The 72,089-nt window shown below is 45.6% G+C and overlaps 1 protein-coding gene across 3 annotated transcripts; it reads right to left on the reverse strand.

Moving 5' to 3' along the window:
- Positions 1-6,189: 6,189 nt before the first annotated feature.
- Positions 6,190-48,422, reverse strand: LOC140190522 (1-phosphatidylinositol 4,5-bisphosphate phosphodiesterase delta-4-like). 3 transcript variants are annotated; one of them, XM_072247172.1, is made up of 7 exons: positions 48,355-48,422; positions 39,057-39,221; positions 37,304-37,512; positions 23,752-23,810; positions 9,814-9,943; positions 8,022-8,305; positions 6,190-6,399 (listed from the first exon to the last, which is right to left on the reverse strand). In XM_072247172.1, the coding sequence occupies exons 1-5, from the start codon at positions 48,365-48,367 to the stop codon at positions 9,859-9,861; spliced, it is 531 nt and encodes a 176-aa protein (XP_072103273.1). In that variant the 5' UTR covers positions 48,368-48,422; the 3' UTR covers positions 6,190-6,399; positions 8,022-8,305; positions 9,814-9,858. The 3 variants fall into 3 exon arrangements, with proteins under 3 accessions (XP_072103273.1, XP_072103272.1, XP_072103274.1); XM_072247171.1 differs by having other exon boundaries at positions 23,752-23,948; XM_072247173.1 differs by lacking the exon at positions 39,057-39,221 and having other exon boundaries at positions 23,752-23,948; positions 48,355-48,394.
- Positions 48,423-72,089: the final 23,667 nt, after the last annotated feature.

A 72,089-nucleotide genomic window follows, 5' to 3' on the forward strand; every position in this document is an offset into this window, starting at 1 on the left:
AGCACGTACCACCAGGCTCAAGGACAGCTTCTATCCCGCTGTGATAAGACTATCAAACAGTTCCCTACTATAATAAAACAGACTCCTGACTGTACAATGTCCGTCATCGTGACCCTTGTATGCCTTATTGTTACCTGTACTGCACTCTCTCTGTAACTGTTATACTTTATTCTGCATTGTGTTAGTGTTTGACCTTGTTCTAGCTCAATATACTGAACTGATGAATTGTTTTGTTGGGACAGTATGAAACACAGTGACCCTCAGTACATGTGACAACAGTAAGCTAATTTATCAGTTTACAAGTGACTCTGCCACCCGGAAGGAGAAGGGAAATGAATACATGTGAGCACCCTCAGCTCCAAGACCCCACAGTCCCCTTTGGGCTTCCTCCACCATCACTGGGTCAGAGTCATTCCCAGTGGAAGGGGTTCCCGCCGGCCACTCTCACCTGGTTTACCCGCCTGTCGAAGTGGTGCACGGAGAGTTGCTGTTGTAGCAGGCAAAGAGCTACTTGGTGCCACAGTTGTGAACCGAGTGTGTGGTGGGGCCAAAGGAGAATGAGCTGGTGTGACAAGCCCCTTCACCAGAAGTGCTACCCCTCCCTGGACACCTCATACACCCCTCTGAGGTCCGTACAGCCATGAAATTAGAGACCACCCCTGTTGTGTTCCCTTCAATATCGCGTTCACTTCTAAACTCAGCTCCCTATTGCACCATCAGATGGAATCTCTCCCACTGCTACTTCTGACGATGCCTTCCCCACCCAGACTTCCCCATCCCAGGCATAATTTACATATTACTATTTAACTATTTATGGTTCTATTACTATTTATTATTTATGGTGCAACTGTAACGAAAACCAATTTCCCCCGGGATCAATAAAGTATGACTATGACTACTAAGACTATCAAAGGATAATTGGAGAGAGCACTCCCAAAACTTCAAAACTTCCATGGTATACATGACAGTATCTCCACCGATTCAGTCTCTGTGTAACTTTATGACATTTGGTATGACTGCCAGGAGTTACTGTGTGGACAAAATTCACCAACTGAGTTATTTAATTCAACAGACAGTTATGATAGTCCTTTTGTTCCTGTCCACTGAATGGTTTGGGGTGGTCTCTACTTGAATGACCTCTCTCAGCCTCCCGATAACACATGCAAAATACTGAAGGAACTCAACAGGCCAGGCAGCATCTATAGAAAAGGTACAGTTTTGGGTCGAGGCCCTTGACATCCTTAATAGACTTCTTCTCAAAGCAACAGACACTCAAATAAGGCTTAGAATTTCAGCTATAAACATTTCATTGAATAACTAAATGAAAGAAGGAGGACAACTTGCACAAAACCTGATTGATGTCAGGAATAGATTTTATCAACTTCCCTGTGGTAGAAAAATCCCATTCCTGGCACCAATTAGACAGTTGATGAAACAACTTGTACCACACAGAGGGAAAGCAGCAGGTGTTTCTGCGGTTTGGAGTGGAGACCCTGGTTCATGGAGTATGGCCCAGCTTGTGGAAAGGAGAGGGTTACAGAGTATGGCCCAGCTTGTGGAAAGGAGAGGGTTACAGAGTATGGCCCAGCTTGTGGAAAGGAGAGGGTTACATCTCTCTGTACTTTTATCTATACTATATAAAAAGTGCTTGTGCACTCTTTACAACATTTTTCCATTAGATTATGAGGACACTCAGTCCTCGTTTATAGACATTTAGAAGTACATGCATTAAAAATGATATAATGTTCCTCCATTTAGAATTCAATCAGATTTGCTGCAAAATAAATAGTAATTATTCTGAATTCCAGTGGGGAGACTGGAAGTCAGTCTGTCCAGAGTCTTTGGGTCTGGGTGCAGCCTGTCTAATTTATTTGCCCTGCACTGACTCCAATCCGCAGCACAACAGGAGGAGAGTTTTTAATTTTTGCTCTTTGTTTGGTTCACTTTGCTGACTTGTTTTCTTTATTTTCCTTATTGCTGGGAAAATCAGCAAATTACTCGGGGGACTGCACAGTAGTATTGGGGGCTACCCCAGTACTGGATGGACTGCTGTAGTCTACACATCTGTAGTATTGGTCCACACTGTAGTATTGGTGATTACCCCAGTACTGGACGGACTGCTGTACTATACACCTCTGTAGTGTTGGAGATTACCCCAGTACCTGATGGACTGCTATACTTTACACCTCTGTAGTGTTGGAGATTACCCCAGTACCTGATGGACTGCTATACTTTACACCTCTGTAGTGTTGGAGATTACCCCAGTACTGGACGGACTGCTGTAATTTTTTACCAATTTTTACTAATTACCATGAATGCTGCTTCTAGTTACCAACTGCTCTGCCATTAGACAAACGCTGTCCTGTGCTCTACTGAAATCCCTCCTGGGTCAAGGTTGTATAGTTATATATTTTTTGATAATAAATGTAATTTTGAATATTTTGTGAAGCACCTTCAATAACTTCGAAAGACTGAGGTTGGGTAAAATACTGAAAGGCTTTTATTCGCTGTACAATACGACCTCCATGCTGAGTGTCTGCCCTGGACTGAAGGGGAGGGGTAAGGCGGAATGACCTTTATACACAACCTAGAGAATCACTTTCAAGGATTCTACAGCCGCATCCTCAGTATTCTGCTTCAGATTTTGACTGTGGCTATTTCACTTCAGCAGTTCTTTAAGAGTAGTCTGTTGTGCTTTCAGCTTGTTTGGGTCTGAGCTGAGATAAGGGGCTTGTTATTCAATTTAGGAACGTACTGTCAGCCAGTCGGGACAGTGGAATTGGAAGAAGGTTCTGGAGAACGCTGGCTCCGTTGGCGGGGAGCTGGAAGAAGACGGGGGAAAGATGGTTGAGGATGCCGTCACTGTTGCACAAGGTGGTTTATGCAGATGACTGTTTCTGTCAGGTCATCCCCCTCAACAGCATCCAGAACAAGATATTTGTTGCTAAGGGGGACAGCCACAGGTGTGCTCTCCACTATCTGGGCATTCACAGGAGAAGCGTGCAAACTCCTGGCAGACAACATCCAAGGTCAGGATTACACCTGGGATGCTGGACCTGAAGCAGTGGCTCTGCTTGTCGTGCTACTAACTGCAGGACTCGTGTCACAAGTTGCCAAAATTCAATGCAAATGTGGTCTCTGAGTGAAGCCTGGTTCCCTCCTTGTTTCCTTCTAATCAGATGCTGAGTTTTGTTTTCCTACTGCACTGTGTTTCGCTGCTGATGGCTACAGTCCGTACAACTTGTCAGTGTCTATATCACAGTGATATACACCTCAGATCTCCCTCATTAAACACTAACACGGCGTTCCATGCCTTTAAGAAGCTCAACGATCTGGAGTGCAGGTTGGAACACCATCTCCTCCCACTGATGACAACAGTCACATCCACACTGATGGAACGTTCATGCCTGGCCCTTTTGAAATCAAATCATACAGGACGATGGTCATAAAAAGTCTGTCATTACTTTACTGAGAGTTGACTGAGGATGGATTCTTTATGCCTGCATATTTATTGAGGAAATGTTATTGTTAGTTGACACTGTGGTGGGCACGTGGCCAAGTGGTTAAGGCATTGGACTAGCGACCTGAAGTTCGTGAGTTTGAGCCCCAGCTGAGGCAACATGTGTTACGTCCTTGATCAAGGCAGTTAATCACACATTGTTCTTCGACGACACTGGTGCCAAGCTGTATTGGTCCTAATGCCCTTCCCTTGGACAACATTGGTGTCATGGAGAGAGGAGACGTGCGACATGGGCAACTGATGGTCTTCCATACAACCTTGCCCAGGCCTGCGCCCTGGAGAGGGAAGACTTTCCAGGCTCAGATCCATGGTTTCACAAGACTAACAGATACCTTTATTATTATTATTATTAGTTGACATCGTTATCTTAACACAACAGCCTTTCTTCCCATCTCCCATGCTGTGTCAATTCTCCCATTTTATTTCCTAATCCCGTTTCTTCCAATAAAACATTTCCAGTTCTCTACATGAACACTTCAAATGCAGACAACCATGCAAAGGATTTTAATTGTGTTAGTAGCAAATTCTGTTTGGAAAAAGTAACAGGAAGTTTTAGTTTATAATTCATGTCAAACTATTATTCTGCTTCGTCCCATTTGCACAATAACCCTCCATCCACTCCCATCCATGTATTATCCAAAATTATCTTAAATGTTGTAATCAAACCCATATTCACCACTTCCCCTGGTAGCTCGTTCCGCACTTGCTCCACTGAGTGAAGGAATGGCCCTGCAGGTTCCCCTTAAATATTTCACCTTTGATCCTTAACCTATGACTTCTAATTCTCATCTCACCTAACCTCGGTGGAAAAAGCCTGCTTGCATTTACCCCCTCTACACCCCTAATTATTTTATATACCTCTATCAAATCTTCCCTCATTCTCCTCCGCTCCAAAGAATAAAGTTCTAACCTATTCAACCCTTCCCCATAAATCATGTCCTCAAGTCCTGGCAACCTCCTTGTAAATGTCTCTGTACTCTTTAAACTTTATTGATATCTTTCTTGTGAGTATAGAAACAGAACTATACACAATACTCAAAATTCTTTCAGCAAAATCTCAAACAACTTCCAAATAATATACCAACTCCTGCACTGGTGACTCTGATTTATAAAGGCCAATATGCCAGAAGCTTTCCTTACTATCCCATCTACTTGTCATGTCACCCAGGAATTATGGATCTGTTTTCACAGATCCTTTTGTTTACCCGCACTCCTCAGTGCTCTACCGTTATCTGTGTTTATCCTACCCTGGTTTGTCCTCCCAAAGTGCAACACCTCACACTTTTCTGTATTAAGTTCCAACCACCAATTTTCAGCTATTTTTCCAGCCTGTTGGTTTCTGTTGTTTTAATCTGAAGTTTTCTGAGCTCAATGTAAAATTCACTCGAGCATATTAAACTTGCGTATAAAAATTAATAGGATAGAGCAAGTAATTAAAGCAAGAAAATAATGATTAAACAATTTAATCTAAGAATTAAACAATCCAGAAGAGCAGATTTCTGAGTCTTGTGTTTTGCTCCTGACCTGCCTGTCGGTAGCACTAGCAAATTAAATCAGGTGGGGGGGATGGTTGGTGAATTCTTGTGTGATCAAGTATTTTGTGTTTTATATTTGTAATTAATTGAGATCTGTTTTCCCTATGACGTGAGAGTCTTTTTCTATTGATCTGTGTCAAAAAAGCCAAATTAAATCCATTGTGATTCAATGTTGTAAAACAATAAAACATGAAAACTTCTAAGGTGGGTGAATACTTTTCATATGCGTTGCAGGTCAATAAACCTGCCCTCAGTGGTTGGGAAGATACTGGAGACAATTATGGATGTGGTTTCGGGATACTTGGAGGTACATGATAACAAAGACCAAAATTAACATGCTTTTCTTTGGGGAAAATCGCGTCAGACAAATCTGTTAGAATTTTTTGAGGAAGTAATAAGCAGAAAAGACAAAGGAGAAGATAGCAGAAAGATTCTGGTAATGAAAGGCATATCGTATGAGAAGTGACTGATGGCGCTGGGCCGTTACTTGCTGGAATCTCCAAGAATGAGCGGGGGTCTCATTTAAAAAAAACTATCGACTGAGGAAAGACCTTGATAGTGAATGTTGAGAGGATATTTTCTATCATGGGGATCCAGGACTAACGAGCTCGCTCTCAAAGTAGAGGCATGGCCACTTAGTACGGAGGAGAGGTCTGATGGAATTTTTCAGTGCAGTCACTTCTTCCTTGTAATGTGCTGACTGGAACAGTGTCCAGCCCTCAAGCTATGATGTACACAGTGCTCTACACAATTCCAGAATAATCCCTTCTCCATTTTCATCTCCCTATCTCTGTCTCCCCAAAAAGACAAGAACAAGTGGTGACTGTTGTAAAATTATTTTTATTGAACATGTAGAGAGTTTTTCACAATGCTTGCAATCGATCAGTTCCTGACTTGGTGAGTAATCTCTTCTCTGTCCTCTGACCAGTGTTAAACGTGAATAGATGTGGATATGAAGAGGACAGGAAGTACATTTGACCAAGACATGCAGCAGCATTGAAAACTCCCTTCTCCCCAGCCCCCCAGAAATAATGTACACCTCCCCCATCTATATATGAATCTCTAGCCCCCCCACTCCCCTTCCCTCTCATCTCCCAATATCTCTTTCACCATCCCCGTCCCACCTCCCTCCTCTTTCTGTCAATCGACCCCAACCCATTCCCACTGTCCCTCTGTCCATCTCCGTCTGGTCAAGGTGGTTCTCTGTTCCAGCTCCTGGTAAGTCAGGAATCCCAGCGGAGGAGATGATGACGACGAGGATTCATTTGAATATGATGTGCGTGAAGAGCGAGGCAGAGGGCAGGAGTTCACCGTTTGCAGACAGACGGTGGATGTGGTGGTATCCTGAGGTTAGAACAGAGTGAGAGAGGCCATCACATAGTAGCTCAAACACCCAGCACCCCTTGGTTATGAGAAGCGTTGCCTCTCCCCAACATCCCTGTCCACCCACCTCAACTCTCTCTCCCCACCACGTCCATTACCCTTCTCCAACGACTGTCCACACTCCCCCACCACAGCTTCTTTACCCCTTGTCTACTCCCCACGTCTCATTGCTCTCCACCACATCACTCTACATCCTTCCCCAACGGACACACCCAACCATCAGTCTCTCTTCAACACACAAGGCAACACACATCATCAAAGGTCCCCAGCATCCGGGCCGTGCCATCTTCATGCAGCTACCATCGGGCAGGAGGTGTACAAGCCTGAAGTCCCACACCACCAGGTTCAAGAACAGCTACTTCCCTTCAGCCATTCAGTCCTTAACCAACCGGGAAAACCCTAATCACTGTCACAGTAATAGCAACACAGTTACCAGTTTGTATTGAGAACACTGAACAGTTTCCATAATCTTCCTATAACGAGGTGATCAGAACTGAACACAATATTTCAAGTGTGATCTAAAAAGGGTTTTATAGAGCTGCAACATTCCCTCACTGATCTTGAACTCAATCCTCTGACTAATGAAGGCCAACACACCAGATACCTTCTTAACCACCCAAATCAACTTGTGTGGTACATTTGAGGGATCTATGAATGTGCACCCCAGGATCCCTCTGTTTCTCCACACTGCTGAGAATCCTGCCATTAACATGTACCCTAAGATGGCTCTGTTTTCAGTGCTTTTGCAGATCCTGCCAGTTCCTTCTGAGCCTTCTCCCTTCACTGCTTTCTCCCTGCACTTTACTCCTGCCTCAACAGGGACCAAAGCATTGTTGAGGATCTCTACCACCCATCCCACAATCTCTCTAACCCACTAGCATCAGGAAGAAAGTACAGACGCACCAGGACTAGGACTGCCAGACTGGATACCAGCTTCTTCCCTCAGACTGAGAGACTACTGAATCTCCTGTCTCCACCGACATTTCAGCTCTAGGACAGTGAACTATTTCCTGTTTACTCCCCAGTTTACTGTTTACTTGTGCTGCACTCGACATGCATTTTGAATCATATTTTATTTACTCATTTATGTCAATACTTTGGCTTATGTGCCCACAATTTACTAATCGTAAGCCATATATCTTTGGAATTTGAGAGGAAACAGGAGCATCCAGAGGAAATCCATGTGGTCATGGAGAGAATGTACAAAGTCCTTAGAGACAGCAGCGGAAATTGGACCCTGATCTTACAGCTAGTGTTGTGAAGCGTTACGCTAACCGCTATGTCACTGTGCAGCAAGCCTCTCTGAATCATTTAAACTAGTAATTAAATGCTACCTCCTCTATCTAAGCCTCTCATACTTTCATAAACATATCAGACCCCCCCTCAGCCTCCAGCGTCCAGGAAAAAGCACCCAAAGTTCGCCCAACTTCTCTTTATTGTGCATGCCCTCTAATCCAGGCACTGTCCTAGTGAACCCCATCTGCACCCTCTCTAAAGCCTCCACGTCCTTCCTGTGATGGGTCAGTGTTACTCGATGGGCTGAAGCGACTGTTTCCATTCTGCTCAACGTTTCCTGCTCTTACCTTCACGTGCAGCTTCTTTCAGTTCTGGATGTTCTTTGGGTCAAATGTGGGCTTTCTCTGTCGCAGGAACTTTGTCTTCAGGTTCTCACCAGCGAAACCATTGTCACAATTTACTGTGGTACATGTCTATCTCCTGCCCAACATTGAGGGCCACTGCAGGCATTGTGGTGGGAGGGCAGGAGGAAGAGGGTGGGGAGGAGAAACAGTGGGAGTGTGAGAGGGAGGACAGAGAGTGGGAGTCGGGGAAGAAGAGGAAGGATGGGCAATGCGATGAAAGTTTGTGTCTGTGTGTCACAGAGAGAGAGACAAAATGAGAAACTATTTTAAAGCTTATTTCATTATCACTACATATCAGCAAGTAATGAGAGTGTTGGTATCTGCGGTGATGACAAGGCACTGAAACGGTTAATGGGGTTACTGTTCTGTGTGGTACCAGACACGTTTGGTTTAGGACAACCTCCTTCAAAGGCTCTTTGAAGTTGTAGATACAAACGTATCAGGAACTACATTGGTGTTAAGCAAGGACGGTTGGGGAGAGATGGAGATTGTGCAGGTGAACTGTGGGTGGGTATCCAGGGGATTAGGGCTGATAAGAGTCTGGTTTACAATCAGCGATTGGGGTGTTACTGCCTTACAGAAGCCTCCCTTCCCTGTGAATTGGAGATGGAGAGACGGTGTGAAATGTGGCAGGGTTGGGAGGAGAGTCAGGGACTCAGATGCAACCTCTTACACATTACTGTGTGTGCTTTGTGTGTAATGAGTGTCTGTATGTGTGTATCTCTGTTGGGGTGTGTGTGTGTGTGTGAGAGCAGGTGGAGATGGAGTGAGGGCAGGTGGTCCTCAGAGAGAAAGGAATGCTGGGTGAGGTAGTGGGACAGCCAGTTAGGAACGTGACAGCCAGTACTTACAGTCAATGCCTTGGCTATGAAGACAAGCACAATGACTTCTTCACCATCCTCTCCACTTGTGTTAAGGAGCACTAGATTTGCACCTCATCGTCCCCCTGTACGTCAACACTCCTGAGGTCTGTGCCATTTACTCTGTAAATTCTGTCATAACTTGGACTACAAAATACATTACCTCACACTTGTCTGTCCCCTTAGGCAGCAGGATGCGTGAGACGGGAAGGATCGCTGAAAAAGGCTCCAGGAGAGTCCACCCTGAATTTGGTGGATTCATCTGACCTTTAACCCCAGCAATGATCAAGATCAGGGACCAAGGTCCACACCATCCAGGCCACTCCCTGTTCTCAATGCTGTCATCAAGCAGGAAGTAACATTGGTGTTAGGCAAGGACGGTTGGGGAGGGATGGGGAATGTGCAGGTGAACTGTGGGTGGGTATCCAGGGGATTAGGGCTGGTAAGAGTCCCATCCATAACCAGCAACTGGGGTGTTATTACTTAACAGAAGCCTCCCTTCCCTGTGAGTTGGTGATAGTGGGAAGGTGTGAGGTAGTACATGGTGTGTTTATATGTACTTTGATAATAAAATTACTTTGATTTAATTCACCTATAACTTTACCTTTATATAGCACATCCCAACATTTCCCTCATCAAACTTTGTGGTTATTTCACTGTAATGTTTGACTTTAACAAATGTACACCATAACTCCACATTTCCAAGCAACTGCAAATTCCATCCCAGATCTCCATTTCTAGAACTCACCCAACTATTAAGTTCAGACAGAGTGCTCTGTCGTTGTTGGCCCTTTTACTGAGAAACTTTATGGAACAGCTTTTGTATTGACAGAGTGAAGACTTTGAACTTTGATATATTTCCAGTCTCCAATTACCTGAGTCCTGCACCAGTTTATCGAACGTAGTTTCCACGAAGGACACTATCTCATCCAGGAGCTGGTTGCTGCTGGCACCTTCAAACCTGCTGCAATGGATGAACTTGCAGCACGTGAGCAGGCCGGACAGCTTGAAGGAAGGGATAACAGACACACAGGTTAGCCTGCCACAGTTCATTCAGTAACCTTCCATATCAGCAAGACCAAGAAAATGATGGTGGACTTCAGGAATGGAAAATTGAGGAAACACACACCAGTCCTCTCTTTGGGGTCAGCAGTGTTTCAAGAAGGTGGAATCCATCATTAAGGTCCCCTGCCACACAGTGATCATAAACCCGATTCCCGTTCTGAGCAAATCAATCTTGTGGCCAACTGAGTCCCTTATCGCGGTGGCCAGTGAATGCCTGTCTCAGGGGTTTAGCCTGTTACAAGATCTTCTGAGGCTTTCTCAACTCTCTCATGAGCTCCACACACCTCCAGTTCTGGCCAAACATTGAACTACTTCTGGGAACAGTTAAACAGCAGGGAAACAGGCCTTTTGGCCCACCTTGTCCAAGCTAGTCCTATCTGTCTCTGTTTAACCTATGGCCCTCGAGATCTCTCCTTTCTATGTATTTATCACAACGCTTTTAAATGATGCTAATGCCCCTTCTCAATCACAATCCTGGTTAGCTCATTCTGAGTACACACATGGCATGAAAAAGATGCCCCTGATGTCCTTTATAAATCTCTCAGCTCTGATCTTAAACCTATGCCCTCTTGTTGCAGCACTCTCTCCTTGGGGGAAAAAATGGTCATTTTTTTTGTCTACACCACTTATGTTCTTCAACTCTTCCATCCGGTCGTCCCTTAATCTCATACATTCCAGTGAATAAAATCTATTTATACAATCTCTCATTGTGGCTCCGGCCCCTAAGTCTGAGCAGAATACTGGTAAATCTCTTCTGTAAACTTTTCAGCCATCAATTCCTTCATGGGAGTCATTGATGTATGAAGTTTAAAAAAAGTGGTTCCAACACAGATTTCTGTGGAACACCACGAGCCACCGGCAGCCAACCAGAAAGGCTCGCTTTATTTCCACTCTTTGTCTCCTGCCAGTCTGATAAAGATACTGCCTTATCCATGCTAGTATCTTTCTTGCTATACCATGGGCTCTTAACTTGTTACGCAGCCTCATCTCACGTGTGGCACCTTGTTAAAGGTCGTTTGAAAATCCAAATGCAAATCCAAATCCAAATAGTGCGATGCGTGCAGTATAGACGTGTTTTTTGAGCTCCTCATTGCACACCAAACTTTACGAGTTAAAACTGCCTTTTAGAACGCTTGACTCTCAATTTTTGTTGCAAGAACTCTGTTGTTTGTTTCTCTCTTATGCCACCAAAAAGTGTAACATGAACATGCCCAGTAAAACAGCACGAGGCGGGAAGGAAGCCGCTCGCCCGCTACCCGATGCTACAGCTAACTTTAGCCGGGACCAAGCTAGCAAGAACCCTCCAGGCATGTCGTCATTCGAAGAGGAAGACGAGCTTCCTCTTATTTGGCAGAAAATATCAAACAAGCTCTTGCAATCCTTCAACAAGCGGTTTGACAAGTTTGAGCACAGTTTCCAGAGTCTGTTGTCCATCCAGCGATCACCCTCTGAGAGACTGTCGAGCACCGAAAATCAGACCGTCGGCCTCGAGCAGCGAATCCACGCCGTGGAAACTTCAGTCGCTGAGCTGCAGCAAGAAAATAAAGGCTGTGGGCCAAACTTTCAGATCTGCAAGGGAGATCCAGACGCAATAACATAAAGATTGTTGGCGTCCCAGAAGGCGAGGAGAAAGGGAGGCTGACTGAATTGGTCGCTAACCTGATCCCCAATCTGCTGGGGGATAACAACTTCACAAAGCCGGTCGTTATCGATAGAGCGCACCGCACACAACAGCCTAAACCACCGAAAGGCTCAAGGCCCCGCACAATCATTGCACGAGTGCATTTCGCACAGGAGAAAGAAAAGATTCTGTGGCTCGGGAGGCAACCCTCGATGGATTACAGAGGTCATCGAATCTTAATCTTCCCCGATTACACCGCGGAGGTTATGGAGGAACGGCGGAGTTTCCGTGAGGTGCTGCAACTGCTGAGGGAGAAGGAGGTCCGACATTCGCAACGTTTCCCGGCCAGGCGCCATGTTCATCACCAAGGGCAAGTAAAAGTATTCAGCATCCCGGATGAAGCCAAGACTTTTGTAGACCAAAAACTTTGAAAGGCTATTTTTCACAACATAAATGAAGAGAGTCTAAACGTGCTGTGAGCAGACTTTAATCATGGTAGTTCTTTTTTCTATCCTCAATTTGTTCTTTATTATGTGTGCCAATGAGGGACTGTTAGTTGGGGGTGTTTTACTCCGCTTTTGTTCGGCGGTCCCAGATTAGGATGAGGGCAAAACTGCTTCGTTAGGGGAAGCAATGGGTGGGGGTTTTGTTCACAAATTTGTTAACACTGTTCATGTTATTTTTTGTTGGTACTTGCTGGCTGCCAGACTGAATGTTAAGTTTGTGTTTCATTACAATGCAAAAGGTACCACAAATGAATAATACTCTTGACTAAGTGTCCTTGGTCTCTGGAATGTGCGCGGTTTCAGTCACCCAATAAGGCGAGGTAAAGTTTTCGCACATTCGAAGTCATTGAAATCTGACATTATATTCTTACAAGAAACTCACGTTAAATCCACTCAGTATTGGAAACTCAAGGTTAATTGGATTTCACAGGTCTATCAGGCACCTTTTACATACAAAGCCAGAGGCATTGCCATTCTCTTCACAGTTCATAGAAACATAGAAACATAGAAAATAGGTGCAGGAGTAGGCCATTCAGCCCTTCGAGTCTGCACCGCCATTCATTATGATCATGGCTGATCATCCAACTCAGAACCCCGCCCCAGCCTTCCCTCCATACCCCCTGACCCCCGTAGCCACAAGGGCCATATCTAACTCCCTCTTAAATATAGCCAATGAACTGGCCTCAACTGTTTCCTGTGGCAGAGAATTCCACAGATTCACCACTCTCTGTGTGAAGAAGTTTTTCCTAATCTCGGTCCTAAAAGGCTTCCCCTCTATCCTCAAACTGTGGCCCCTCGTTCTGGACTTCCCCAACATCGGGAACAATCTTCCTGCATCCAGCCTGTCCAATCCCTTTAGGATCTTGTATGTTTCAATCAGATCCCCCCTCAATCTTCTAAATTCCAACGAGTACAAGCCCAGTTCATCCAGTCTTTCTTCATATGAAAGTCCTGCCATCCCAGGAATCAATCTGGTGAACCTTCTTTGTACTCCCTCTATGGCAAGGATGTCTTTCCTCAGATTAGGGGACCAAAACTGCACACAATACTCCAGGTGTGGTCTCACCAAGGCCTTGTACAACTGCAGTAGTACCTCCCTGCTCCTGTACTCGAATCCTCTCGCTATAAATGCCAGCATACCATTCGCCTTTTTCACCACCTGCTGTACCTGCATGCCCACTTTCAATGACTGGTGTATAATGACACCCAGGTCTCGTTGCACCTCCCCTTTTCCTAATCGGCCACCATTCAGATAATAATCTGTTTTCCTACTTTTGCCACCAAAGTGGATAACTTCACATTTATCCACATTAAGTTGCATCTGCCATGAATTTGCCCACTCACCCAACCTATCCAAGTCACCCGGCACCCTCTTAGCATCCTCCTCACAGCTAACACTGCCACCCAGCTTCGTGTCATCCGCAAACTTGGAGATGCTGCATTTAATTCCCTCATCCAAGTCATTAATATATATTGTAAACAACTGGGGTCCCAGCACTGAGCCTTGCGGTACCCCACTACTCACCGCCTGCCATTCTGAAAAGGCCCCGTTTATTCCCACTCTTTGCTTCCTGTCTGCTAACCAATTCTCCACCCACACCAATACCTTACCCCCAATACCGCGTGCTTTAAGTTTGCACACTAATCTCCTGTGTGGGACCTTGTCAAAAGCCTTTTGAAAATCCAAATATACCACATCCACTGGTTCTCCCCTATCCACTCTACTAGTTACATCCTCAAAAAATTCTATGAGATTCGTCAGACATGATTTTCCTTTCACAAATCCATGCTGACTTTGTCCGATCATTTCACCGCTTTCCAAATGTGCTGTTATCACATCCTTGATAACTGACTCCAGCAGTTTCCCCACCACCGACGTTAGGCTAACCGGTCTATAATTCCCCGGTTTCTCTCTCCCTCCCTTTTTAAAAAGTGGAGTTACATTAGCCACCCTCCAATCCTCAGGAACTAGTCCAGAATCTAACGAGTTTTGAAAAATTATCACTAATGCATCCACTATTGCTTGGGCTACTTCCTTAAGCACTCTAGGATGCAGACCATCTGGCCCTGGGGATTTATCTGCCTTCAATCGCTTCAACTTACCTAACACCACTTCCCTACTAACATGTATTTCGCTCAGTTCCTCCGTCTCACTGGACCCTCTGTCCCCTACTATTTCTGGAAGATTATTTATGTCCTCCTTAGTGAAGACAGAACCAAAGTAATTATTCAATTGGTCTGCCATGTCCTTGCTCCCCATAATCAATTCACCTGTTTCTGTCTGCAGGGGACCCACATTTGTTTTTACCAGTCTTTTCCTTTTCACATATCTATAAAAGCTTTTACAGTCCGTTTTTATGTTCCCTGCCAGTTTTCTCTCATAATCTTTTTTCCCCTTCCTAATTAAGCCCTTTGTCCTCCTCTGCTGAACTCTGAATTTCTCCCAGTCCTCAGGTGAGCCACTTTCTCTGGCTAATTTGTATGCTTCTTCTTTGGAATTGATACTATCCCTAATTTCTCTTGTCAGCCACGGGTGCACTACCTTCCTTGATTTATTCTTTTGCCAAACTGGGATGAACAAATGTTGTAGTTCATCCATGCAACCTTTAAATGCTTGCCATTGCATATCCACCGTCAATCCTTTAAGTGTCATTTGCCAGTCTATCTTAGCTAATTCACGTCTCATACCTTCAAAGTTACCCCTCTTTAAGTTCAGAACCTTTGTTTCTGAATTAACTATGTCACTCTCCATCTTAATGAAGAATTCCACCATATTATGGTCACTCTTACCCAAGGGGCCTCTCACGACAAGATTGCTAATTAACCCTTCCTCATTGCTCAATACCCAGTCTAGAATAGCCTGCTCTCTAGTTGGTTCCTCGACATGTTGGTTCAAAAAACCATCCCGCATACATTCCAAGAAATCCTCTTCCTCAGCACCTTTACCAATTTGATTCACCCAATCTACATGTAGATTGAAGTCACCCATTATAACTGCTGTTCCTTTATTGCACACATTTCTAATTTCCTGTTTAATACCATCTCCGACCTTACTACTACTGTTAGGTGGCCTGTACACAACTCCCACCAGCGTCTTCTGCCCCTTAGTGTTACGCAGCTCTACCCATATCGATTCCACATCTTCCCGGCTTATGTCCTTCCTTCCTATTGCGTTAATCTCTTCTTTAACCAGCAACACCACCCCACCTCCCCTTCCTTCATGTCTATCCCTCCTGAATATTGAATATCCCTGAACGTTGAGCTCCCATCCCTGGTCACCCTGGAACCATGTCTCTGTGATCCCAACTATATCATAATCATTAATAACAATCTGCACTTTCAATTCATCCACCTTATTATGAATGCTCCTTGCATTGACACACAAAGCCTTCAGGCGTTCTTTTACAACACTCCTAGCCCTTATACAATTATGCTGAAAAGTGGCCCTTTTTAATGCTTGCCCTGGATTTGTCAGCCTGCCACTTTTACTTTTCTCCTTAGTACTTTTTGCTTCTACCCTCACTTTACACCCCTCTGTCTCTCTGCACTGGTTCCCATCTCCCCTGTTGTGAACTAACCTCCTCACGCCTAGCCTCTTTAATTTGATTCCCACCCCCCAACCATTCTAGTTTAAAGTCACCTCAGTAGCCCCCGCTAATCTCCCTGACAGGATATTGATCCCCCTAGGATTCAAGTGTAACCCGTCCTTTTTGTACAGGTCACGCCTGCGCCAAAAGAGGTCCCAATGATCCAAAAACTTGAATCCCTGCCCCCTGCTCCAATCCCTCAGCCACGCATTTATCCTCCACCTCATCGCATTCCTACTCTCACTGTCGCGTGGCACAGGCAGTAATCCCGAGATTACTACCTTTGCGGTCCTTTTTCTCAACTCCCTTCCTAGCTCCCTATATTCTCCTTTCAGGACCTCATCCCTTTTCCTACCTATGTCATTGGTACCTATATGTACCACGACCTCTGGCTCCTCACCCTCCCACTTCAGGATATCTTGGACACGATCAGAAATATCCCGGACCCTGGCACCAGGGAGGCAAACTACCATCCGGGTCTCTGGACTGCGTCCACAGAATCGCCTATCTGACCCCCTTACTATCGAGTCCCCTATCACAACTGCCCTCCTCTTCCTTGCCCTACCCTTCTGAGCTACAGGGCCAGACTCTGTGCCGGAGGCATGGCCACTGTCGCTTCCCCCGGGTAAGCTGTCCCCACCAACAGTACTCAAACAGGAGTACCCGTTGTTAAGGGGCACAGGCACCGGGGTACTCCCTATTACCTGACTTTTCCCCTTCCCCCTCCTAACCATGACCCACTTGTCTGCCTCCCATGGCCCCGGCGTGACCACCTGCCTGCAACTCCTGTCTATCACCTCCTCACTCTCCCTGACCAGACGAAGGTCATCGAGCTGTAGCTCCAGTTCCGTAACGCGGTCCCTTAGGAGCTGCATCTCGATGCACTTGGCGCAGATGTAGACGTCCGGGAGGCTTGGAGACTCCAGGGCCTCCCACATCCGACACCGAGAACAGCAAACTGCCCTCACACTCATACTGCCCCTCTCTTCAAATAACAACAGAAAATGAATGCCAAACCTTCCTCGCCTGTTTCCGCCTAAGCCCGTTGAGCCGAAGCCCTTAAGTCTTCACCCTGCTCCCGGCTCACTCCGCAGCCCACAATCTACGCTGCCCGCTCTATGAGGCTCTGTTCCTTTTAAATCTGCCGTGCTGCGCTGCCCAACATCACACGCCTGCACAGTCCCGCCTCGCAGAACGCCGTTGGAGAAAAAAAGTAACGAAAATTTCAAAAATGTCTTTCTCGGCACTCCCACTCAGACTCTCAGACTCCTTCTTCCGTAAGACTGTGCCTTTTCGTTTTCACTCATCCACAATTGATCCAAATGGCAGGTTTATAATTTTAACTTGGCATATCAATTTACCTCCCATTACACTGGTAAACATTTACGGGCCGAACTCAGACGATCCAGCTTTTTTCCGTAAGGTGTTTGACTTGATCCCAGATAACGATTCCAGCCACATATTGATCGGGGATGACTTTAATAGCTACCTGGACCCGTATTTAGATAGGTTCTCCTCTGCCCCCCCACCCAATATTCTTGCTGTGCAAACTCTTAACAATTTGATGAAGTCAAAGAAGGTGGTGGATATTTGGAGACTACAACACCCATCTGACCGTGATTATTCATTTTATTCCCATGTACACAGATCATATACACCGATGGATTCTTTTTTAGTCGACTCCAGATTAATCTCTAATATTGACCACACCAAATATCACAGCATAATAATATCTGACCATAGTCCTGTCAATCTCAATCTTCAATTGTCCCTCCCTATAACTGGCGCTTTAATCCCTTTTTGCTCAAGGATCAGGCATTTAAAGAATACATTACGACACACACCTCGCAGTTCCTTCAGACCAACAACAATGGCGAGGTCAGTGACTCAACACTGTGGGAAACACTTAAGGTGTATATCAGAGGACAAATTATTTCTTATGAAGCAACTTTGAAAAGGGCTAAACGAGGTCGATTGGAAGAGATTGAGGAAGAATTACTAGCGACTGAACAGGCTTACAAAAACTCTTTGCTCCAATCAGATTATAATAACATTCTCAAATTAAAATACGAATACAACTCCATTCTAGGGGAACAAATTGGCAACATACCACTTAAACTTAAACAGCGAGGCTTTGAGTTTGGTGACAAACCACAGAAGCTATTGGCAAGGCAGTTAAAATGAGAGCAAGCAAAACGAGCCATTTACAAAATAAAATCCAAATCTGGCCTGATGCTTACGGACTTAAAGGATATTAACAAACAATTTAGTGAGTTCTATTCAGAAATTTACACCTCTAAATCAACAGCTACACAGGAAGATTTTGAGATGTTTTTTGATCCGCTTCACTTCCCACAGTTAGATGCAGCTTTCCGGGAGAATTTGGATTTGGATTTTTTGTTCTCTGAGTTACAGGATGCCATCACAGCATTTCCCACCGACAAGGCAGCTGGACCGGACGGGTTCGGGCCAGAGTTCTACAAAGCCTTCCGAGATATCCTTACACCGACTTTGCTCAGAATAGTTCGGGATACCTTTAAAAACAAGAGGCTCCCACCCTCTCTCGGTGAAGCAAATATCTGTGTTTTATTAAAAAAAGATAAAGATGAAACGGACCCTGGAAGCTATAGGCTAAGTTATGATCTGAAAATAATTACAAAAGTGTTAGCAAATCGGCTTGGTAAGCATATAGCAAATATCATTCACCCGGACCAAACGGGATTCATCCCGGGCAGGTACTCCTTCTGTAATGTCCGCAAAATTCTCAATATTTTGTATGCCGATTATGGGAAAGATAGAGCTGCTATACTGTTTCTAGATGCCCACAAGGCATTCGATATGATAGAGTGGCCCTATCTAATTGCAACACTCAAGAAATTTGGATTCAGCGACACTTTTATAAAATGGGTCAAAATATTATATACTAATCCAAAATCCTTCATTCTCACAAATGGGGATAAGTCCAATCCGTTCTCTCTGCAATGTGGTGTTCGCCAAGGGGACCCATTGTCCCCACTGCTGTTTAACATAGCGCTAGAACTCCTGGCAATTGGCATTAGGGGCCACACACACATTAAAGGTATCAAGTTGGGCAATATTGAGACCCGCGTGACTCTGTACGCGGAGGACTTCCTTGTCTGTCTAGCTGACCCAGCGGTCTCTATTCCCATCCTACTAGAACATATAAATTCCTTCGGGAGTATTTCTGTCTATACCATAAATGGGGGAAAGAACGAATTCATGCCCTTAGTGGATTTGTGACGAGAATACACATAGATTAAGATGTTAGCTGGTCTGTGCTGGCACCAGTGGGATCAGCAGTTGGTCTGCCACCTGTCTTCAGGAGAAAGAGAGATAAGGAAAACATTGGAGCAGCATTTGGAGATGTTAATGAAGGGACGGGAGAGTTTAACGGAAGGAGAGCTGTCAAGATCGGTTCCCCCTTTGAACCCTGAACTGCTTGAAGTGATGGACAGGCGATACCCCAGCAGGGGGATAAAAGGGGACAGGTTCGCTAAGGCAGGACACACACGACACCCCGAGGTAACGAGACCCTGGAAGTGGTGCGTCTCCCACAAGTCGGTGGGAAGTTTTACGGGTGATCGCGGGATCAAGCCATAGACGCACAGGGTGGAAAGGCACGATCGGCGGGAACCTGGTGTGTGTCCACCCTTGCCTGGGTGCCAGGTTCACCGCAGAGAAATGATCGTATCGAGAAACGGAGGGGTCACAGTCGGTGACCTCAGATGACATCAAAAGGACTCGCATGAAAGCTGACTGTGAAGAATATTGAAGGTCTGTGTGTGGAAGCCGTTTGAATATTCATTCGTTTTGCTCTCTCTCTCCTTCCCCCCACTGTCCATCTCCCACGGCAGCGATTACTGCGAACTGAACTGAACTAAATTGAACTGAACTTTGCGTCACTTTCAAACTGGTCATTTACCCCTAGACAACGATAGAGCTTGATTGATCCTGTTATCTTAATTCTGTGTACATGTGTGTTTATCATTGCTGAACTGCCGCATTTACTATCCTTTTGATTAGAATACTGTGTTGCTTGTTTCTTTAATAAAACTTTCTTAGTTCTAGTAATTCAGACTCCAGCTGAGTGATCCATTTCTGCTGGTTTGGCAACCCAGAACGGGGTACGTAACAGATTAATTTACTGAAGACTCCGTGAGAAACGTGCCTTTTACAGTAGGGAAGGACTGTTTCACCTACTTGGGGATTAAACTGACTAAGAACCCAAAGCATCTTTTCAAATTTAATTTTATAGAATCATTAGAAAAACTCAGAACAAATATCGAGTCCTGGAGGACACTGCCCTTATCCATGATTGGACGGGTAAATATGATTAAAATGGTGAGCCTACCCAGGTTTCTATATCTTTTTCAAAACCTGCCTATATATTTAAGTGCATCCTTTTTCAAGAAACTTGACTCTATCATATTGCCCTTTGTGTGGGGCCACAAATCACACAGGATATCTAACAGTCACCTACACAAACCTCTTAAGAAGGGCGGTCTTGGTCTGCCAAATTTCAAACATTACTACTGGGCAGCTAACTCCAGGGCTCTTACATACTGGAAATGTGCAGGTGCTGAGACCCAAGAAAAACCTTTATGGCCAGAGCTGGAAGCCTCTGTTGTTAAATATTCTTCACTTCACGCTCTCCTGCTTTCCACTTATGCTTCAACAGACAAGCTAATCCAACAAAACTTTACCTTAAAGAATTCTTTACGAATATTAAATCAGATAAAAGTGGTTTACCAAACTCCCGGTGTTTCCACACACGCTCCCATTTGTCAAAATCATTCATTCAAGCCTGGATAATTAGACAGGGTGTTTGCAGTCTGGAGAGAGAGGGGTATCAAAACTTTCTTAGATCTGTACATCGATGGCCAGTTTGCATCATTCACACAATTAAGCACTAAGCTTAACTTTCCAAATTCACATTTTTTTTGCTATCTCCGAGTCAGACACTATGTTAAGGAAAAGTGCCCACACTTTGAGCCTACTTCCACCACCCATCCCTTTCTTGAAAACCTCTTGCTCCCTCCAGACTCCAAACAGTTAGCATCAAAATTTGTGAGTTGCTTTACTCCTTAGGTTTCTACAAATTTTATTAGGGAAGCCTGGGCCAGGGACTTGAACTCAGAGATATCAGCGGAACTTTGGGAGGAGGCAATGTCCCGGGTTCACTGTGGTTCTATTAATTCACGCTACAGGTTAATCCAGTACAATGTGATGCATAGATTGCATTATTCAAAAACAAAACTGAATCGCATCTTCCCATCTGTGTCCCCTGAATGCGATAAGTGCCACTCTGCTGAGGGCTCACTAGCACATCTTTTCTGGTTTTGCCCTACGTTATACAACTTTTGGACTGCAATTTTTGAGTGGCTGTCAAAAGTCTGTTCGAGAGACATTCAGCCCAATCACGAGCTCGCCATCTTTGGATGCTCTGCAGAGGCTCTTGAGTTGCTGCACGACATGCAGATTACTCTACATCTCGGAATGGTGGTGGCTAAGAAACTTATTCTTCTGACCTGGAAGTCTAATACTCCACCCACCTTCGCACACTGGCTCAGGCAGATGTTGTCTATTATACAAATGGAAAGACTGCGTCTGCACAAACCCAGTACACAGAATACATTTGAGAGAATATGGAGACCCTTACTGGCTCATGTCATATTACCTCACATACATCGTGACCTTGACCCGTCTAGTCTCATGAGCGGGTGTGGTGCCTAACCGGATTCTTTATTCATTTTACTTTACATTGCTTCCGTGATGTCACTATTGTGTTAACTCTTTCTCTGAAAGTTTATTTAGGTAATCTTGGAAATAGTCTGGCAGCCTTTTTGTTTTGTGTTTTTTTTCAGTCTTGGTTTGTTTTGTCTGTGCTCCACTTGGAGCTGTATTTCCTTTGTATTGTTTTGAATGTCTTTAATTTATTTTGTCTTTGTAAAACTGAAAATTGTAAATAAAGTATTTAAAAAAAAGAAAATCCAAATGCACAACCATCAACTGATTTTCCTTTGTCAAACCTGCTTGTTGCTTCTTCAAAGAATTCCAGCAGTTTTGTCAGGCAAGATTTTCCCTTGTGGAAACCATGCTGACTACGGCCTCTTTTATCATGTGTCGCCAAGTGACCTGAAACCACATCCCCAACAGTCAACTCCAACATCTTCACAACCTCTGAGGTCAGACTAAATGGCCTATAACTTCCTTACTTCTTCCTTTCTCCATTCTTGAAGAGTTGAGTGATGTTTACAAATTTCCAGTCTTCTGGAAAATCTTAAAAGCATTAGAATCTGCATCTTCACTTCGCCTCATGGTGGTGTAGCAGTTCATGCAATCACTTTGCAGCATCAGCTCTAAGGTCAGAGTTCAATTTTTGCTGCTGTTTGTCAGGAGTTAACGTGTAGAAGGGCCTGTTTCTGTGGTGCATGTTGCTAGGAACACGGTGTGTAATCAAAGGCTTCTGCAAATTCATACAGATGTACAGTGGAGAATTTTCCAGCTTGTTCCATTGCTGTCTGCTATGGAGCAGCCATTACCCAGGATCAGAAAAAACTGCAGAAAGTTGTAAACTCAGCCAGCTCTGTCACAGGCACTAGCCTCCCCAGCATCGAGTACATCTTCGGGTGAAAAATCGGTGACAGTCTCCTCGTTAACCAGTTGTCAAACCCTCACCGTCAGTTCCAAACACACCTTCCAACTGAAAGGAAAACCGAATCTACAACAGTAGGTCTGCATGGAGCAGTGTCAGCTTACTGTAAAGGCAGAATTATTTATAACTTCCATGACGTCCTTGAGGCCTCCATTTGTATTTCACATTTAAATGTGTCCTAAATGTCGCTAATGTACCTGCCTCTACTCAACCACACAACCCCTGGAAGGGGTTCTGACATGCTCCCCACTCCCCAAATATACATTCCTCCAGTCATCTGAGAGTTCTGTCCATCACATTTATGCACTGGGAAAAGTCTCAGGTTGTGGACTCTGTCTGTGCCTCTTATCAGGGGTCTCAGAACAGATCACTGTGGAACATCACTGGTCACCGACTTACAGGCAGTTTACGATCCAACGACAACCAGCCTCTGCATTCTTTGAGCAATTCAACTGAGAATCCATAAAGCCAAGTTTCCCTGGATCCCACGCCTCCTGACTTTCTGAGTTGACCATGGGGAATCTTATCAAACCTTACTGAACTCCATAAAGACTTAGCAATGGCACAGAGTTATCGAGTCACACCACACAGAAACAGGCCCTTCGATCCAATGGTCCATGCTGACCAAGACTGCAATCTAATCTACTCCCATTTGTCATCATTTGATCCATATCTCCCTTAAACTTTCCTGTCTGTGTAGCTGTACGAGTGCTTAATGTACTGTACTTACTTTAAACGCTTCCTTTGTCAGCTCATTCCTTATACAGACCACTCTCCAGTTGAAAATTATGCCCTTTGTATATATATTAAATCACCTTAAACGTATGTCCTTGAGATCTTGATTTCCCAACCTTCAAGAAAAGACTGTGTGCATTTACTGTAACTATGCTTCTCATGATTTTATACACCTCTCCAGGATCACCCTTCAGTTTCCTGTGTTCTAAGGAAAGAAGTCCCAGCTTGTCCAACCTATAACTCAGACGTTTGAGTCCTGAGAACATCTGTGTAAATCTCCTCTGCGTTCTGTGCAACTTAATTTCATTATTTCCGCAGCAGGGTGACCAAGATTGGTGACCACAATAGCCCATGTGCAAACTCAGCAAGGGTGAAACATAACGTTACAACCTTTGTACTGAGTGAGTTACTGATGAATACCAGCAGGCCAAATGCCACCTGTCTACCCCTGACTTCATTTTGGGACCAGTAACAGCTTCTTCCCCAGTACTGAGAGACTTCTGAACACTCTGCTACCACACAGTGCACGCTATTTATGACAGCGTCAGCAGCATTATGCTGCTGTATGTTTAACAATATATTGTATATGCACTTTATGTCATCTGCAGAATTGGCACCAGTACCTGACGTAGGCCTTGACTCTGTTGGGACCCTCCAGCTGATATCTGATCATGTAGCAGTTCTGAGAAAAAGAAATGTGGTTTTGATTCAGTGGCTTCGTCATGACTGGGTAAACCTTGTTGTGTTCTTGGTTGAAAATGTTCCCTCCCGGTGACATCAGGATGAAGGGAAGGACATCCTCGGTCATGACGAAATCACGCTTCACAAACAACATAAACAGTATTTATTCACACAGTATTTAAGATGATGGTTTCTTTAGATTAGTTTTATCTTTCACAAGGATATCGAAATACAGAAATATGCGGTGAAATGTGTTATTTTCAGTCGATGACCAGCATTATCCGAGAATGTGCCGAGGGCAGCCCACAAGTTTCGCCATGCTTCTGGCATGAACATAGCATGATCACAACTCACTAACCCTAACCCACCTGTGTTTGGAATGTGGGAGGAAACCAGAGCACCCGGAGGAAATGTACGCAGTCACAGGGAGATGGTACAGATTCCTTACAGAAAACGGTGGGATTTGAACCCCGATGGGTGATCGCTGGTGCTGATTGCTACCGTGACTGCTTATTTATGATAAGGTCGTGATAAGAATGGGTTGAAATCTTTATGACTGACCTTCAGTCTACAGGATTTGAGGGGATTAAAAGTGTTTTCCAGTTGATATAGGAAGAGAATTCAGTCATTTGGTCCATCAAATCTGCTACAATCTTCAATCATGGCTGATTTATTATTCCCTCTCAACTCCATTCTCCCTCCTTCTCCCTGTAATCTTTGTATTTTGGATATTCTTGTACCTCTGGCCCTGCTAAATACCAACACCCTGTTTTGTGTGCAATTCTGATTGCCCCGTTACAGGGAGGATGTGGAGGCTTTAGGGAGTGGCTGAGGTTTAAGCCGGAGAATTCCAGGTGTTTGGTATTAAAGAAAGGTAGACTCATGGAAAAGTTCCATTTCTCCTTGGATAGTATTGCTATCCCATTCACCTCTGAAAAACCAGACAAGAGTCTCTGACTGCAGCCTTAGAGATGCAGCTGCCATCCAAACTCAAACACTGGGATACAATCCCATCCAAACCCAGACAGTGGGATAGGGTCCCATCCAAACCCAAACAGTGGGATACAGTCCCATCCAAACCCAAACAGTGAGATACATAGAACATACAACATAGAATAATACAGCACAGTACAGGCCCTTCGGCCCACAATGTTGTGCCGACCCTCAAACCCTGCCTCCCATATAAGCCTCCACTTTAAATTCCTCCATATACCTGTCTAGTAGTCTCTTAAACTTCACTAGTGTATCTGCCCCCACCACTGACTCAGGCAGTGCATTCCACGCACCAACCACTCTCTGAGTAAAAAACCTTCCTCTAAAATCCCCCTTGAACTTCCCACCCCTTACCTTAAAGCCATGAGCAGTGGTGCCCTGGGGAAGAGGCGCTGGCTATCCACTCTATCTAGTCCTCTTATTATCTTGTACACCTCTATCATGTCTCCTCTCATCCTCCTTCTCTCCAAAGAGTAAAGCCCTAGCTCCCTTAATCTCTGATCATAATGCATACTCTGTAAACCAGGCAGCATCCTGGTAAATCTCCTCTGGACCCTTTCCAACGCTTCCACATCCTTCCTATAGTGAGGTGACCAGAACAGGACACAGTACTCCAAGTGTGGCCTAACCAGAGTTTTATAGAGCTGCATCATGACATCACGACTCTTAAACTCTATCCCTAGACTTATGAAAGCTAACACCCCAAAAGCTTTCTTTGCCACCCTATCTTCCTGTGAGGGAACTTTCAGGGATCTGTGGACATGTACCCCGAGATCCCTCTGCTCCTCCACACTACCAAGTATCCTGCCATTTACTTTGTACTCTGCCTTGGAGTTTGTCCTTCCAAAGTGTACCACCTCACACTTCTCCGGGTTGAACTCCATCTGCCACTTCCCAGTCCACTTCTGCATCCTATCAATGTCTCTCTGCAATCTTTCACAATCCTCTACACTATCTACAACACCACCAACCTTTGTGTCATCTGCAAACTTCTACCCCGACATACAGGTCGTTAATAAAAATCAGGAAAAGTAGAGGTCCCAGAACAGATCCTTGTGGGACACCATTAGTCACAATCCTCCAATCTGAATGTACTCCCTCCACCACCACCCTCTGCCTTCTGCAGGCAAGCCAATTCTGAATCCACCTGGCCAAACTTCCCTAGATCCCATGCCTTCTAACTTTCTGAATAAATCTACAGTGTAGAACCTTGTCAAATGCCTTACTAAAATCCATATAGATCACATCCACTGCACTACCCTCATCTATATGCCTGGTCACCTCCTCAAAGAACTCTATCAGGGTTGTTAGACACGATTTGCCCTTCAGAAAGCCATGCTGACTGTCCCTGATCAGACCATGATTCTCCAAATGCCCATACATTCTATCTCTAAAAATCTTTTCCAACAGTTTTCCCACCACAGACGTAAGGCTCACTGGTCTATAATTTCCAGGACTATCCCCACTACCTTTTTTGAACAAGGGGACAACATTCGCCTCCCTCCAATCATCCGGTACCATTCCCGTGGACAACGAGGACATAAAGATCCTAGCCAGAGGCTCGGCAACCTCTTCCCTCGCTACTTGGAGCTGCCTGGGGAATATTCCGTCAGGGCCCGGGGACTTATCCGTCCTAATGTATTTTAACAACTCCAACACCTCCTCTCCCTTAATACCAACATGCTCCAGAGCATCAACCTCACTCATATTGTCCTCACCATCATCGAGTTCCCTCTCATTGGTGAATAATGAAGAGAAGTATTCATTGAGGACCTCGCTCACTTCCACAGCCTCCAGGCACATCATCCCACTTTTATCTCTAATCGTTCCTACCTTCGCTCCTGTCATCTTTTTCTTCTGCACATAATTGAAGAATGCCTTGGGGTTTTCCTTTACCCTAGTCGCCAAGGCCTTCTCATGCCCCCTTCTTGCTCTTATCAGCCCCTACTTAAGCTCCTTTCTTGCTTCCCTATATTCCTCAATAGACCCATCTGATCTTTGCTTCATAAACCTCATGTATGCTGCCTTCTTCCACCTGACTAGATTTTCCACCTTACTTGTCATCCATGGTTCCTTCACCCTACTATTCTTTATCCTTCTCACCGGAACAAATTTATCCCTAACATACTGCAAGAGATCTCTAAACATCGACCATATGTCCATAGTTCATTTCCCTGCAAAAACATCATCCCAGTTCACATCCGCAAGTTCTGGCCTTATAATTTGCCCTTCCCCAATTAAAAATTTTCCTGTCCTCCCTGATGTGAAAAAGACTAAGGAGCTGGTGGTAGACCTGAGGAGAGCTAAGGTACCAGTGACTCCTGTTTCCATCCAGGGGGTCAGTGTGGACATGGTGGAGCATTACAAATACCTGGGGATACAAATTGACAATAAACTGGACTGGTCTAAGAACACGAGGCTGTCTACAAGAAGGGTCAGAGCTGTCTCTATTTCCTAAGAAGACAGGTCCTTTAACATCTGCCAGACAATGCTGAGGATGTTCTATGAGTCAGTGCTATCATGTTTACTGTTGTGTGCTGGGGCAGCAAGCTGAGAGTAGCAGACACCAACAGAATCAACAAACTCATTCGTAAGGCCAGTGATGTTGTTGGGAGGGAACTGGACACTCTCATGCTGGTGTCTGAAAAGAGGATGCTGTCTAAGTTGCATGCCATCTTGGTTAATGTCTCCCATCCACTACATAATGTACTGGGTGGGCACAGGAGTACATTCAGCCAGAGACTCATTCCTCCGAGATGCAGCACAGAGCGTTATAGGAAGTCATTCCTGCCCATGACCATCAAACTTTACAACTCCTCCCTTGGAGGGTCAGACACCCTGAGCCGATAGGCTGGTCCTGGACTTATTTCATAATTTACATATTACTATTTAACTTCTTTATTACTATTTCTCTATTACTATTCTATTACTATTTATTATTTCCATGACTATTACTATTTACTAATAGAAGTATTACTATTACTATTTCTATTACTATTTATTATTTATGGTGCAACTGTAATGAAAACCAATTTCCCCTGGGATCAATAAAGTATGACTATGACTATGACTATGACTATGATTCTATCCTTTTCCATGATAATGCTAAAGGCCAGGGAGCAGTGGTCACTGTCCCCCAGATGGTCACCCACTGAGAGATCTGTGACCTGACCCGGTTCATTACCTAATACTAGATCTAGTATGGCATTCCCCCTGGCCGGCCTGTCCACATACTGTGACAGGAATCCGTCCTGGACCCACTTAACAAACTCTGCCCCATCTAAACCCTTGGAACTAATCAGGTGCCAATCAATATTAGGGAAGTTAAAATCACCCATGATAACAACCCTGTTATTTTTGCTCTTTTCCAAAATCTGCCTCCCAATCTGCTCCTCTGTATCTCTGCTGCTACCAGGGGGTCTATGGAATACCCCCAATAGAGTAACTGCTCCCTTCCTGTTCCACCCATACTGACTCAAAAGAGGATCCTGCTACATTACCCACCCTTTCTGTAGCTGTAATAGTATCCTTGACCTGTAATGCCACCCCTCCTCCCCTTTTTCCGCCCTCTCTATCCCTTTTAAAGCACTGAAATCCAGGAATATTGAGAATCCATTCCTGCCCTGGTGCCAGCCAAGTCTCTGTAATGGCCACTACATCATAATTCCATGTATGTATCCAAGCTCTCAGTTCATCACCTTTATTCCTGATGCTTCTTGCACTGAGGTACACATATTTCAGCTCTTCTACCTTAGTGTCTTTACACCGTTTATTCTGCTTCTCTTTCCTCAAAGCCTCTCTATATGTTAGATCTGGCTTTACTCCATGCACTTCTTTCACTGCTCTATCGCTCCAGGTCCCATCCCCCTTTCAAATTATTTTAAACCCTCCCGAACCATGCCAGCAAACCTACCTGCAAGGATATTGTTCCCCCTCGAGTTCAGGTGCAACCCATCCAATCTGTGCAGGTCCCACCTTCCCTGGAAGAGATCCCAATGATCCGAAAATCTAAAACCCTGCTCCCTGCACCAACACCTCAGCCACGCATTCAATTGCCATCTCCTCCAATTCTTACCATCACTGTCACGTAGCACTGGCAGCAATCCTGAGAATGCCACCCTTGATCTCCTGTTCTTCAGCCTTCTGCCTAGTTCCCGAAACTCACACTTCAGGACCTCATCCCTCTTCCTGCCTATGTCGTTGGTCCCTACATGTATCACGACTTCTGGTTGCTTTTCCTCTCGTACCAGGATGTCGTGCACCCGGTCAGAGACATCCTGGACCCTGGCACCCGGGAGGCAACAAACCATGCGGGTGTCCTTCTCACATCCACAAAATCTCCTGTCTGCTCCCCTGACTATAGAGTCTCCAATGACGACAGCTCTCCTCTTCTCCGTCCCACCCTTCTGCACCACCACGTCAGTCTCAGTGCCAGAGGCCCTGCCACCGTGCCTCATACCTGTTCGGTCGTCCCCGCCAACAGTATCCAGGACGGTAAACTTATTATTCAAGGGAATGGCTACAGGGGTGCCCTGCACTACCTGTCTGCTCACCTTCACTTTCCCCCCTCTGACTGTCACCCAATGAACTGCTTCCGACCGCCTAGGTGTGACTACCTCCCTGTAGCCATTCGGTCCCATCCACATCCAAACAGTGGGATAGAACATAGAATATAGAACATAGAATAGTACAGCACAGTACAGGCCCTTCAGCCCACAATGTTGTGTCGACCCTCAAACCCTGCCTCCCATATAAGCCCCCACTTTAAATTCCTCCATATACCTGTGTAGTAGTCTCTTAAACTTCACTAGTGTATCTGCCTCTACCACTGACTCAGGCAGTGCATTCCACGCACCAACCACTCTCTGAGTAAAAAACCTTCCTCTAATATCCCCCTTGAACTTCCCACCCCTTACATTAAAGCCATGTCCTCTTGTATTGAGCGGTGGTGCCCTGGGGAAGAGGCGCTGGCTATCCACTCTATCTATTCCTCTTATTATCTTGTACACCTCTATCATGTCTTCTCTCATCCTCCTTCTCTCCAAAGAGTAAAGCCCTATCTCCCTTAATATCTGATCATAATGCATACTTTCTAAACAAGGCAACATCCTGGTAAATCTCTACTGTACCCTTTCCAACGCTTCCACATCCTTCCTATAGTGAGGTGACCAGAACAGGGCACAGTACTCCAAGTGTGGCCTAACCAGAGTTTTATAGACTTGCATCATTACATCGTGACTCTTAGATTCTATCCCTCGACTTATGAAAGCTAACACCCCATAAGCTTTCTTAACTACCCTATCCACCTGTGAGGCAACTTTCAGGGATCTGCGGACATGTACCCCGAGATCCCTCTGCTCCTCCACACTACCAAGTATCCTGCCATTTACTTTGTACTCTGCCTTGGAGTTTATCCTTCCAAAGTGTACCACCTCACATATCTCTGAGTTGAACTCCATCTGCCACTTCCCAGTCCACTTCTGCATCCTATCAATGTCTCTCTGCAATCTTTCACAATCCTCTACACTATCTACAACACCACCAACCTTTGTGTCATCTGCAAACTTCTACCCCGACATACAGGTCGTTAATAAAAATCAGGAAAAGTAGAGGTCCCAGAACAGATCCTTGTGGGACACCATTAGTCACAATCCTCCAATCTGAATGTACTCCCTCCACCACCACCCTCTGCCTTCTGCAGGCAAGCCAATTCTGAATCCACCTGGCCAAACTTCCCTAGATCCCATGCCTTCTAACTTTCTGAATAAATCTACAGTGTAGAACCTTGTCAAATGCCTTACTAAAATCCATATAGATCACATCCACTGCACTACCCTCATCTATATGCCTGGTCACCTCCTCAAAGAACTCTATCAGGGTTGTTAGACACGATTTGCCCTTCAGAAAGCCATGCTGACTGTCCCTGATCAGACCATGATTCTCCAAATGCCCATACATTCTATCTCTAAAAATCTTTTCCAACAGTTTTCCCACCACAGACGTAAGGCTCACTGGTCTATAATTTCCAGGACTATCCCCACTACCTTTTTTGAACAAGGGGACAACATTCGCCTCCCTCCAATCATCCGGTACCATTCCCGTGGACAACGAGGACATAAAGATCCTAGCCAGAGGCTCGGCAACCTCTTCCCTCGCTACTTGGAGCTGCCTGGGGAATATTCCGTCAGGGCCCGGGGACTTATCCGTCCTAATGTATTTTAACAACTCCAACACCTCCTCTCCCTTAATACCAACATGCTCCAGAGCATCAACCTCACTCATATTGTCCTCACCATCATCGAGTTCCCTCTCATTGGTGAATAATGAAGAGAAGTATTCATTGAGGACCTCGCTCACTTCCACAGCCTCCAGGCACATCATCCCACTTTTATCTCTAATCGTTCCTACCTTCGCTCCTGTCATCTTTTTCTTCTGCACATAATTGAAGAATGCCTTGGGGTTTTCCTTTACCCTAGTCGCCAAGGCCTTCTCATGCCCCCTTCTTGCTCTTATCAGCCCCTACTTAAGCTCCTTTCTTGCTTCCCTATATTCCTCAATAGACCCATCTGATCTTTGCTTCATAAACCTCATGTATGCTGCCTTCTTCCACCTGACTAGATTTTCCACCTTACTTGTCATCCATGGTTCCTTCACCCTACTATTCTTTATCCTTCTCACCGGAACAAATTTATCCCTAACATACTGCAAGAGATCTCTAAACATCGACCATATGTCCATAGTTCATTTCCCTGCAAAAACATCATCCCAGTTCACATCCGCAAGTTCTGGCCTTATAATTTGCCCTTCCCCAATTAAAAATTTTCCTGTCCTCCCTGATGTGAAAAAGACTAAGGAGCTGGTGGTAGACCTGAGGAGAGCTAAGGTACCAGTGACTCCTGTTTCCATCCAGGGGGTCAGTGTGGACATGGTGGAGCATTACAAATACCTGGGGATACAAATTGACAATAAACTGGACTGGTCTAAGAACACGAGGCTGTCTACAAGAAGGGTCAGAGCTGTCTCTATTTCCTAAGAAGACAGGTCCTTTAACATCTGCCAGACAATGCTGAGGATGTTCTATGAGTCAGTGCTATCATGTTTACTGTTGTGTGCTGGGGCAGCAAGCTGAGAGTAGCAGACACCAACAGAATCAACAAACTCATTCGTAAGGCCAGTGATGTTGTTGGGAGGGAACTGGACACTCTCATGCTGGTGTCTGAAAAGAGGATGCTGTCTAAGTTGCATGCCATCTTGGTTAATGTCTCCCATCCACTACATAATGTACTGGGTGGGCACAGGAGTACATTCAGCCAGAGACTCATTCCTCCGAGATGCAGCACAGAGCGTTATAGGAAGTCATTCCTGCCCATGACCATCAAACTTTACAACTCCTCCCTTGGAGGGTCAGACACCCTGAGCCGATAGGCTGGTCCTGGACTTATTTCATAATTTACATATTACTATTTAACTTCTTTATTACTATTTCTCTATTACTATTCTATTACTATTTATTATTTCCATGACTATTACTATTTACTAATAGAAGTATTACTATTACTATTTCTATTACTATTTATTATTTATGGTGCAACTGTAATGAAAACCAATTTCCCCTGGGATCAATAAAGTATGACTATGACTATGACTATGACTATGATTCTATCCTTTTCCATGATAATGCTAAAGGCCAGGGAGCAGTGGTCACTGTCCCCCAGATGGTCACCCACTGAGAGATCTGTGACCTGACCCGGTTCATTACCTAATACTAGATCTAGTATGGCATTCCCCCTGGCCGGCCTGTCCACATACTGTGACAGGAATCCGTCCTGGACCCACTTAACAAACTCTGCCCCATCTAAACCCTTGGAACTAATCAGGTGCCAATCAATATTAGGGAAGTTAAAATCACCCATGATAACAACCCTGTTATTTTTGCTCTTTTCCAAAATCTGCCTCCCAATCTGCTCCTCTGTATCTCTGCTGCTACCAGGGGGTCTATGGAATACCCCCAATAGAGTAACTGCTCCCTTCCTGTTCCACCCATACTGACTCAAAAGAGGATCCTGCTACATTACCCACCCTTTCTGTAGCTGTAATAGTATCCTTGACCTGTAATGCCACCCCTCCTCCCCTTTTTCCGCCCTCTCTATCCCTTTTAAAGCACTGAAATCCAGGAATATTGAGAATCCATTCCTGCCCTGGTGCCAGCCAAGTCTCTGTAATGGCCACTACATCATAATTCCATGTATGTATCCAAGCTCTCAGTTCATCACCTTTATTCCTGATGCTTCTTGCACTGAGGTACACATATTTCAGCTCTTCTACCTTAGTGTCTTTACACCGTTTATTCTGCTTCTCTTTCCTCAAAGCCTCTCTATATGTTAGATCTGGCTTTACTCCATGCACTTCTTTCACTGCTCTATCGCTCCAGGTCCCATCCCCCTTTCAAATTATTTTAAACCCTCCCGAACCATGCCAGCAAACCTACCTGCAAGGATATTGTTCCCCCTCGAGTTCAGGTGCAACCCATCCAATCTGTGCAGGTCCCACCTTCCCTGGAAGAGATCCCAATGATCCGAAAATCTAAAACCCTGCTCCCTGCACCAACACCTCAGCCACGCATTCAATTGCCATCTCCTCCAATTCTTACCATCACTGTCACGTAGCACTGGCAGCAATCCTGAGAATGCCACCCTTGATCTCCTGTTCTTCAGCCTTCTGCCTAGTTCCCGAAACTCACACTTCAGGACCTCATCCCTCTTCCTGCCTATGTCGTTGGTCCCTACATGTATCACGACTTCTGGTTGCTTTTCCTCTCGTACCAGGATGTCGTGCACCCGGTCAGAGACATCCTGGACCCTGGCACCCGGGAGGCAACAAACCATGCGGGTGTCCTTCTCACATCCACAAAATCTCCTGTCTGCTCCCCTGACTATAGAGTCTCCAATGACGACAGCTCTCCTCTTCTCCGTCCCACCCTTCTGCACCACCACGTCAGTCTCAGTGCCAGAGGCCCTGCCACCGTGCCTCATACCTGTTCGGTCGTCCCCGCCAACAGTATCCAGGACGGTAAACTTATTATTCAAGGGAATGGCTACAGGGGTGCCCTGCACTACCTGTCTGCTCACCTTCACTTTCCCCCCTCTGACTGTCACCCAATGAACTGCTTCCGACCGCCTAGGTGTGACTACCTCCCTGTAGCCATTCGGTCCCATCCACATCCAAACAGTGGGATAGAACATAGAATATAGAACATAGAATAGTACAGCACAGTACAGGCCCTTCAGCCCACAATGTTGTGTCGACCCTCAAACCCTGCCTCCCATATAAGCCCCCACTTTAAATTCCTCCATATACCTGTGTAGTAGTCTCTTAAACTTCACTAGTGTATCTGCCTCTACCACTGACTCAGGCAGTGCATTCCACGCACCAACCACTCTCTGAGTAAAAAACCTTCCTCTAATATCCCCCTTGAACTTCCCACCCCTTACATTAAAGCCATGTCCTCTTGTATTGAGCGGTGGTGCCCTGGGGAAGAGGCGCTGGCTATCCACTCTATCTATTCCTCTTATTATCTTGTACACCTCTATCATGTCTTCTCTCATCCTCCTTCTCTCCAAAGAGTAAAGCCCTATCTCCCTTAATATCTGATCATAATGCATACTTTCTAAACAAGGCAACATCCTGGTAAATCTCTACTGTACCCTTTCCAACGCTTCCACATCCTTCCTATAGTGAGGTGACCAGAACAGGGCACAGTACTCCAAGTGTGGCCTAACCAGAGTTTTATAGACTTGCATCATTACATCGTGACTCTTAGATTCTATCCCTCGACTTATGAAAGCTAACACCCCATAAGCTTTCTTAACTACCCTATCCACCTGTGAGGCAACTTTCAGGGATCTGCGGACATGTACCCCGAGATCCCTCTGCTCCTCCACACTACCAAGTATCCTGCCATTTACTTTGTACTCTGCCTTGGAGTTTATCCTTCCAAAGTGTACCACCTCACATATCTCTGAGTTGAACTCCATCTGCCACTTCTCAGCCCACTCCTGCATCCTAACAATGTCTCTTGTAATCTTTGACAATCCTCTACACTATCTACAACACCACCAAGCTTTGTGTCATCCGCAAACTTGCCAACCCACCCTTCTACCCCCACATCCAGGTCGTTAATAAAAATCACGAAAAGTAGAGGTCCCAGAACAGATCCTTGTGGGACACCACTAGTCACAATCCTCCAATCTGAATGTACTCCCTCCACCACCACCCTCTGCCTTCTGCAGGCAAGCCAATTCTGAATCCACCTGGCCAAACTTCCCTGATCCCATGCCTTCCAACTTTCTGAATAAGCCTACCGTGTGGAACCTTGTCAAATGCCTTAGTAAAATCCATATAGATCACATCCACTGCACTGCCCTCATCTATATGACTATTGACCTCCTCAAAGAACTCTATCAGGCTTGTTAGACACGATCTGCCCTTCACAAAGCCATGCTGACTGTCCCTGATCAGACCATGATTCTCTAAATGCCCATAGATCCTATCTCTAAGAATCTTTTCCAACAACTTTCCCACCACAGACGTAAGACTCACTGGTCTATAATTACCCGGACTATCCCTACTACCTTTTTTGAACAAGGGGACAACATTCGCCTCCCTCCAATCCTCCGGTACCATTCCCGTGGACAACGAGGACATAAAGATCCTAGCAAGAGGCTCAGCAATCTCTTCTCTCGACTCGTGGAGCAGCCTGGGGAACATTCCGTCAGACCCCGGGGACTTATCTGTCCTAATGTATTTTAACAACTCCAACACCTCCTCTCCCTTAATATCAACATGCTCCAGAACATCAACCTCACTCATATTGTCCTCACCATCATCTAGTTCCCTCTCATTGATGAATACCGAAGAGAAGTATTCATTGAGGACCTCGCTCACTTCCACAGCCTCCAGGCACATCTTCCCACCTTTATCTCTAATCGGTCCTACTTTGACTCCTGTCATCCTTTTTTTCTTCACATAATTGAAGAATGCCTTGTGGTTTTCCTTTACCCTAGTCGCCAAGGCCTTCTCATGCCCCCTTCTTGCTCTTCTCAACCCCTTCTTAAGCTCCTTTCTTGCTTCCCTATATTCCTCAATATACCCATCTGATCCTTGCTTCCTAAACCTCATGTATGCTGCCTTCTTCCACCTGACTAGATTTTCCACCTCACTTGTCACCCATGGTTCCTTCACCCTACCATTCTTTATCTTCCTCACCGGGACAAATTTATCCCTAACATCCCACAAGAGATCTCTAAGCATCGACCACATGTCCATAGTACATTTCCCTGCAAAACATCATCGCAATTCACACCCACAAGTTCTAGCCTTTTTCCTGTGCTCTCTGATTCTATCCTTTTCCATGATAATTATAAAGGCCAGGGAGCGGTGGTCACTGTCCCCCAGATGCTCACCAACTGAGAGATCTGTGACCTGACCCAGTTCATTACCTAGTACTAGATCTAGTATGGCATTCCCCCGGTCGGCCTGTCCACATACTGTGACAGGAATCCGTCCTGGACACACTTAACAAACTCTGCCGCAACTAAACCCTTGGAACTAATCAGGTGCCAATCAATATTAGGGAAGTTAAAGTCACCCATGATAACAACCCTGTTATTTTTGCTCTTTTCCAAAATCTGCCTCCCAATCTGCTCCTCTGTATCTCTGCTGCTACCAGGGGGCCTATAGAATACCCCCAATAGAGTAACTGCTCCCTTCCTGTTCCTGACTTCCACCTATATTGACTCAAAAGAGGATCCTGCTACATTACCCACCCTTTCTGTAGCTGTAATAGTATCCCTGACCAGTAATGCCACCCCTCCTCCCCTTTTTCCGCCCTCCCTATCCCTTTTAAAGCACTGAAATCCAGGAATATTGAGAATCCATTCCTGCCCTGGTGCCAGCCAAGTCTCTGTAATGGCCACTACATCATAATTCCATGTATGTATCCAAGCTCTCAGTTCATCACCTTTGTTCCTGATGCTTCTTGCATTGAGGTACACACATTTCAGCCCTTCTACCTTACTGTCTTTACACCGTTTATTCTGCTTCTCTTTCCTCAAAGCCTCTCTATATGTTAGATCTGGCTTTACTCCATGCACTTCTTTCACTGCTCTATCGCTCTGGGTCCCATCCCCCTTGCAAATTAGTTTAAACCCTCCCGAACCATGCTAGCAAACCTACCTGCAAGGGTAGTGCTCCCCCTCGAGTTCAGGTGCACCTTCCCCAGAAGAGATCCCAATGATCTAAAAATCTAAAACCCTGCCCCCTGCACCAACTCCTCAGCCATGCATTCAACTGCCACCTCTTCCAATTCTTACTATCACTGTCACGTAGCACTGGATATGGTCCCATCCAAACCCAAGCGGTGGGATACGGTCCCATCCAAACCCAAACAGTGGGATAGGGTCCCATCCAAACCCAAACAGTGGGATACAGTCCCATCCAAACCTTCTCTCTCCATTCCTTTCTGGTATAGTACTTCTTCAGATTATTAAGGCCATTAATCCAGTACTGAGCTTCCTTGGCACTGTTGGCCACCAGGTCCAAGTTCTTTTTCCTTCCTTTAAAGATGATGCTGAAGTTGTAATCACTGCGATTCTCCAAGGTCACCTCTGAATGGTGATCTGCCCTCACCTCCTCGATGTCATAAATCGAGACTGAAGGGGGTCGGGTGGGTCGGGGTGGGTTTGAGGTAGAACAGCAGCAGAGATCAGAATGAGATATTCAGATTCAGATTAATAAACACAAGAGATTCTGTAGTTGCTGGAAACATACAGTCTACTCAAAGACCACCCTCATCCCAGACATGCATGCATCTCCCCTCTCCCATCAAAATAAACAAGACTGAAAACACGAACCACCAGGCTCAAGGACAGCTTCTATCCCACGGACACAGTTCAGCTTGCCTTACTATAGGAAGCTTTGGAGAGGGAGCAGAGATTTACCCGGATGCTGCCTAGACCAGAGAGCATGTCTATGAAGACAGGTTGAGCAAACCATGGATGAAGTGAGTAAAGTTGATATTACCAAGAAGAAGGTACTTGGGAAACTGAAAGGTCTGAGGTAGGTAAGTTCATTGAACCAGGAGAGACGAAAGAGTCAGTGGATGTTATTTACTTGGATTTTCTTGAGTCATTTGACAAGGTGCTGAACATGAAGCTGTTTAAGAAGCTACGAGCCCACAAGCATAGACAGGAGATTGTCTGAGTAGTGTGAGATTGGGGAAAAAGGAGGCCTGTTCTGGTTGGCTGCCAGTGATCAGTGTTGTTCCACAGGGGACAGAATTGGAACTGTTCCTTTTCGCATTGAATGTCAATGATTTGGATGATGTAGCAGATGGTTTTGTGGCCAAGTTTGCAGACAATAATGCAAAGATAGGCAGAGGGGCTGGTAGAACTGAGGAAGCAGAGAGTCTGCAGAAAGAGTTAGACAGATGAGGAGAAGGGCAAAGAAGTGGCAGATGGAATATTGGGTAGGGACTGGTATGCTCATTCACTTTAGTTTAAGGAGTAAAGGCACAGGCTATTTTGTGAACAGGAAAAAAATGCAAAGTCCAATTTACTGTAGAGTGATCAAGAAAACAAAGTTTCACACTACATCTCGTTACGTGTGACAGTAAAAAAAATATTAAATAGTGAGAGGAAACTGAAGCTCCCAGGGCAAACACGTGCGTTCACAGGGAGAACGTGCAAACTCCACACAGACAGCACAGAGATCAATGGGCATCTCTCTCGCGTAGCAGTTACCAGGACGCTATTACAGCTCGGGGTGTCGGAGTTCAGATTTCAATTCTGACACTGTCTGTAATGGGTTTACACATACTCCCTGTGATCAAGTGGGTTCCCTCTGGGTGGTGCGCTTTCCTCCATGGTCCAAAGTCGTACCGGTTAGTTGGTGAATTAGTCATTGTAAATTGTCCAGTCATTGGGCTATTGTAAAATAGGTGGGTGTTGGGACGGAAAGGCCTGTTCTGTGCTGTATCTCAAAATAAAATAAAATAAATTGTATTTTCTTTATTCTGCTGCTTTTGTCCAGATCACAGCTTCCTTGGGGCAGCAAATCTACTGGTTTCAACATGATGTGGTACGATGAATCAAGATCTAATCACTGGCATTGTGGCCCCTTGGACAAATACGTTTCTCAACTTTCTTTAAGTGCACTTCCTATCCCACCATCCCTCCAAGTCTCGCACAACACTCACAGGTTTGGTTCCTGGCCCACTTGCAGATCTTTTCTGAGCTGTACCACACTGTCTGATAGTCCTTCTGCAGCTTGTACAAGCGGAATCTCATCCATGAGGGAGACCTGACCTTCAGCAGATGACTCCCTCTGCGCATGGCTCTAATACCTTCATCCACGATCAAGTCTTGTGAGGAAAACAGAGAGGACACATCAGTCAGAGAGTTGCTGGAAGGGAAGTGGAGGGTGTGAGGGTAATGAAGGGGCAGAGGGAGGGAGGGTGGAATGGGACGGGCAAGTGGAGAGTGAAGTAGGGGTAAACGGTTGGGAGTTAGGAAGCCAGGGAACAGGTGCCTAGGGCAGGGAAAGGATGTTAATGTGCAGGAAAGAGCATGAAATTACAAGAAATGAGAACGAACACTAAACCACAGTACGGGCCTTTCGGTGGAGAAGGTTATGCTAAAAGTTTAACTCACTCTAATAACTATTGAGATTTCACTCCCAGATGAACTAGAGGTACTATTATGATCTCCCACAGCCCCTGATGACCCATGATTTCAGTTTCTGAGACTGGCGTGAAAGCATCCTTCAGGAAGGTGAACCCAGGGAAATCAACCAGTCCAGACAGTGTACTTGGCCGAATACTAAAGACCTGTGCGGATCAGCTGGCTGGTATTTACTGTTATCTTTAACCTTTCTTTGTGTCAGTCTAAGGTACCCACCTGCTTCAAGAAGGGATGGGTCAAACTGGTGTCCAAGAAGAACGAGGTAACCTGATTCAATGATTATCATTCAGTAGACCATACTTCATCTGGTGTTGGAACATATCAACTCCTGCCTGAGGTGTGACTTGCATCCACTCCAGTCTGCCCACCATCACAACAGGTCACAGCAGTTGCTGTTTCATTGGCTCTTCACTCAGCCTGAAAACATCTGGACTGGGAAGATGCACACAGCAGGATGCTCTTCATTGACTAAAGCTCAGTGTTCAACACTATCATTGCATCAAAACTAATCAATAAATTCCAACACCTCCTTGTGCAAATGGGTCCACAATTTCCTCACTAATAGACCCCAGTCAGTTCAGAATGGCAACAGCATCCCTTCCACAATCGCCATCAGCACAGGTGCACCACGAGGCAGTGTGCTTCATCCCCTGCTTTACTCGCTTTATACTTATGACTGTGAGGCCAAGGATCGCTCCAATGCTGTATTCCAGTTTGCTGACAACACCGCTGTTGTTGTCTGAATCAAAGCTGGTGGGAAATCAATTTACAGGGAGATTGGAAATCTAGATGAATGGTGCCATAACAACAACTTCTCATTCAACGTCAGCAAAACCAAAGAGCTCTGTATGTACAAAACATTAAGTTTCCCTTTCGGAAACCCAGATTCCAACTAAAGATGCTTTCACAATAACAGTTTTTAACTAACTAACAGTTCTAAATTTTCAGTCTTTTGGGTATCTCTCTATTTCTTTCAGGGTAGCGCCTCTGGACCTATGGACTGTCATCGGGTTTCGTAGCTGTCTTGTCTACTGTAACGTTCTCGGTTTCCAGTGTCACGTTGCTGTCTTGTTTGCTACAACATTCTCGGTTTCCAGTGTCACCTTGCTGTCAGTAACATGGTCATCACTGAGAGGTAAGCCCGGTGACTGTAATGTGTCCGTCTTGTTGGATGCAATCGACTCAGGTGTGCTCTTGGCTGGCGTGACAGACTGGAACAGTCCCTGTGAGTGATATCGTGAGGAACTTCCTGCTTGACTGCTCAATCTCCATCTGCAGATATGCTTGTGACAAGTCAATCTCTGACAACCTCTTCCCGCCTGCCAAAGATGCAAAAATGTCTTCTATTTGTGGCAGGGGATACTGCACAGTACGCAACACAGGGTTGATGCTCACCTTGAAATCCCCACATGGTGAACAGTTGCCATTGTCTGTTGATGTCACACTGAGAGCTTTGACTGAGTACCAGTCTAGTTGGATTTTTCTCAACCATTCACATCCAGAAAGCGCTGGCCATCCAATTTTCAATACATAAAGCTCTAACTGCTGTGTTTGGCCTCCACAGACTACCTTCACTTTTAGTTTGTCTTGCGGGACACTTTTTCGCCTGTGTAGGTCTTCAGCATCACTGACGTCTTCTCTAAAGGCATCTTAGAAAGCAGTTAGTTGTAGTCAGACTCTGGTATCAGTCTTCACTCTGGAAGACACTAGCAGTATGCCTGGTGTGGTGTGTGAAGGAAGAGAAGTGGGTGCAGTTACTATTACAAGAGAGAAGGTGCTCAAAAAGTTAAAAAACCTGAAGGTGCACAAGTCACACAGTCCAGATGAACTGCACCCTGGGGTTCTGAAAGAGGTAGCATTAGGGATTGTGGTGACATTAGGAATGATCTTTCAAAAATCATTGGACTCCGGCATGGTGCCAGAGAACTGGAAAATTCCAAATGTCACTCCACACTTTAAGAAAGGAGGAAGTCAGCAGACAGGAAATTATAGACCCGTGAGTCTGACGTCAGTGGTTGGGAAGATGTTAAAGTCAATTGTTAAGGATGAGCTGTCATAGTCCGGTCTGTGAAATCTGCACTCCGGTTCATGGTCTGGTTCATCGATCCTTATTCCCGGCTTTTCAGTTTTCCCTTGTTCCATTGGGTGCCTTAATTGAGGCATATGATTTTCGTTTTGGGCTGCATTTAAGTACCCGTGAAAACCAAGGATTCTCTGCTGGACTGTTCCCTTCCCCTCCCTTCCATATCCCCGACGGTTACCTCGCCTGCAACTTTCGCCTGCCACTTCATCAAGGATCCTCGGCAGTGACCACGCCAAGTATCCTCGGCACTTCCCTCGACAAGTACTCTCGGCAGTCATCCCGGCCCTGCGTCCTAGAACGGGTCCCAGCCCTGCATCCTGGAAAGGGTTCCGGCCCATACCCAAGGGCCTAACTGAGCCGAGACCAAGAGCTGAACCTAGCCTAGTCCAAGAGCCAGGTCCTGCCCAGGTGGTGAGAACTAACTCAGTCACATACAGGCAGGGAGGTGATTATCACACACCTTGGTTACTTTCAGGGTGACATACGAACACACAAGTGAACAACTATACAACCCGAGCTAAAATGTAATAATATGTGAACTTGGACATCTCACCATAATTTTACTGAACACACACACCATGGACATATCTTAAAAACAAGAACACTGGCTGATAGGAATGCTGGGGCGAGCTGTCGACCACACCTCGGGAGCCCTACACTATTATTAGTTCTACTGTGAATGCCTGCAAGAAAATGATTCTCAAGCTGGAATGTATGGATTTTGATCATAAATTTACTGTGAACTTTAAACTTTGCAAAATGAATCTTAAATTAACCATTAAATCTCTTCCCTTTCACCTGAAACATGTACTCTCCAGTTCTTGTTCCACCACTGCTTACAAAAAGACTAAGAGTACATTCACCCTATCTCTGCCCCTCATAATTTTATACACCTCTATAAGGTCACCCTTCAGTTTGCTACAGTCCAAGGAGTAAAGTCCCAGACTGTCCAAGTTGGGATAGATGCAGACATACAGCTCGTCTTTACATCTGTCCTTATCCAGCGTTTCACCGTGACTCAGGATTCTTGATTCCACTCTGCTGTTTTGTGCTCATCACTGTATTTATTGCTGGAATCATTGACATGGTCTCAATAAACAAGGAAACGAGAACCAATTCCTTGAAGAGTACCAGTCAGGTCAGTGGAAGAAACCAATCCCTCTGCAGGAGCGTAGCGGTTTACACAATCACTTTACAGCCCCAACAATCACGGATCAGGGTACGATTCCCACTGCTGTCAGTACGGTGCATTTTCGTTCTCGCTGTGGCTGCGTGGGTTTCCTTTGGGTTCTCCAGTTTCCTGCCAAGTTCCAAGTGTGTTCGGGTTCAGGGCAGTGAGCTGTGGGCATGCAATGTTGTTGGTGGATGCGTGCCAACACTTACAATTGCAGGGGAGGTAACCGTCAGGGATATGGAAGGGAGGGGAAGGGAACAGTCCAGCAGAGAATCCTTGGTTTTCAGAGATATTTCAATGCAGCCCAAAACGAAAATCATGTGCCTCAATTAAGTCATTGACACAGGATAACACATTTCACAGAACATAGAACTTAGAAAAGTACAGCACAGTACAGGCCCTTCAGCCCACAATGATGTGCCGACCCTCAAACGCTGCCTCCCATATAAGCCCCCACCTTAATTTCCTCCATATACCTGTCTAGTAGTCTCTTACATTTCACGAGTGTATCTGCCTCCACCACTGACTCAGGCAGTGCATTCCACGCACCAACCACTCTCCGAGTAAAAAACCTTCCTCTAATAACCCCCTTGAACTTCCCACCACTTACCTGAAAGCCATGTCCTCTTGTATTGAGCAGTGGTGCCCTGGGGAAGAGGCGCTGGCTATCCACTCTATCTATTCCTCTTATTATCTTGTACACCTCTATCATGTCTCCTCTCATCCTCCTTCTCTCCAAAGAGTAAAGCCCTAGCTCCCTTAATCTCTGATCATAATGCATACTCTGTAAACCAGGCAGCATCCTGGTAAATCTCCTCAATAGCCTTTCCAATGCTTCCGCATCCTTCCTACAGTGAGGCGACCAGAAATGGACACAGTACTCCAAGTGTGGCCTAACCAGAGTTTTATAGAGCTGCATCATTACATCACGACTCTTAAACTCTATCCCTCGACTAATGAAAGCGAACACCCGATAAGCTTTCTTAACTACCCTATCCACCTGTGAGGTAACTTTCAGGGATCTGTGAACATGTACCCGCAGATCCCTCTGCTCCTCCACACTACCAAGTATCCTGCCATTTACTTTGTACTCTGCCTTGGAGTTTGTCCTTCCAAAGTGTACCATCTCACACTTCTCCGGGTTGAATTCCATCTGCCACTTCTCAGCCCACTTCTGCATCCTATCAATGTCTCTCTGCAATCTTCGACAATCCTCTACACTATCTACAACACCACCAACCTTTGTGTCATCTTCAAATTTGCCAACCCAGCCTTCTACCCCCACATCCAGTTCATTAATAAAAATCATGAAAAGTAGAGGTCCCAGAACAGATCCTTGTGGGACACCACCAGTCACAATCCTCCAATATGAACGTACTCCCTCCACCACCACCCTCTGCCTTCTGCAGGCAAGCCAATTCTGAATCCACCTGACCTAACTTCCCTGGATCCCATGCCTTCCAACTTTCTGAATAAGCCTACCGTGTGGAACCTTGTCAAATACCTTACTAAAATCAATATAGATCACATCCACTGCACTACCTTCATCTATATGCCTGGTCACCTCCTCAAAGAACTCTATCAAGCTTGTTAGACACAATCTGCCTTTCACAAAGCCATGCTGACTGTCCCTGATCAGACCATAATTCTCTAAATGCCCATAGATCCTATCACTAAGAATCTTTTCCAACAGCTTTCCCACCACAGATGTAAGGCTCACTGGTCTGCAATTTCCCGGACTATCCCTACTACCTTTTTTGAACAAAGGGACAACATTCGCCTCCCTCCAATCCTCCGGACCATTCGCATGGACGACGAGGACATAAAGATCCTAGCCAGAGGCTCAGCAATCTCTTCCCTCGCTTCGTGGAGCAGCCTGGGGAATATTCCATCAGGTCCCGGGGACTTATCTGTCCTAATGTATTTTAACAACTCCAACACCTCCTCTCCCTTAATATCAACATGCTCCAGAACATCAACCTCACTCATATTGTCCTCACCTTCATCAAGTTCCCTCTCATTGGTGAATACCAAAGAGAAGTATTCACTGAGGACCTCGCTCACTTCCACAGCCTCCAGGCACATCTTCCCACCTTTATCTCTAATTGGTCCTACCTTCACTCCTGTCATTTTTTTTTCTTCACATAATTGAAGAATGCCTTGGGGTTTTCCTTTACCCTACTCGCCAAGGCCTTCTCATGCCCTCTTCTTGCTCTTCTCAGCCCCTTCTTAACCTCCTTTCTTGCTTCCCTATATTCCTCAATAGACCCATCTGATCCTTGCTTCCTAAACCTCATGTATGCTGCCTTCTTCCACCTGACTAGATTTTCCACCTCATTTGTCACCCATGATTCCTTCACCCTACCATTCTTTATCTTCCTCACCGGGACAAATTTATCCCTAACATCCTGCAAGAGATCTTTAAACATCGACCACATGTCCATAGTACATTTCCCTGCAAAACATCATCCCAATTCACACCCTCAAGTTCTAGCCTTATACCCTCATAATTTGCCCTTCAGCAAATAAAAATGTTCCTGTCCTCTCTGATTCTATCCTTTTCCATGATAATGATAATGGTCACTGTCCCTCAGATGCTCACCCACTGAGAGATCTGTGACCTGACCCAGGTCATTACCTAGTACTAGAACTAGTATGACATTCCCCCTAGTCGGCCTGTCCACATACTGTGACAGGAATCCATCCTGGACACACTTAGCAAACTCTGCCCCATCTAAACCCTTGGAACTAATCAGGTGCCAATCAATTTTAGGGAAGTTAAAGTTACCCGTGATAACAACCCTGTTATTTTTGTACTTTTCCAAAATCTGCCTCCCAATCTGCTCCTCTGTATCTCTGCTGCTACCAGGGGGCCTATAGAATACCCCCAATAGAGTAACTGCTCCCTTCCTGTTCCTGACTTCCACCCATACTGACTCAAAAGAGGATCCTGCTACATTACCCACCCTTTCTGTAGCTGTAGAACATAGAACATAGAAATCCATAGCGCATTACAGGCCCTTTGGCCCACAATGTAGTGTCGACCAAGTAACCTACTCTAGAAACTGCCTAGAATTACCCTATGATGTAGCCCTCTATTTTTCTTAACTCCATGTACCTATCGAAGAGTCTCTTAAAAGATCCTATTGTATCCGCCTCCACTATTGTTGCCAGCAGTGCATTCCACCCACCCACCACTCTCTGTGCGTAAATACATTTTTGAATGTGAATATCAAAGAAATTGTGTTGGAAAAAAAGGTAAAATGTAGTGTTGAACAAAATATTGGTAATAATATGAGGTATAATGCACAAGTGAATCAGTGACAGCAAAGCATTACAATGAATATTTAATTATGTTATTTAAATAACATTTAATCTACTGAGCTATTCGGTATTTTTAAATAATCTCTAAGCACTATCAGTTCACTCTCAGCCCTTTCCTTCTTCGTTTTTCTTTCCAAGTTTGTTCTTGCATTAATATTTTGTCTCATATTGGAACAGTGGCATTATAATGCTGCTATTTTAGACCCTTGGTTAACTTTCCATTCTTCTTGCATCCAATAACTTCTCTCACCTAACTGCTGGGGAGACTCCAAATAAAAACTCCCAATACCAAGTCCACTCACTGAAAGTTTCTGATCCAGATCAGAACCCATAGCACTACCACCACCATATTTTCTTCTACTACTTAGATGCTTCTCTGAGACAATTCTCCGAGAGGTTTGTTTTCTCAGATTTTCATACAAGAGAAGCTATTCTTTGTGTGAGAGCTGAAATATGATTAGAACACAATTCAACCATAGGAAGCACCATACCTTCATAGACCTCAAACACACAATATTTAGCAGGAGGTATTGGCTAGTAAATAGGAGCAGGGGTTATCGAACATTGAAGCTTCTTTTGTGGACAGGGGTTGTTATCTTATTCTCTTTGAGATGTCCTGTACTCCAAATGAATTGTCCTATGCCTACTAGCAATAGTATCCCTGACCAGCAATGCCACCCCTTCTCCCCTCCCCCCCCCCATCCCTTTTAAAGCACTGAAATCCAGGAATATTGAGAATCCATTCTTGCCCTGGTGCCAGTGAAGTCTCTGTAATGGCCACTACATCATAATTCCATAATTTCACTGAATGTGTGATAGATAAAGCTAAACTTTAAAAGGCTGGCTCAGATTACTTCTTCAAGAGAGTTCAAAAAGGGAGGAGGGCAAGTGAGTGGGAGCAAAAAAGAAAGATTATGCAAAGCAGCCATTTATTTGGCAGCAATTCAATGCATAAAAGCACACAGACATGTTCAAGAAGTTCAGTTGTTGTTCAGACCAAATATTAGAATGGGGAAGAAATGTGATCGAAGTAACTTTGACCACAGAATGATTGTTGGTGCCATGTGGAGTGGTTTCTGTTTTTCAGAAACTAATGATCTCCAGGAAATTTTAAGCACAACAGTCTCTGTACCTCCATCTATAGTTGGATCCTCGACCTCCTAACCAGAAGACCACAATCTGTGCAGATTGGTGATAACATATCCTTCTCGCTGGCAATCAACACTGGTGCACCTCAGGGGTGTGTGCTTAGCCCACTGCTCTACTCTCTGTATACACATGACTGTGTGGCTAGGCATAGCTCAAATACCATCTATAAATTTGCTGATGATACAACCATTGTTGGTAGAATCTCAGGGGTTGACGAGAGGGCGTACAGGAATGAGATATGCCAAATAGTGGAGTGCTGCTGCAGCAACAACCTGGTACTCAACATTAGTAAGACGAAAGAGCTGATTGTGGAGTTCAGGAAGGGTTAGAGGTAGGGTTAGGCTCCATACCAATCCCCATAGAGGGATCAGAAGTGGAGAGATGAGCAGTTTCAAGATCTCTGAGGATCTAACCTGGTCCCAACATATCGATGTAGTTATAAAGAAGGCAAGACAGCGGCTATACTTTATGAGGAGTATTTCTGTTTTTGCACTTTATAAAAATCTATTCAATATACAGATACAGTAAGTGATTTGCTTATTTATTACTATTTTAAAATTTTATTTATCATTTTTTTCTTTTCTCTGTTAGATTATGTATTGCATTGAACTGCTGCTGCTAAGTTAATAAATTTCACGTCACATGCTGGTGATAATAAACCTGATTCTGATTCTGATTCTTGAGAGTTCAGAAAATGGTGCAAAATAAAAAATCATCCAGTGAGTGGCAGTTGTGTGTGCAGAAACACCTTGTGAATTAAAAGGGTCAGTGGAGAATAGCCAGACTAGTTCAAGCTGACAGGAAGACACCAGTAACAATAATAACCATGTGTTACAACAGTGGTGTGTAGAACAAGACATTGAATGTACAACACATTGAACCGTAAAGTGGATGGGTTACAGCAGCAGATGACCAAGAAAATACACCATTTTATATAAAAACTTGATACAGCAATTATGCATTGATATTTATTCTCTTAAACACTCTCTCTATCTCTCTGTCTCTCTCTCTCTCTCTCTCTCACACACACACACACACACTCAGACACACACACACACTCACACACTTATATAATGACTTTTACCTGCAGCTTTCATGCAAGAATTTGGATTCGAAACTTCTGTGTCGTTTGTGACAGCTACCGAATCCTCTTTACCGAATCTTGATCGTAGTGTCATATCTTCAGCCACCGGTTTATAAATTGTGAAATCCACTTCCTCATCTCTGCGTTCTGGCTGTCCACATCTCTGCCAATCTGTATTGAATTTTTGACCTCTTGGTGGCTCTCCCCTCTTGCTCAGTTTCTTCCTGTGCTCCACCGATCTCACCTCCATGGACCTTCTTTGTTCAAATATTGGCTTTTCTCCTACAGATTCAAGACTTCTGCTCAATGGCACTCTTCTCTCTCCCATCAGCACCATTGGAGCGTCACCTGTTCCACAATCTGGGCTCTCTTCATAGTTCTTCACTTGTTCTTCGCCACCCACTGCTTGATCCTCACTGTCACATCTCACTTTCTCTTCTGTGACAATTACATTGTCTTTGTTTTTATTTTCCACTTTCTCCTCTGCAACCATTCCTTCATTGTGGTTTTCATTTATCATGTTCTTATCCCCGGTATCCTTATTTTCACCCACTTGGGTCATTGTTGGGCTGGCCACATCTGGAAGAAAATTCCTGAGGGCTGACTTGGGACCTGGCTTTCCACCTGGCTGTTCTTGAGGACTAATTCCATGCTGCTTTCCTTTGTCCCCTTCTTCCATATTATCAGCCATATTCTGGCTCCCTGTTTCTATATTCAGATTCCCAGTGCTGAGCTCTGAATAACCTGCCTGTAAATACAGATTATTCTCACCTGGACACAGATCTCCCATTTCATCTTCCGACTCAGTAACCTCTGGATCTGAGCTTTCATACTCCAGATCTGTCTCGAGTATGACTGCGAGACGAGAGCATCTCCCGCTTTCAGGCTCCACTTGCTCAACACTGGGCACCATTCCCCAAACTTCCTGCTGCGCCACCTCTGCTCCTAGTTCAGCTTCCCCTCTGAGGGGGCCCTTCCTGGCATTCTTCCTGCGGGCCCACAGGCTGAAGGCAACTGCAGCCCCAACAGCCGACAGGCCGAGGAGCAGCAGTGCAGAAACTTTACAGCGGTTCATTAGGATGTTCCACGGGAAAACAATAGAGTTTCAAACAATACTGTAGACACAAAGTAAGAAGGTACTCCCCTCTTCGACAGAGACGAGCACAGACCTTGGACTGTGTAGTGGACAACTCCTGTCCGGCAGTTATCAAAATATTTAACAGTCCCCAAGAAAAATAAGATGCACTGATGACATCACAATCTGTCTCATTATGATCTTGTGCGTGACGACAAGAAAATGCAAGAGTGTTGTGGAAATGGCTCAGATCGTCATGGAAACCCCCCACACCCGTACCATAAGATGCACTGATGACATCACAATCTACCGCATTATGATCTTGTACTTTATTGTTTACCTGCACTGCACTCTCTCTGGGGCTGATACACTTTATCCTGCCTTCTGTTATTATTTTACCTTCTTGTACCTCAAAGCACTGTGTAATCTGTCTGAACAAAATGCAAGACAAGCTTTTCACTGGATCTCGGTACATGGAAGAATATTAAACCTATCCCAATCCCAAAACCAAATACTGGAAATAAAGAAAGAAGCCTGAGGCCTGTTGCAGGAAGGGTAGGCGTCCATTTTAATGCAGATTTGGTTATTTTGTGCCCATGTCCCCAACATTTCCTGTGGGCACTCCCACCCCTCACTCTCTCTTGACCATGACACTGAGGCTGAGACAATGCTGATACTTGAAAACCCTGTATTACTGGAGACACAAGAGACGGTAGATTGGGGTCAGAGCGTCATCCCACACACAAACAAGCCCTCAGATCCAAATGGTCCATGCAAACCCAGATGTCTATCCAAGCTCGTCCCATTTGCCTGCATTCGGACCACATCCCTCTAATCTTTCCAAACCATGTTCCAGTCCAACTGTCATCTAAATGTGATGGTACACACCTCTACCACTTCCTCCGGCAGCTTGACTGAAATAGAGACATAAAAACGTAGAAAACCTACAGCACAATACAGGCCCTTCGGCCCACAAAACTGTGCCAAACATGTCCTTACCTTAGAACTACCTAGGTTTACCTATAGCCCTTTATTTTGCCAAGCCCCATGTACCTGTCCAGGAGTCTTTTAAAAGACCCTATCATTTCCGTCTCCACGACCGCAGCTGTCAGGCCATTGCACGCACTCACCACTCTCGACGTAAAAAACTTACCCCTGACATCTCCTCTCTACCTACTTCTAAGCACTGTAAAAGCTTGCCCTCTCGTGGTAGACATCTCAGCCCTGGGAAAAAGCCTCTGACTATCCACATGATCAATGCCTCTCATCATCTTATACTCCTGTATCAGGTCAGTTCTCATCCTCCATTGCTCCGAGAAGGAAAGGCCAAGTTCACTCAACCTATTCTCATAAGGCATGCTCCCCAATCAAGGTAACATCGTTATAAATCTCCTCTGCACCATTTCTATGGTTTCCACATCCGTCCTGTAGTGAGGCAAGCAGAACTCAGTACAGTATTCCAAGTGGTCAGGACCTAGGTCCTATATAGCTGCAACATTACCACTTGGCTCCTAAACTCAATCCCATGGTTGATGAAAGCCAGTGCACCGTATGCTTTCTTAGCCACAGAGTCAACCTGTGTAGCAGCTTTGAGTGTCCTATGGACTCGGACCCCAAGATCCCTCTGATCCTCCACACTGCCAAGAGTCTTGCCATTAATACTATATTCTGCCATCGTATTTGACCTACCAAAATGAACCACCTCACACTTATCTGGGTTGAACTCCAACTACCACTTTTCAGCCCAGTTTTGCATCCTATCAATGTCTTGCTGTAAGCTCTGACAGCCCTCCACACTATCCACATCAGCAAATTTACTAACTCATCCCTCCACTTCCTCATCTAGGTCATTGATGAAAATCACGAAGAGTAGGGGTCCCAGAACAGATCCTTGAGGCACACTGACCTCCATGCAGAATATGACCCATCTAAACCCACTCTTTGCCTTCTGTGGGCAAGCTAGTTCCAGATCCACAAAGCAATGTCCACTTGTATCCCATGCCTCCTTACTTTCTCAATGAGCCTTGCATGGGGTACCTTATCAAATGTCTTGCTGAAATCCATATACACTACATATTTCATCAATGTGTTTAGTTACATCCTCAAGAAATGCAATTAGGCTCCTAAGGAATTTGACAAAACCAAGCTGACTATTCCTAATCATATTATACCTCTCCAAATGTTCATAAATTCTGCCTCTCAGGATCTTCTCCATCAACTTACCAACCACTGAAGTAAGACTCAGTGGTCTATAATTTCCTGGGCTATCTCTACTCCAGTTCTTGAATATGGAAACAGCATCCGCAATCCTCCAATCCTCCGGAACCTCTCCCACCCCCATTGATGATGCAAAGATTATCGCCAGAGGCTCAGCAATCTCCTCCCTCACTTCCCACAGTATCCTGGGGTACATCCCGTCCAGTCCCGGTGACTTATCCAACTTGATGCTTTCCAAAATCTCCAGCTCATCCTCTTCCTTAATATCTACATGCTCAAGCTTTTCAGTCTGCTGGAAATCATCCCTACAACCAACAAGATCCTTTTCCGTAGTGAATACTGAAGTAAAGTATTCATTAAGTACCTCTACTATCTCCTCCGGATCCATACTTGATTGGTAGTATTCTCTCACACCTTATCCTCTTGTTCTTCATATCCTTGTAGAATGCCTTGGGGTTTTCCTTAATCCTCTTCGCCAAGGCTTTCTCATGGCCCCTTCTGGCTCCCCTAATTTCATTCTTAAGCTCATTCCTGCTAGCCTTATAATCTTCTAGATCTCTGTCATTACCGAGTTTTTTGAACTTCTTCTTTTCTTCTTGACTAGATTTACAACAGCCTTTATACACCATGGTTCCTGTACCCTGACATCATTTCCCTGTCTCATTGGAACGTACCTATGCAGAAACCCATGCAAATATCCCCTGAACATTTCCCACATTTCTTCCATCCATTTCCCTGAGAATATCTGTTTCCAATTTATGCTTCCATGTTCCTGCCTGATAGCCTCATATTTCCCCTTACTCCAGTTAAGCGTTTCCCTAACTTGTCTGTTCCTATCCCTCTCCAGTGCTATGGTAAAGGAGATAGAATTATGAATGGTAAATGTGATATGAAGAGTTTACTTCCAATAACTATTCTATGCATGTCTTTCTTCTCTTAGCTGCTTGAGTGGTCTCAGTGGTCATTTTACTGTAGGTTTTTGTAAATAAAACAGCAGAGGAGTTTTATGTTTGAGGAAACTGCAACATCTCCTTTCTTGTCAACCAAACACAGGACATACTGTATTTCATTATGTCATCATGTCAGACCAGCCTCTTAACGTGAACCCCAACTCAATGTGGGTGGTTGTGAATTATGCCAATGTTTTCACCCTTTACATTACCCGACACATCCCACCACCTATCGGAATTCCCCAAAACCGGCATTGTGAGCCTGTCCGGAGCTCAGGCGAGCCACCCGGCTCAGATCCTACTCTGATAAAGAAGATGAGGGAGTTGTATGACATGTATAGGAAGCAGAGAGTAAATAAGGTGCTTGAGGAGTATAAGAAGTGCAAGAAAATACTAAGAAAGAAATCAGGAGGGCTAAAAGAAGACATGAGGTTGCCTTGGCAGTCAAAGTGAAGGATAATCCAAAGAGCTTTTACAGGTATATTAAGAGCAAAAGGATTGTAAGGGATAAAATTGGTCCTCTTGAAGATCAGAGTGGTCGGCTATGTGCGGAACCAAAGGAAATAGGGGAGATCTTAAATAGGCTTTTTGCGTCTGTATTTACTAAGGAAACTGGCATGCAGTCTATGGAATTAAGGGAAACAAGTAGTGAGATCATGTAAACTGTACAGATCGAAAAGGAGGAGGTCCTTGCTGTCTTGAGGAAAATTAAAGTGGATAAATCCCCAGGACCTGACAGGGTGTTCCCTCGAACCTTGAAGGAGACTAGTGTTGAAATTGCAGGTGCCCAGGCAGAAATATTTAAAATGTCGCTGTCTACGGGTGAGGTGCCGGAGGATTGGAGAGTGGCTCATGTTGTTCCGTTGTTTAAAAAAGGATCGAAAAGTAATCTGGGAAATTATAGGCCAGTAAATTTAATGTCGGTAGTAGGTAAGTTATTAGAGGGAGTACTAAGAGACAGAATCTACAAGCATTTGGATAGACAGGGCCTTATCAGGGAGAGTCAACATGGCTTTGTGCGTGGTAGGTCACGTTTGACCAATCTATTGGAGTTTTTCGAGGAGGTTACCAGGAAAGTGGATGAAGGGAAGGCAGTGGATATTGCCTCCATGGACTTCTGTAAGGCCTTTGACAAGGTCCCGCATGGGAGGTTAGTTAGGAAAATTCAGTCGCTAGGTATACATGGAGAGGTGGTAAATTGGATTAGACATTGACTCAATGGAAGAAGCCAAAGAGTGGTAGGAGAGAATTGCATCTCCGAGTGGAGGCCTGTGACTAGTGGTGTGCCACAGGGATCAGTGCTGGGTCCATTGTTATTTGTCATCTATATCAATGATCTGGATGATAATGTGGTAAATTGGATCAGCAAATTTGCTGATGATATAAAGATTGGAGGTGTAGTAGACAGTGAGGATGGTTTTCAGAGCCTGCAGAAGGACTTGGACCAGCTGGAAAAATGGGCTGAAAAATGGCAGATGGAGTTTAAAACAGACAAGTGTGAGGTATTGCACGTTGGACGGACAAACCAAGGTAGAACATACAGGGTTAATGGTAAGGCACTGAGGAGTGCAGTGGAACAGAGGGATCTGGGAATACAGATACAAAATTCCCTAAAACTAGCGTCACAAGTAGATAGGGTGGTAAAGAGAGCTTTTGGTACATTGGCCTTTATTAATCAAAGTATTGAGTATAAGAGCTGGAATGTTATGATGAGGTTGTATAAGCCATTGGCGAGGCCGAATCTGGAGTATTGTGTTCAGTTTTGGTCACCAAATTACAGGAAGGATATAAATAAGGTTGAAAGAGTGCAGAGAAGGTTTACAAGGATGTTGCTGGGACATGAGAAACTCAGTTACAGAGAAAGGTTGAATAGGTTAGGACTTTATTCCCTGGAGCGTAGAAGAATGAGGGGAGATTTGATAGAGGTATATAAAATTATGATAGGTATAGATAGAGTGAATGCAAGCAGGCTTTTTCCACTGAGGCAAGGGGAGAAAAAAACCAGAGGACATGGGTTAAGGGTGAGAGGGGAAAAGTTTAAAGGGAATATCAGGGGGGGTTTCTTCACACAGAGAATGGTGGGAGTATGGAATGAGCTGCCAGACGAGGTGGTAAATGTGGGTTCTTTTTTAACATTTAAGAATAAATTGGACAGATACATGGATGGGGGGTTTATGGAGGGATATGGTCTGTATGCAGGTCAGTGGGACTAGGCAGAAAATGGTTCGGCACAGCCAAGAAGGGCCAAGTGGCCTGTTTCTGTGCTGTAGTTTCTATGGTACCTATGGTAAACATCTTTTCTCACCATTCCAATACTCAGAATGGGCCATCGTAGATGTGTCCAAGGGGATATTGGTGTCTATCATGGTGGAGAAAAATGAACGAGATGGTGTGTAGGTCAACAGGAACCCAAGAATGCTGTATGTCACGATGGGAGGGAGGAATTGGTGCAAAGGAGGGTGGAACACGGCTGATAAGCCGACCGGGCTGTCATGGCATCAGAAATAAAATCACCCGGCCCTCGTAACAACTGCCCAGAAACCAACTCAGTTACTGACAACTGCAGGTCCTCTTTTGGAGCCATGAACCCCAGCAGCACCCATGGGTGATGAACATACCATCTCTCATCTGTCAGGGAAGCCTTTAAGGAGCAGTGAAACCACTCACATTGGACTGAGGATATCACATCATGCTGTGATGGAGCCTAACATGAGGGGTCTGGTGTGGATTGGGGACCACAGTCAGAGGAAATATCAGACGGGTGCCAAACCGAGCAACCAAGGCAGTAATGAAAGCCCAAACCATGTCTGTGACTTGAATTAAATTGACTTTATGACTTCCATACTTCAAACACAGGAGGAGTAAAAAAATCTTTATGTTACATCTCCGTTTCAATGTGCAATGTGCAATTATAGTAATTTATAATAAATGTTCTGTGCAACAGGTTAGTCAATATACGAGGGGTGATTGACAAGTTCATGGCCTAAGGTAGAAGGAGTCAATTTTAGAAAACCTGGCACATTTATTTTTCCACATAGTCCCCTCCTACATTTACACACTTAGTCCAGCAGTCATGGAGCATACGGATCCCTTCTTTGTAGAAGTCGGCGTCTTAGACCTCCAGAAAGTGGTCCACAGCAGAGGTGATTGATAAGTTTGTGGCCTGAGGTGGAAGGAGATGCCTTATTAACTTCAAAGTTTTTGCATAATCACTCAATGAGTTGAGCTGCACGTGCACGTAATGAGAACTGTATAACTCATCTCCTTCTACCGCAGGCCACCAACTTATCATTATTATTTTGGATTAGGCCAATCAGTATAGTGTTGTCAGCAAATTTAATTAGCAGATTGGAGCTGTGGGTGGTGACAGTCATGGGGATACAGAGAGTAAAGGAGGGTGGCCATCGTCAAAGCGAGAGGAATGACTTTTGGCCACCTGGTGGTATGTTCCTCCAAGGTAGGGAGGTGTGTGAAACTATGGGAGGGGGGAAGGGGACAAACCAGCTCCACATTAACATGGTCAGGGGTCTCAAAAGCTACCAGTGAGGCCCAAACATGATGGTTAATCTTCACCCACTGGTGCTACTTATTGTTCCTGTTTTACAATGTGTATGTGGTTTGTGTGTTCAGTAAAATTATGGTGAGATGTCCAAGTTCATTTATTGTTACATTTTAGCTCAGTTTACACAGTTGTTCACTTGTGTGTTTGTGTGTCACCCTGAATGTAACCGAGGTGTGTGATAATCACCTCCCCGTCTGTATGTGACTGAGTTAGTTCTCACCGAGCTGTTGCACTCTGTCTGTTATTGTGCTTGTTAAGATAAAAACAACAGTTGAGATAAACGAGCTTTTGTCATCTGTCACCATCGACTGAATGCTCACCACACTGGTGTCAGGAGTGGGGTTAGAAATTGATGGTTTAACTGAAGAGCTACAATGTCAGATGGAGTGCCATAAACCCAGGGAGTCAGTGAAGGGACCGAGCGGTGAGCCTCCCCTGTACCACGGGGCCGGGCTCCTGAACATGGGACATCAACCTGCAGGGAGAACCTAGGAACCGAGCATCGTACCTTTCAAGGAAACCCGATGGGGCAAGTGTGGACAGGCTCCCCGACCCTGAGTACACGGTGAGTGCATCACCCGTCTCCCTGGCGGCCCGAGCCAAGGAACCCAAGAAGCCGCAGCCATGGGAGTACGGGTAATGCAGCAGACACCACCAACGCCGCAGGAGAAAGAGGAGGACCAACAGCCCCAATAATTAACGTCACAATGTCCACCCAGAATCTCTCTGGATACAATGGTTCCGGCCGCCTGGAGCCTTTCCTGGCACAAGTGTAACTGGCCGCACCGCACAACGGTGGAGCCCCACTGAGATGGTGGTGCTCCTTGCCCTGGCACTGGTGGGGGATTCCTACGGGCCTTCCTCAACCTAACGCTGGCTGAGCAGCCTGACGACAGGGCCCTCCTCAACCGATCATTTCCAGAAGAGGCCTCTGGAGGAAGAAATGAGGGAAGAACTGGGCGGTAGGCAGCACTGTTTGGGAGAAAGCCTGGGACCGTTTGTGACAGATCTCTGCCGCTGTGCTCGGCATGGCTGCCCCCAGTTCCCTCCCACAGTCCAGGAAGAGCTTGCCCTCCACGCCTTTGTAGGAGGCTTCGGCAGCACTTTCACCTGACATCACCGTCATCGCTGGCCGAGGTGTTGGCAGAGGTGGAGAGGGCAGAGCAGTTTCAGTCCTCGAAGGCGTTCCAGTGTCACCATGCACACCGCCAGCCTGGGCTTGTGTCACCGAGGCAGAGGAGGAAACTGACGAGGAGGAGCTCGATAGTCACGTTCAACCAGCACCGCGCTGGCCCCACCGCGTTCCATGGAGCGATCTCTGATACCAGTGTGGCGACGCGGGCCATGTGGTCACTGTGACTGTGTGGCGATGAGAGGGAAGAGGCAGCTGCGTATCGCAGTAGGGAGAACAGAGTACGAGGTGTGGCTAGCCGATACCCGGGATTCCTGCACCATTGGCCTGGACCTGCTGTCCCGCTGGGGAGGCCCGTGTGGATGTGCCGGGGGCCACATCCTACCTCGGCACTACCCTATTCCTTCTTCATCTTTCCTGCCTATCACCTCCCTGCTTCCTCTCCCCCACCCCTTTATCTTTCCCCTTACTGGTTTTTCACCAGGCACCTACCAGCCTTCTCCTTCCCACCCTCCCCCCACCTTCTCTATAGGGCCTCGGCCCCTTCCCTCTGCAGTCCTGACGAAGGGTTCCGGCCCGAAACGTCGACTCATCATTTCCACAGTTGCTGCCCGACCTGCTGAGTTCCTCCAGCATGTTGAGTGTTGCTTTGACCCTAGCATCTGCAGAATATTTTCTGTTTACCTTCCAATGAATGACACATTGTGAATGGTGTCCATGTTTCGGACGCTGGCACGTTGCGTGCCGGAGACTGGGACTCAGGGCCCAGCTCTTTACCGCAGTCTCATCAGCCTCCACACATTGCTGGGTGTGAGGCATCTCCAGTGGCCTGGGATGCCGTCTGGGAGAGTTATTGGATATGAAGTTTAACCTCGGGTGGTGCAGTGAGGACAATTTAAGCAAATCAGATCATCTGTTGCAGTGGACAAGACTGCACATTTGGGTAGAAAGGTTCCTGTGCTCTGGAAGACGTCCTGCCTCGTCCCTGCCCCAGTGGCCTCAATGACTACAGACCGGTGGCATTGACCTCCCACATCATGAAGACCCTGGAGAGACTTGTTCTGGAGTTGCTCCGGCCTATGGTCAGGCCACACTTAGATCCCCTCCAGTTCGCCTACCAGCCCCAACTAGGAGTTCAGGATGCCATCATCTACCTGCTGAACCGTGTCTACGGCCACCTGGAGAAGCCAGTGAGCACTGTGAGGGTCATGTTTTTTGACTTCTCCAGTGTTCTCCAGTGCATTCAACATAATCCGCCCTGCTCTGCTGGGGGAGAAGCTGACAGCGATGCAGGTGGATGCTTTCCTGGTGTTATGGATTCTTGATTACCTGACTGGCAGACCACAGTACGTGAGCTTGCAACACTGTGTGTCCGACAGAGTGATCAGCAGCACTGGGGCTCCACAGGGGACTGTCTTGTCTCCCTTTCTCTTCACCATTTACACCTCGGACTTCAACTACTGCACAGAGTCCTGTCATCTTCAGAAGTTTTCTGATGACTTTGCCACAGTTGGATGCATCAGCAAGGGAGATGAAGCTGAGTACAGGGCTACGGTAGGAAACTTTGTCACATGATGTGAGCAGAATTATCTGCAGCTTAATGTGAAAAAGACTACGGAGCTGGTGGTAGACCTGAGGAGAGCTAAGGTACTGGTAACCCCTGTTTCCATCCAAGGGGTCAGTGTGGACATGGTGGAGGATTACAAATACCTGGGGATACGAATTGACAATAAACTGGACTGGTCAAAGAACACAGAGGCTGTCTACAAGAAGGGTCAGAGCCGTCTCTATTTCCTGAGGAGACTGAGGTCCTTTAATATCTGTCGGACGATGCTGAGGATGTTCTATGAGTCTGTGGTGGCCAGTGCGATTATGTTTGCTGTTGTGTGCTGGGGAAGCAGGCTGAGGGTAGCAGACACCAGCAGAATCAGCAAACTCATTGGTAAGGCCAGTGATGTTGTGGGGATGGAACTGGACTCTCTGATAGTGATGTCTGAAAAGAGGATGCTGTCCAAGTTGCATGCCATCTTGGACAATGTCTCCCATCCACTACATAATGTACTGGGTGGGCACAGGAGTACATTCAGCCACAGACTGATTCCACCGAGATGCAACACAGAGCATCATAGGAAGTCATTCCTGCCTGTGGCCATCAAACTTTACAACTCCTCCCTTGGAGGGTCAGACACCCTGAGCCGATAGGCTGGTCCTGGACTTATTTCATAATTTACTGGCATAATTTACATATTACTATTTAACTATTTGTGGTTTTATTACTATTTAATTATTTATGGTGCAACTGTAACGAAAACCAATTTCCCCCAGGATCAATAAAGTATGACTATGACTATGACTATGACTATGGAAATGTATTGTCTACCAGACTTTGGTTGCTCGAAGCTTATAAAACTTTGGTTGGGCCACATCTGGACTATTGCCTGCACTTCTGGTCGCCCCACTATAGGAAGGATGTTGAGGCTTTGGAGAGGATGCAGAAGAAGTTTACCACGATGCTGCCTGGTTTAGAGGGAGTGTGCTATCACGAGAAGCTGGATAAATTTGAGTTGTTTTCTCTGGAGCGTCAGAAGCCGAGGGGAGATCTGATGAAGGCTTACAAGATAATGAGAAATATCGATAGGGTGACAGAGAGTATCTGTTTCCTAGGTTGAAATGTCTAATGCCAGTATTGAGGTGAGGGGGGGTAGATTCAAGGGGGATGTGAGGGATAAGTTTTTTACTTAGAGGGTCATGGCTGCCAGGTATGGTGGTTGAGGCACACATACATATATTAGAGGCCTTTAAGAGACATTTGGATAGGTACATGGATGTAAGGAAGATGGAGGTAGGAGGAATTGGTGTTTGGATGGTTTTGATTTATTTTTTAGCTGGTTTAGCACAACATTGTGGGCCGAATGGCCTGTTGCTGTGCTGTTCTGTCCTGTGTTGTATTGGTAACGGTTGTGCATTAAATATCCCTCAGGAGTCCAGAGGTACAGTTCAGATGGAACTAGACTTCATTCAATTGATATGAACAGACAGAATGGGTTTGGATGAGAATCTCCAAATATCTGTAAACACTAACTTGCTCACAGCTCGAGACGGGCAATGATCAACAGTGTCGGGCTGGTGTGACCATAAATGAATATTGCTGATGGACAGGTAAATGTCCTGGCCCACTCCAGTCATCCTCCCTACGTTAACATGATCGAGATGATGCTGAGACAGAAATACTTGTAACTCAACAGACCATGTCTGCACAACTGATGATGGTGCGTGTTATAACCAACCTCTTCATCGGTATCAACACTGACCATGTCAAATTTCTGACCACTTTTACTGATTCTAAACCAGCCCCACTTCCTTTACAGGACCAATCCCATATCACTCCTTCCCTGATCTTTGTCTTTGGCTGTCTACACTGATCCAACGATGGCCAACATAAAACAATTCCATGTACTGCCAGACCTGCTGGGCATTTCCAATATTCACCTTTGTTTCAGATTTCCAGCAACCCCTGTGTGCTGCATCACACAGTTCCAGCATGTTCTTTTGTTCTTTTTCTCTCTCTAGTCATTCATCGATTCCCCAGACAAAACTGAAAGGAATCTTGTTACCCAGATAACCTCACTCTTTACCCAGTTACAGACATTCCCGTTCCACGTATCACTGCAGCTTAAACCTGCATAGCTTCTCACTTTTTCCAGTTCTGATGCAGGGGCATTACCAAAAATTGACAAGATGGAGCCAGTGATCATTAGTGACTGTGGTAAACCATATATATGTTGTAACTGGGTTAACTGTCTGGACACGCCCCTCTGCTGACTGCCCCTGTAGCTCCTCCCATAAGGCCCCGTATAAAGGTGATTTCGCCTTGCTCCTCCCCCTCAGTCCGGGGACAGATACTGAGCATGGAGGTCGTATTGTACAGCGAATAAAAGCCTTTCAGTATTTTACCCAACTTCAATCTTTTGGAGTTAGTGAAGGTGCTTCAATTTTATTCGCTGTACATTTTAAAGCATGGAACATGCGCTGAGACTCGACAAGTTAGACCTCAATCCGCATACGCCTGAAGCTGGAAACGCTTTTGAACTCTTGCTGGCCTGCTTCGAAGCGTACCTAGAGGAGATTAAAGCGACCGACACCGTAGCGAAGCGTGGAGTTCTACTCTCCAGGGTCAGTCCACGGGTCTATTCACTGATCAGAGACCAGCCGAGCTATGTTGGTGCGATGAGCGCCCTCAAAGGACAATATCTGCGGCCGAAAAACAGCGTCTATGCTCAGCATCGCTTAGCGACATGGGAACAACGGCCCGGGGAATCAAGTGCTGAGTTCGTCCAGGCCCTACAGACACTCGTGCGAGCCTGCAATTGCCAGGAGCTGACAGTGGCGCAGCATGCAGAACTCTTAGTGAGAGACGCCTTCGTCACGGGGACCAGGTCAGTGTATGTGCGCCAGTGGCTGTTGGAAAAAGCCGATCTTACCTTAAGTTCGGCGATCGAGCTGGCCGACACGCTGTAGGCCGCTCTGCTTAACATCCGAGGCTCTCCAGGCACACGAGCCCCTGATGGCCTCGTGGGCGCCACGGACCCCGCGACCCGCCAGCGAATCGACCTCGGCTGCCGCCAGTCGCGAGTTCACGAAGTGCTACTTCTTCGGACTCGAGAAGCACCCCCGGAAATGCTGCCCGGCCCGACAAGCTACCTGCTCCAGCTGAGGAAAGAAGGGCCTCTTCGCCAAGGTCTGTAAGTCCAAACCGCAAGCGGGATCGAGCAGCGCTGCGTGCGAGATGTGGGAGTCGCCATCTTGCCTGCCGCCATCTTCCCTGCATGCCGCCACCACGTGTGGGACATGGGGGCGGCCATCTTCCCTGCCACCATCTTCCCTGCACGCCGCCACAACGTGCGAGACATGGGGGCGGCCATCTTATTCGGCACCCCCTCCCACTGCCTACGATCAACGGGTGCTCACGGGACACCCCACCGCGCTGGACCAAGAGAGCGACTCAATCTTGGCCTCCGTGACCCTCGACCAAAGTGCTCCCCACTGGCTCGCAAGGTCAATGATGGACATCCTGGTGGAGCGGCGCAGGACAAGCTCCCTGTTTGACAACAGGCAGCACAGAGAGTTTTATCCACCTGGACACGGTGCAGCACTGCGGACTCGTGATACAGCCGGTAAGTCATGGCTTCCGGGTCGCATACAACAGACATCTGGCGGGGGGGTTGTGTAGCGACACTAGTGGTGCAGGGCACAGAACTGTGTGCCCCTGTGCTATTGGGGCTCGACTTCCAGAGCCACCTGAAAAGCGTGACAATGAAGTATGATGGGCCCCTCCCACCAATTACTGTCGTAAATCCCCAGTTTTGTAGGAATACGTCACATACCCCGCTACTGACCACACACACACACCGATCCGCACATCCCACCCAACACCATGCCAACTGCCGCACGACCGACACCACTTGCGGCCTCTCCACCCTCAGGATCCCTCCCCCACCGCTGTTCACCAACCTGACCCCCGACTGTAAACCTGTGGCAACTAAAAGCAGGAGGTACAGCGCGGGGGACAGAGCTTTCATTAAGTCGGAGGTGCAGCGGCTGCTCAGGGAGGGGGTCATTGAGGCAAGCACAAGTCCTTGGAGGGCTCAGGTGGTCGTTGTTCGGAACGGGGAGAAGAATAGGATGGTCGTGGACTATAGCCTGACCATCAATGAGTTCACGCAGCTCGACGCGTACCCTCTACCCTGCATCGCGGGTATGGTTAATCAGATAGCACAGTACAAGGTGTACTCGACTATAGACCTAAAATCCGCTTACCATCAGCTCCCCTTCTGCCGGGAGGACCGTCCTTACACCGGCTTCGAGGCGGACGTTCGGCTTTATCAATTCCTGCGCGTCCCCTTCGGTATCATGAATGGTGTATCTGTCTTCCAGAGGGCAATGGAACAGATGATGGACCAGTGCCAACTGAAGGCCACGTTCCCATATCTGGATAACATCATCATCGGCGGTCACGACCGGCAGGATCACGACAACAACCTCCAAAAATTTCTCCAAGCGGCCAAAACTTTTAATCTCACCTATAACAAGGACAAGTGTGTATTCGGGACCACCCAGCTTGCTATCCTTGGGTGTGTTGTGGAGAATGGAGTCATTGGCCCTGACCCCGACCGTATGTGCCCCCTGTTGGAACTTCCTCTTCCCAGCACCCTCAGAGCTCTCAAAAAGTGCCTGGGCTTCTTTTCATATTACACCCAATGGGTCTCTAACCACGCAGACATGGCCCGTCCCCTGGTCAAGTCCACCACATTCCCCCTCTCAGCCGAGGCCCGCGCAGCCTTCAGCCGCATAAAAGGGGACATTGCCAAAGCAGCAATGCATGCGGTGGATGAGTCCATTCCCCTCCAGGTAGAGAGTGACGTCTCCGACTTTGCGCTGGCTGCTACCCTCAAACAGGCAGGAAGACCAGTGGTGTTCTTCTCCCGGACTCTTCAAGGCCCTGAAATTCGGCACACCGCAGTGGAGAAAGAGGCCCAGGCCATAGAAAAACCATAGAAAACTATAGAAAAACTACAGCACAGATACAGGCCTTTTGGCCCTTCTTAGCTGTGCCGAACCATTTTCTGCCTAGTCCCACTGACCTGCACACAGAACATATCCCTCCATACACCTCCCATCCATGTATCTGTCCAATTTATTCTTAAATGTTAAAAAAGAACCCGCATTTACCACCTCGTCTGGCAGCTCATTCCACACTCCCACCACTCTCTGGGTGAAGAAGCCCCCCATGATGTTCCCTTTAAACTTTTCCCCCCTCAACCCTAACCCATGTCCTCTGGTTTTTTTCTCCCCTTGCCTCAGTGGAAAAAGCCTGCTTGCATTCACTCTATCTATACCCATCATAATTTTATATACCTCTATCAAATCTCCCCTCATTCTTCTACGCTCCAGGGAATAAAGTCCTAACCTATTCAACCTTTCTCTGTAACTGAGTTTCTCAAGTCCTGGCAACATCCTTGTAAACCTTCTCTGCACTCTTTCAACCTTATTTATATCCTTCCTGTAATTTGGTGACCAAAACTGAACACAATGCTCCAGATTCGGCCTCACCAATCACTTATACAAACTCATCATAACATTCCAGCTCTTATACTCAATACTTTGATTAATAAAGGCCAATGTACCAAAAGCTCTCTTTATCACCCTATCTACCTGTGACGCTACTTTTAGGGAATTTTGTATCTGTGTTCCCAGATCCCTCTGTTCCACTGCACTCCTCAGTTCCTTACCATCTACCTTGGTTTGTCCGTCCAACGTGCAATACCTCACACTTGTCTGTATTAAACTCCATCTGCCATTTTTCAGCCCATTTTTCCAGCTGGTCCAAGTCCCTCTGCAGGCTCTGAAAACTATCCTCACTGTCTACTACACCTCCAATCTTTGTATCATAAGCAAATTTGCTGATCCAATTTACCACATTATCATCCAGATCATTGATAGAGGTGACAAATAACAATGGACCCAGCACTGATCTCTGTGGCACACAACTAGTCACAGGCCTCCACTCGGAGAAGCAATTCTCTACTACCACTCTTTGGCTTCTTCCATTGAGCCAATGCCTAATCCAATTTACCACCTCTCCATGTATACCTAGCGACTGAATTTTCCTAACTAACCTCCCATGCAGGACCTTGTCAAAGGCCTTACTGAAGTCCATGTAGACAATATCCACTGCCTTTCCTTCATCCATTTCCTGGTAACCTCCTCGAAAAACTCCAATAGATTGGTTAAACATGACCTACCACGCACAAAGCCATGTTGACTCTCCCTAACAAGTCCCTGACTATCCAAATGCTTGTAGATTCTGTCTCTTAGTACTCCCTCCAACAGCTTACCTACTACCGACGTTAAACTTACTGGCTTATAATTTCCCGGATTACTTTTTGATCCTGTTTTAAACAACGGAACAACATGAGCCACTCTCCAATCCTCCGGCACCTCACCTGTAGACAGCGACATTTTAAAAATTTCTGCCAGGGCCCCCACAATTTCAACACTAGTCTCCTTCAAGGTCCGAGGGAATGCCCTGTCATGTCCCAGGGATTTATCCACTTTAATTCTCCTCAAGACAGCAAGCACCTCCTCCTTTTCAATCTGTACAGTTTCCATGATCTCATTACTTGTTTCCCTTAATTCCATAGACTTCATGCCAGTTTCCTTAGTAAATACAGACGCAAAAAACCTATTTAAGATCTCCCCCATTTCCTTTGGTTCCGCACATAGCCGACCACACTGATCTTCAAGAGGACCAATTTTATCCCTTACAATCCTTTTGCTCTTAATATACCTGTAATAGCTCTTTGGATTATCCTTCACTTTGTCTGCCAAGGCAACCTCATGTCTTCTTTTAGCCCTCCTGATTTCTTTCTTAAGTACTTTCTTGCACTTCTTATACTCCTCAAGCACCTTATTTACTCCCTGTTTCCTATACATGTCATACAAATCCCTCTTCTTCTTTATCAGAGTTATAATATCCCTTGAGAACCAAGGATCCTTATTCCTATTCACTTTGCCTTTAATCCTGTCAGGAACATACAAATTCTGCCCTCTCAAAATTTCTCCTTTGAAGGCTTCCCACCTACCGATCACACCTTTGCCAGAGAACACGCAATGCACGCTTTTTAGTTCTTTTCTCATTTCTTCAAATTTGGCCTTCTTCCAGTTCAGAACCTCAACCCTAGGACCAGATCTATCCTTGTCCATGATCAAGTTGAAACTAATGGTGTTATGATCACTGGAACCAAAGTGCTCCCCTACACAGACTTCCGTCACTTGTCCTAACTCGTTTCCTAACAGGAGATCCAATATTGCATCCCCTCTAGTTGGTCCCTCTATATATTGATTTAGAAAACTTTCCTGAGCACATTTGACAAACTCTACACCATCTAGACCCCTAACAGTATGGGAGTCCCAATCAATATATGGAAAATTAAAATACCTTACCACCACAGCTTTATGTTTCCTGCAGTTGCCTGCTATCTCTCTGCAGATTTGCTCTTCCAATTCTCGTTGACTATTGGGTGATCTGTAATATAATCCCACTAATGTAGCCAGATCTTTCCTGTTTCTCAGCTCCACCCATAAGGACTCAGTAGACAAGCCCTCTAATCTGTCCTGCCTGAGCACTGCTGTAATATTTTCCCTAACAAGCAATGCTACTCCCCTACCTTTCATTCCTCTGCCTCGATCACATCTGAAATGTCGGAACCCTGGAATATTAAGCTGCCAGTCCTGCCCCTCCTGTATCCAAGTTTCACTAATTGCTATAACGTCATAATTCCACGTGTCAATCCACGCCCTCAACTCATCCGCCTTTCCCGCAATACTCCTAGCATTGAAATATATACACCTCAGAAGATTTTTACCACCACTCACAACCTTTCTATTAGCGGATTTGCTTGAACTTTTAACATCATTTATTTTCACCCCAGCCACACTGTCAGTGCTAGCACTCTGGTTCCCATCCCCCTGCAAATCTAGTTTAAAGCCTCCCCAATAGCACTAAGAAACCTCCCTGAAAGGATATTGGTCCCCCTGTAGTTCAAGTGTAACCCGTCTCTCTTGTACAGGTCCCAGTGGAATCTATTAGGCACTGGAGGCACTATCTCACCAGCAAAAGGTTCACCCTGCTAACTGACCAGAGCTCAGTCGCATTCATGTTTAATAACCAACAGCGGGGCAAAATCAAAAATGATAAAATTCTGAGGTGGAGAATCGAACTCTCCACCTACGACTATGACATCATGTACAGGCCTGGGAAGCTCAACGAGCCCTCCGATGGTCTATCCTGGGGAACGTGCGCCAGCGCACAGATCGACCGACTATACGCCCTACATGTAGATCTTTGCCACCCGGGGGTCACCTGGCTTTTCCACTTCGTGAAAGCCCGGAATCTGCCTTAGTCCCGTGAGGAGATCAGGACGATGACCAGGGACTGCCAAGTCTGCGCAGAGTGCAAACCACGGTTTTACTGACCTGAACAGGCACAACTCATCTAGGCCACCCGCCCCTTTGAGCGACTGAGTGTTGACTTTAAGGGTCCCCTTCCCTCCACCGACCGCAATATGTACTTTCTTAACGTTATCAATGAGTACTTGCGGTTCTCCTTGGCCATCCCCTGCCCCGACACCACTACCATGTCAGTTATAAAAGCCCTGCGCAAGATCTTCACTTTGTTCGGATACCCATGATTATGCTAATAAGCATGGAAGCTTTCTTTTCCTCACCATGTCATCTGTGTTACAATACAGTTCAATCCTCTCGATATGCAATTACCAGTCCTCATAAGCCCTATCAAATTCGTCAACTTTCCCAGCTAAGCCCAGCATGTTATTTTCACTATAACTTTGCTAGTTGTGTGTTTCTCACTGTGTACCGTGCACTGTTACTCCTGCGTCCCCTTGTTTGCATTTGTGAAAACCATCTCCAGACAGTTTAACTCTCGTCTCTCGCTGTCTCTCTCTTCCTTCCTCTGAATTCGGTCATCTTGTAGCTGGTGATATCTGCAGACATTCAGGTTTGTACTCCTCGCCAATTTGTTGTACCTGCACAGTAACAGTCCATTAAATAAAAGCACACATGTGGAGGTGGCTTTAACTGGTTTATTCACATTGCAGAGAGGGAGAGAGAACAGCAGAATACACCTGCGTGGAAACCACAAATCAATGCCCATCGGTAAGTTATCAGTCCATCAGTAGTGCTAAGGGGAGTCATTGCTCTAAAAGAAATAAATCCATACAGTACAGAGTCCATTACTAACGATGATGTGTTTGGGTACTGGGAGGCACACAATAAAATAGCCCAGTATGGTTTTTTCAGGTGAAATCTTGCTGGCAAATTTCTTAAAATTCTCTCAGGAAGTAATAAGCAAGATAGACAAAGGAGAATCAGGGCATGTTGCTTACTTGGTGTTGTGTTCTGTAACACAAAACATTCAATTAATTGAAAGGAAGACACAGGGAGTCAGAAATACGGGTGTGACTTCGTCTTTACTTTAAACGAGGCGCGCATGTGTCACATGGTAGAATGATGGTGTATGCAATTAAAATATTTTACATAGAACCTGTAATGAATTATTTAAATAAATAAAAATGCTTAATCAGCCAATATATATACAAGATTATTCAAATATAACTAAAATATTCAATGCACAACACTCCTCCTGGTTAGCTATAAACTCAATCTCACTACAGAGTGCATCTATATTATATTTACAGTATATTGTGTAACACAGCCAGTATATACGACATCCACAGCGTAGTAAATTTTACATTGTCCCGTTCAGTTTTAAAGATTTAATCACAGTGGAGGATTTTTTACTCTTGTGGGATAATGTCTTTCCAGACAAGGAGGATCACTCTGCTTGGGATGTGAGACTTGTGGCTGTGAATATAATCTCAGGTTCTGGGACCTCCTCTGTGTTGGCTGTCAGAGTTGACTCAGACTGCAGGAAGTGGTTCTGTCAGCTCTGGACTCCTTTCTTCTCCTTTTCCCTCTCTGGATCTACTTTGATTCCTTTCTTTTTCTTTCTCACATTCCTTCTCTCCATCTCTTCCTTTTTCTTCTTTTTTGTGCATCTTGCTGTTGAGAAGGTGCATTTAGTTCCCTGGAATATTCTCTTATTAATCCTTCTACTTCTCCCTTTACGATCTGATCTCTCCTTCTGGTTTCCACATCCACAACATCTTCTGATGAATCCTCTGTTTTTGTATCTCCATTGACTCCTTTCTTTTTGGCCTTCCATTCATCCATTGGGCTTTGATCTTTGCATCTATTTTTACAAGCATCTTTTTGTCTTCCTCTTGAAGTTCATGCAATAAACTTAATGCACACAGAGGAGATTCTGGTTCTTCATACTGACAAAAGTCAAATGTTTGCAACTTTCCTGAAGCTTGTTGAACCCTCTTCCAGCTTAAAGCAAAGCCCCATTTCACATGTAACTGTCTGAAGGACACAACGGAAGCTTTCTCAGATACGTTGCTTACAAAAACTTCTGTATTTGGACCAGTGCTTTTATCACTTTCTTGCTTCCTCTGAGTTGTCAAGTCCTTCTTTGGTCCAATATGCTTTGCAACCAGAGGCACAGAGATTGGCTCCAGTACCTGTTTGTCCTCAGTTGGGCACGGTGTTCCGCATGGAGACAGTTGTGGCATCATTCAGTACCTTTCTGAATTCACTTTCAGATGGCTTCGTTGCAGGTGATGTGGCATGCAAATGGTGGGGGGAGCTCCAATCAAGTTGTGCTTGTCTCACCCAATCACAACCCAACATTGCTGGTCCTTAACGCAAGCTCAATGTGGCTTGTTGGTTGTTGTGTTTCACACTTCTGGATGTCATTCCCACAGGCGTTATTTCTTCTCCAGTATAATTTCTCAGTTGGATATCTGCAAGCTTTAGTTTAGCATCTTTGAAATGCCGTTACACTTACTTTGTGGAATGACTGAAACAGCTGAACCAGTGTCCCATTCCATTTGAATTAATTTGCCATTCACTTCTGGTGTAAACCATATTGCTTGTCACTTGATAAAATTTCACTGTAAATTTCAAAGCCACACAATCCTGTCTCACTCTCATCATTGTCAGATTTTTCATCAACAGCGTGCAGATTAGCGCTCTTTTTGAAACGGTAACTTGACTTTTTATCTTTTTCTCTTCTCTGTGCTGTCTATTTACTTTTGTCTGCTTGACAAAATATACCCTTTGTATATGGGTTTTAGATGTTTCCAAAAGGACAGGGATGGAGGCAAAAGAGGTGGGGGCGTGGCACTGTTGATCAGAGATAGTGTCATGGTCGTAGAAAAGGTGGAAGCCATGGAGGGATTGTCTACGGAGTCTCTGTGGGTGGAGGTTAGGAGCAGGAAGGGGTCAATAACTTTACTGGGTGTTTTTTATAGGCCGCCCAATAATACCAGGAATATCGAGGAGCAGATAGGGAAACAGATCCGGGAAAGGTGTAATAATAACAGAGTTGTCGTGATGGGAGATTTTAATTTCCCAAATATCGATTGGCATCTCCCTAGAGCAAGGGGTTTAGGTGGGGTGGAGTTTGTTAGGTGTGTTCAGGAAGGTTTCTTGACGCAATATGTAGATAAGCCTACAAGAGGAGAGGCTGTACCTGATCTGGTATTGGGAAATGAACCTGGCCAAGTGTCAGATATCTCAGTGGGAGAGCATTTTGGAGATAGTGATCATAATTCTATCTCCTTTACAATAGCATTAGAGAGAGATAGGAACAGACAAGTTAGAAAAGCGTTTAATTGGACTAAGGGGAATTATGAGGCTATCAGGCAGGAAATTGGAGGCTTAAATTCGAAACAGATGTTCTCAGGGAAGAAATGTGGCAAATATTCAGGGGATATTTGTGTAGAGTTCTGTATAGGTACATTCCAATGAGACAGGGAGGTTATGGTAGGGTACAGGAACCGTGGTGTACAAAGGCTGTAATAAATCTAGTCAAGAAGAAAAGAAAAGCTTACAAAAGGTTCAGAGAGCTAGGTAATGTTAGAGATCTAGATTATAAGGCTAATAGGAAGGAGTTTAAGAAGGAAATTAGGAAAGCCAGAAGGGGCCATGAGAAGGCCTTGGTGGGCAGGATTAAGGAAGACCCCAAGGCATTCTACATGTATGTGAAGATTAAGAGGATAAGACGTGAAAGAACAGGACCTATCAAGTGTGACAGGGGAAAGTGTGTATGGAACCGGAGGAAATAGCAGAGGTACTTAATGAATACTTCACTTCAATATTCACTATGGAAAAGGATCTTGGTGATTGTAGTGATGACTTGCAGCAGACTGAAAAGCTTGAGCATGTAGATATTAAGAAAGAGGATATAGTGGAGCTTTTCAAAAGCATCAAGTTGGATAAGTCACCAGGACTGGACGGAATGTACCCCAGGATACTTGGGAAGTGGAGGAGGAGATTGCTGAGCCTCTGGTGATGATCTTTGCATCATCAATGGGGACTGGAGAGGTTCCGGAGGATTGGAGGGTTACGGATGTTGTTCCCTTATTCAAGAAAGGGAGTAGAGATTCCTCAGGAAATTATAGATCAGTGAGTCTTACTTCAGTGGTTGGTAAATTGATGGAGAAGATCCTGAGAGGCAGAATCTATGAACATTTGGAGAGGTATAATATGATTAGGAATAGTCAGCAGGGCTTTGTCAAAGGCAGGTCATGCCTTACTAGCCTGATTGAATTTTTTGAGGATGTGACTAAACACATTGATGAAGGTAGAGCCATAGATCTAGTGTATATCGATTTCAGCAAGGCATTTGATGAGATACCCCATACAAGGCTTATTGAGAAAGTAAGGAGGCATGGGATCCAAAGGGACATTGCTTTGTGGATCTTGAACTGGCTTGTCCATAGAAGGCAAAGAGTGATTGTAGACGGGTCATATTCTGCATGTAGGTTGGTCACCAGTGGAGTGCCTCAGGGATCTGTTCTGGGACCCTTACTCTTCGTGATTTTTATAAATGACCTGGATGAGGAAATGGAGGGATGGGTTAGTAAGTTTGCTGATGACACAAAGGTTGGGGGTGTTGTGGATACTGTGGAGGGCTGTCAGAGGTTACAGCAGGACATTGCAACACTCACAACATGCTGGAGGAACTCAGCAAGTCGGACAGCATCCGTGGAAACGATCAGTCAATGTTTCGGGCCAGAACCCTTCGTCAGGACTGAAGAGGGAAGGGGCAGGGGCCCTATAAAGAAGGTGGGGGGAGGGTGGGAAGGAGAAGGC

This window comes from Mobula birostris, chromosome 30 (genome assembly GCF_030028105.1).
Source record: "Mobula birostris isolate sMobBir1 chromosome 30, sMobBir1.hap1, whole genome shotgun sequence".
Classification (NCBI taxonomy): Eukaryota; Metazoa; Chordata; class Chondrichthyes; order Myliobatiformes; family Myliobatidae; genus Mobula; species Mobula birostris.

Coding starts and splice junctions, on each gene's coding strand:
- LOC140190522 (XM_072247171.1), bottom strand. Junction 37,513..39,056: donor GTGGGCCAGGAACCAAACCT/GTGAGTGTTGTG, acceptor GACCCCCTTCAG/TCTCGATTTATGACATCGAG. Junction 23,949..37,303: donor GAAAGGAATGGAGAGAGAAG/GTTTGGATGGGA, acceptor TTGTTTGTGAAG/CGTGATTTCGTCATGACCGA.